We start from the raw sequence: 72,089 nt of genomic DNA, 5'->3' as shown, positions 1-72,089 counted from the left end.
CTGTAACTAATACAAACAAACAAAAACCGGGAGTATAAGATGAGCATATGTAAACAAGCAAACAGAGGTAACAGAATCATTGACGGACAGTTGGGGAGTGCACACACAGACTCTTAAATACACTGAAACGGGGGTGTGGTCACAAACGAGATAACAGGATGACGAGGGGGAAATACAAATATGGGCATAGAAGGAACCAAAAGGACTAACCAAAAGGGGGAGAAACAAGGACTAAACCAAATGAACTAGAAACATGGGGGAAAAACACTTGGAAAACATGACAGAACAGGACAATACACAGACATGACTCTGACACACATGTGAAAAACATTGCTATTAATTTATAATTGATAAAATAGGTTAATTGACACAATATTTTTCTACCAATTATGTGATTTAGAACATATAAAAGCATTTGCAAATGTATACAACCCTTAGTCTATGGCAATGGCAGTGTTGGCCTTAGAGGACATTGTCAATGGCCGAATCCGAAGGGCAGGGCCGTGCACAGACCTTTTGAGGGGCATGTGCTGAAACTGAAAAAAAGGGCACCCCCGCCCCAACCCCTCCACCACCAAAAAAAATAACACACAATAATATTCTTACATTATATTTAATTAGTATTAATGACTTTTATACAGATAATATATACATATAGAGGGTATCTTATATATCTTATGCACATATATATATCTTATGTAAACTAATTAAAACAACACTGTGATCCACTGGGATGTCCCTCTCAATGGCTATATAGGCTATATAATATGATGAAATGTTAATAAATTACATCATGTAATTTACAAGCATCAGCAAATTCAGCAGATAGCCATAAAATCAAAATAGAAATTTCTTATAATATATTTTACCTAGCTGACAAGGATCACTCGGTTGCTTTGTGTCAAACTAAATCACATTATGTCAGCATCACACCGTGTGGTGATGCATTATATGAACCTTTATAGACATAGGCCTACTTTAAGACAATGTTGCACTTATTCAAACAACAATATATTTTACCATTACAAGACAAAGACGTTCATCTGCTTCCACTCTATGACTGACTGATGCGCTGAAACGTAAGTCGCCGCTGTTCTCCTCTTACCTGCATATTTACATCGGACCATTTCTTTTTTAATTCGTTCACAGTGCGAAGTTCAGACCCCACTGCGTTAACCGCGTCAGCTAAACTCTCCCTCTCTATTTTTTCAATTTTTTTTTTTTACAAACTTGCAAATAACAGTTTTTCTCCGGTCTACCTCCAATAGGAGCACCTTCAATTCACATTCTGTGAAGTTTCTCTTGCTTGCTTTTTCGTTTGGTTTTGCCAAAGTGGAGTCATTACCATATTTATACGGGGGAGGAGGCAGGTAGGGGTTTTGCGCTCGTGCATGTGCGCTCAATTTCACGTTAATTCGGATGTACAAAGAGATTATGCGTGGAATTCCGCGTACGCAGTGTTTCATACATCTGATTTTTTTACTGCGTACGCGCATTTACAGCTTTGTCCGTGCGCAATGTTTTAGGATTAATTCAACGCAAATCTTTGTACAAGAGGCCCCAGGAGAACTCAGAAAAACCAACGTAACGTTATCGACGGACATTGAAACTGTTGAAACAAACAACTTAAATAGGAGTGGCAGGGTGTAGCAAATTAACAAGACAGGTGAATCAAATCAAAGCTAATAGGGACAAACCAATAAACAGAATTACAGGGGGAGACAATGGGAAAAACCAACTTAAGTCCATGTGAGGGGGGAAAACACTAGGAAAACAGAACAAAACACAGACAAAAATCCTGACATTACCCCCCCTCCCCCAAAGGCGCGTCTCACGCCAAATAACATCCATAGGGGAGGGAGGGTGGGCACCCTGGAGACCGCTAGGTAGGGACACAGGATACAGGGGTGGTCTCCAGGGCGGATCAGCCGTGTAAACAGTCCAGGTGGCCATGGCCGTATAAACAGTCAAGGTGGCCACAGCCGTATAAACAGTCCAGGTGGCCATGGCCGTATAAACAGTCCAGGTGGCCATGGCCGGGTAAACAGTCCAGGTGGCCATGGCTGATCAGGGGAGTAGCCCCCCCCCCCCCACCCCCACCCCCACCCCCACCCCCACCCAGGAGAACACGGATGGGCGTGCTGAAGGCGACGCCGGCTCAGGAGGGCGCGCAGGAGAGAGCTCCGGCTCTGGAGGGCGCGCAGGAGAGAGCTCCGGCTCTGGAGGGCGCGCTGGAGGAGGCATCGGCTCTGGATGGCGCGCTGGAGGAGGTGTCGGCTCTGGAGGGCGCGCTGGAGGAGCGGGCTCTGGACGGCGCTCTTGAGGAGTGGGCTTGCAGAATCTGGCGTGGCAGCCATCTTGCTTGCAGAATCTGGCGTGGCGGCCATCTTGTGAACTGGTGTGGCGGCCATTTTGCAAGCTGACGCTGGCCTGGCGGCTGACGGGCTGGAGCGTGGAGAGGAAGCCGGCGGGCTTGAGCGCTGGGCGGTGGCCGGCAGACTAGAGCGCGGAGTGGCTGCCGGCTGAACTGGGCTGAGGAGGACGTGGGGAAGCCTGGAAGGCTTGGATGGATCGGGCTCATTGGAGAAGGAGGTGGAGGACACTGGCTTGTGGTGAGCTGGAGTGATAGCATGCTTTCGGTTGGGAGGAGGATAGGAATCCTCCACATCAACAAGGAACTTGGAATTGCTGAGACTAAGTACATGATTGATAAAATCCGCTAGGGGTTTGCGGCAATCATCATTGGTTATCAAACTAAATAGAGCAACATCTTTTAGTCTCAACCGAAAGCAAGCATTTAACATTGAATCACTCCAGCTTACCAGATGGGAAACACTCAGGAAATCCTCCACGAACTCCTCCAATGGCCGTTCTCCCTGCTGGAGGTCCCAGAGAAATTCCTCAGCCCAGTTCATCTTTGTCATGGTCCGTCGATCTGTCACGGTTTTGGCGGGTTGAGGAGTGGAGAAGAAGAAACCGGAGTAAATGGCATCAAAAAGTTTATTAAAGAAAAACACTGAAATTACAAACAAACAAAATCCAGGAGAACTCAGAAAAACCAACATAACGTTATCGACGGACATTGAAACTGGGGAAACAAACAACTTAAATAGGAGTGGCAGGGTGTAGCAAATTAACAAGACAGGTGAATCAAATCAAAGCTAATAGGGACAAACCAATAAACACAGAATACAGGGGGAGACAAAGGGAAAAACCAACTGAAGTCCATGTGAGGGGGGAAAACACTAGGAAAACAGAACAAAACACGGACATAAATCCTGACACTATACACTGCAATAATGCTTTTCTTATTTAGATGTTTGTCTTGTTTCCAGCCAAAATATCTACAAATTCTTAAATCAAGAAGGATGTTCTAGACAAGTAAAAATTATTGTCTTGTTTTCAACAAGAAACAAATCAAAATTAAGGGCGTTTTTGTTTGACACAAGCAAAATAATCTGCCAATGGGGTAAGAAAAATAATCTAGCTGTCTGTTTGAAGTAAGATTTACTTAATTTTGACTTGTCTTCTTGATTTAAGAATTTTTAGATATTTTGGTTGGAAACAAGACAAAAAATCTAAGAACGAAAAGCATTTTTTGCAGTGTAGCACTCTCTATTTTAATTGTAAAAAAGACTTCAAGACTTTCACTCTATTCGTTTTCTAACTGCTTGTTTTCTTAAAAAAAAAAAAAAAAAAAACTAACACTACCTCTATTCTTTTTGTATTATATCGATTTTCTTTTTATTTACTATATAATTAACAAAAAGTAAAAAAAAAGGCTTTAACACTAGCTTGCTCTATAATTTTTGTATTCTATCTGTTTTTTTTATCTATTTATTATATAATTACAGAAAAAACAAAAACAAAAATAAAACCTTGCTACGTGTACTGACTTGTCATAGCACTTGCATATCTTTGCTCTTTTGTTGGTTTTGATCGCTTCCATTATTCTTATTTGTAAGTCGCTTTGGATAAAAGTCTGCTAAATGACTAAAATGTAAAATGGAATAAGGACCTAGAGAGATGAAGGATAAATTCAGGTTTATTAAGTGAGAAAAGAAAGGAAAGTTTACATTGTAATCCCAGGCAAAAAAAAAAAAAAAAACAGCTTCACTCCAGGGGAAACAGTGAGTACCTCTGCTGGGAGGAATAAGCCTGATTAGACTCAGAAACTAAGTAGTGGTCAGTAAGGCGATGGGTGCCCAAGGAGGACTGTGTCCAGAGAGGGATAGAGGAGAAGATGAAGGAGCAGAAGGATGATGATAGAGAATTTGACAGGAAACAAAGCCATATGGTAAGACAAATAAACTTACACCAGACAGAAGAGGGCATACTTCCCATGAATAGAAACGTTTTTCTGCAGAAAAGTATATTTTATTTAGTTTTAATTTTGTGTTCTTATTAAATCAGAAAAGTAGAAAGTGGCCTTATTTGTTTTTACAGTGTGGATCATGTTGGAGAAGTCAGGATTACAGCAGGACTATGCAAGTGTAAGTCTGCACACGCACACCTTTTGTCGTTGTTGTTCAATTGTGTTCTAATTCTCCCCTCTGTTTCTTTATTTGTGTTCAGATGCCTGTGATCTCACACTGGATCCAGACACAGTAAACACTAATCTCTGTCTGTCTGAGAAGAACAGAAAGGTGACACGTTTGCAGGAGCAGCAGTCACATCCTGATCATTTAGAGAGATTTGATTTCTTTCCTCAGGTCATGTGTAGAGAAAGTCTGTTGGGACTCTGCGACTGGGAAGTTGAATGGAGTGGTTGGAGAGGGGCTGTTATATCAGTGGCACATAAAGAAATGAGCTGAAAAGGAAGCAGTGACAATTGTAGATTTGGGTTTAATAAAAAGTCCTGGAGCCTTGATTGCTCTGAGGACATTTTCACTGTCTGGCACAGTAAAAAAAGCACTGAAATACCTGTCCCATACTTCTCCAAGAGAGAAGGAGTGTATCTGGACTTGCAGGATGGGACTCTGTCCTTCTACAGCATTTCTGACACACATACTGTCACACACTTGCACACATTTCACACCACATTCACTGAACCCCTCTGTGTCACGTCCACACACACAAGGAGAGGGTAAGTATATTTCGTGATATTTATTAACAGACGTGCACACTTCAAACAGGTGAAAACAGGTGAGTATTGACTTCGGTATACGAGTCTTCAAATACAGTCCGACAGGTAAATACCAGTTCATTGACAATCGTCAGCAAGAGCAAAAGTCACTTCCCTTAAAGAGGATAATTTGTGTTCACAGGTTCAAACACATGCGGTCCGTAAGGAGCACAGGAGAATCGACAGGAGGAGGAGAAGATCCACGGAGAGGTGTCCATGTAACTTTGATTCCAGCCGGTGAGTGAATGGCAGAGGTAAGTATTTAAAGGGAGTGGTGATTGCTGGTGCAGGTGACGGTGATTAGAACTCTGGTGATGGTTCACGGGCGTGGTGCAGTGGGGATTGGCTGATTGATGATGGATCGCGGTGATTGGGACTGAGGGAACGTGCTGAGGGTGTGACACTCTGTGCTGGATTTAGGGTTTTTTATTGACTCTTCAGTGTCTTTGTGTCAGCTGTGTCAGTAGCCCCTAAATACTGTTTAACAACCATTTTCATCAGTTATTTTACAGACAGGATTAGCAATGTTTTTATTATTATTACTTCATCAATGACCGAAAATGAGAATCATGACGACAATAAAATAATTTTAATTTATTTTTTTAAAGGGAATTAGAAAGGATATGATGTTTCATAAAATCTAGTAAATAATGTTAATTTGATCTGAAGCTGAACAATTAGTAAACACCAGACATTAACTCTAATGTTTTTTTTTTTTTTTTTTTGGACAGGATAAGCAATATCAATTGTAGGCTATACCACACTGCTGACCTAACACATAATATATTTCTGTAAATAATTATGCAGTAAAAAATTACTTATGATCTGGGATTATTATTATTAAACTACCATTTGTCATCTTGCTTGGTGGACAGTATAAATGTTCAGAAATATTTAACATTTTTAAGTCCATTCATTATTACCTGCCATCCAATAATCACAGTAAGTTTTATGCTTTGCTACTTTTTTAATCAGAAATAATGTATCAGTATAAATTCTATCAGTTTTATCACTAAATACAAACTAAATATGTGGTTTTGATGTTCTTTAATGTGGTGTTCCTTGTTGAACCGATCATCCCTTCTTCTTTGCTAATAAAAATGAATGAACATCAGAAAAGTGTTGAAAGAAACAACTTACTGAAATGTATGATGTCTCATGTAATCAATCAGCCACAGAAAGACATTAAGAAATTGCATGAACAGTCACATTTACCTCAGGAAAGACATTCATTGTACATAAAGAATAGTCAGCTAGAAAAAAATAACTATATAGAAAAGTATTGTATTACATCCATTTTATTTTACTTAACATGCCATCTTCATTTTTTATTTCTGTCTGAAGAAATCTGTCATGAGAATATGCAGGGAGACTTCAGATATAAAACACAAAAACTTGTTAGGAAATGTTTACTCAGTGTAGTTCGATATTATTAGTAGTTGTAGCCATTGAAGCAGATGTATTGCCGTTGATGCGTATTGTCTATGCTGGACGCAGTTGTGCCTGGTTGTAGTTTTAGTAGGTGCAACAGGTGTACATTTTTGTCATAACACTGGACGTTGCAAAGCCCAGCGTAGGGGTTACACCCAACTTTTTTACGTCTGTGTTATTATTACCTCTTTATCACCTTTTCAAACATGGTTTTACAAATATTTTTGTCACTAATAAAATAATTGTTTGCAGGAATTTCACCTTACATCTTAATCTGATTTTGGATTATTGGATTTCCTTTTTTGTCATTGCTGTTTAATATAGTTCAATGTAAAATTGTTTGTTACTGATACTCAATAAAACTAACTTTTAAACAAAGATAAACAAAGTGCAGCTGCTCATTTGTACCAAGATAAATACATATTTAGAAATACACCTAAAGGTGTTGAGCAATTGAATCAATGATCAGTACTAACGGTTAAATATATACAAATGACATAAATGTTGAAAAAAAAAACAATGGGTAACTATGAATGAATGAATCACTTCAAGTGATTAGATAATGATGACAAATAACAATTTAAAAAACATGACTATACGTTCACAAATAATTATTAAGTAATATGCTAACGATTTACAAATCTGTTGTAAGTTATCTTAAAAAATAGCACATCATGACATAATCAAACAGATCCTTAGTAAGTGGTTAATAAGTTACTTGTTCACATATTATTTATCACTTATAAATAATTGAAATGTCAATCCTTGAAATGTTTATCTTCCACTGAAGATTACATCATGAATAAATCATTTGCAACACTTTCTGCATCCCCTAATCTAAAGGGTAAACTATTCATCAGTTGTAAATGTTTTACTCATCATTAGTAGATCTTTCCCCCCAGTGTGTATACCCACACAACCGGTAACCGGCAGGTTTGTAAAGTAGTTTACATTTAAGATTAAGGAATGCAGAAAGTGTTGTAAATGCCTTGTATACACCAGATCATTTGTAACATGAAAGAAAGATCTACAAATAATGTGTAACACATTTACAAATGATGAATAGTTTACACTTTAGATTAGGGAATGCAGAAAGATTTATAAATGATTTATTTATGCATTTACACATCAGGTTTTGAATACTTTGTAGTGTGTACTGCAATGTAAGGGCTGACTGGTGAGGGTAAAAATGTCTTCTCTGGCAAACATGAGCTGCGTCCCAAACGACGCACTATACACTCTGCACTTATTCACTATGTATTTATTTACTATGCTTTCAACCATGTAGTGTATGAATTATATTATATGAATTATATTAATGTAGTGTATAGGTTATTAAGCGTGCATTGATGAGAGAAAGGGTTTACACATTTATCAGTTTGACAGCAAATAATTTATCATTATTTAAAAAAGAAAATAGTTTTAGAATAATTGCATTTTTTTGTGCTTTTTAACAGACCAGCTTACAACTTTAATGAAACTAAAAATTATTATAAATAAATGATATACTGATCATTTACTAATGGTTTGATCATCATTTGTTTATTATTAACAAATGTTTATTGAGATAATAGTACAATGTTAACACTTCAATGATTTCAGGATCTGTTTGATTATTTCATGATATGCTATTTTTTAAGATAATTTACAACAAAGCCGGTCTGCTTCCGGCTTTGCTACTGTTCGGACGCTTTTGCTTACTGCTCTACGCTTTGCTACCTGTTTATGAACTTTTCTCATATTTTTCTAAGATTTTAACTTCAGCATATCAGCACAGTGCTCTGACAACACATTTTTGATACAAACATTATGAAAAAGGAGACTTTTTGCCTCCCAGTGCCAGCAGCTTACATTCCGGAGATGGGAAAACACAGCTGCCTACTTTCAACAGACAAGAAAGAAAAATGCCTCTTCTGGAATCTACTTGCTGCACAAACTGCCACAGACTTCTACAAAGGATCGTGGTTTTAGAAACAAAGTTACTTGCTGGACTTCCAAAACAGGCGGAACACACAGAAGATCATCATCACGGACCCCCTCAGCATACAGCCGGTGAGTCCTGTGAATCTAGTCAATATCGACAGTTTATAAGTGTAGAGGAACAAGCCAAAACTGATCGACACACAAATCGATGGCACAAACAGGGAGCGAGACCCAAAGGCACTCGAAACATTAGACTGTCAAGAGTATCTCGTATTGCTGCGATATCATCCTCTACTCCAGATACAGCTATGACAAGGCTTGTAAAAACTGGTGTTTTACCACCCCCTATACTGCTTGAAAACAGATTTAAAGCATTAATGAATGTGGGTGAGGAATCCCCAAATCTGACTGAACATGGATCGTATCAGCCTGCCGCTAACATCGCTACAAACAGGCGTGCAAGTTCGAGCAGACAGCGGCACTCAGCTCAGAGCGCAGCCGAGCCCAGGACTCTGATAGTGGGTGACTCCATTATCAGAAATATAAGTAGCAGAACTACAACTACATGCTGCTTTCCTCAAGCAACCGTCTCTGATGTGAACAAGGAACTTCGGAACATTCTAATGAAACACAAGACTGCAAATCGAATCATCATCCATGTGGGAAAGAACGATATTCGGAAAGAGCAGTCAGAACTCCTAAAGAAGGATTTTGGTGAACTCATTGAAACACTTCGAAGACTTGAAGTTCAGTCGTTCATCAGTGGACCACTCCCAGCAAGGGGAACTAACATGTTTTCACGGTTGCTTGGACTGAATACCTGGCTACAAAGAACCAGCAGTCTAAAAGGAGTCAACTTCATTGACAACTTCAACCTTTTCTGGGGCCATAGACAACTGTTCAAACTGGACGGCCTCCACCCAAACATACTTGGTGCGAGAGTGCTAAAGGACAACATCTATTTTTCACTCCGGCATCCATCAGTGGAATGTGCCAGTCTACCCAACATGAATGGCACACACACACTTGGACAATGTATGCGTGACGACAGGACATCTTATCAGCTTCAGAGTCATCATATGGTCAACACAACCCACAAGGACACTGACAACGCCACACAGCCACAACAAGCACTGCTTATGGACACTTTCCTGGCTGAGTCCTGCCCACAGAGCTCATCACAGACAGACTGTGACGTACTGCAACAGCTCCAAGACTCAGCACCGAAGGAAGACTTTCTGGTAAACAGCCAGGGAAGCCAGGACAACAACATTTTTCAGCCACTGGAAACACCAGAGCCAGAGCTCCATTCACCAGACACATTATCCCTCTCTCCAGCATCTCCACTTCTAAGCTTCTCACAGAAAATGGAGGAACTGGTATATGCTGGAACCAGACTCTCCCTCTCTTTTGCTGCAAGCCCCCAGTTATCAACTAAAAAACGGCGGGCACCACAACCACCAAAACCTGTGGGTCCTGCTCACCCTCCTCCTCCTCCTGTAAGAGCTCTCCGGCCGCAGCCACAACGTCAGGGCCCAAACCCTCCTCGGTCTGCTGTGAGTGAACCAAAAACAACTGATAACAGCTCTCAGTGATATGTGTCGGGTCCCCGCTATGATAACAGCAACACTCAGCAATGTTTACAGAACAAGCGGGAACCCAGTGTGCCTGTAGTTTTCCCTATTTCTGTTTTAATATGTTATAGAAAGTCTAAGGCCATCCACAGCCATACGGTTGACCCATCTAATCTGAGGCCTATTCTGCATCAAACTAAGATTGCTCTAGAGACAAATAGTAATGCCATCAAGCTTGCATTTTTAAACATTCGCTCACTAAAAAATAAATCACTTCTGATCAATGATTTTATAACCACAAACAACCTGGATTTTATGTTTCTAAATGAAACATGGCTAGAAGACAGCTGCAGTGCAACAGTCCTCAATGAAGCAGCCCCTCCTAACTTTACTTTCATGAGTGTCTGCAGAGCTGTCAGAAGACGTGGTGGTGTAGCATCTCTTTTTAAAGATGTCTATCAATGCAAGCAAGTGTCATTTGGTCAGTACATGTCTTTTGAATATCTAGGGATTGGGCTGAAAGGTGCTCCACGCATTCTATTTATCATTATTTACAGGCCCCCAAAATACTGTCCAGTCTTTGTTGATGAGTTCACAGAACTGCTATCAATGATTTGTTCAGAGTTTGACTGTTTTGCTATTGCAGGGGATTTTAATGTTCACATAGAAAATGCAGAAATCAAAACCACAAAAGAAATTATAACGGTTTTGAACACTTTTGACCTGATTCAGCATGTGCATGGGCCTACACACAATCGTGGACACACTCTTGATTTACTCATCAGTAAGGGTCTAAACATTTCATCCACTGTTATCAAGGATGTAGCACTATCTGATCACTTCTGTGTTTTCTTTGATATATTGATCTCTGCTCCTAATGAATCTAGATCTGTCACTGTCAGAAAGAGATGCATTAACGATAACACTAGTGTGCTATTTATGAAGGCTATATCTTCAATGCCAAGCATTTCTGCAGACTCTGTTGATCTTCTCCTGGAGTCCTTTGACTCAAAAGTTGAGAATGTCATTGATGACATCGCACCTGTAAAAATCAGAATTTCTGGCGAACAGAAATCGCCGTGGAGAAAATCAACAGCAGTACAGAGTATGAAAAGACAATGCAGAAAAGCTGAGCAGATGTGGCGGAAGACGAAACTCGAAATTCACTATAGCATCTATATAGACAGCCTTCATGCTTTCAATGCTGAACTAGGTAAAGCTAGACAAACGTTCTTCTCAAACCTTATAAACAGGAACTTAAACAACACTCACACTCTTTTTGCTACCGTTGAGAGACTAACAAACCCCCCTAGTCAGATCCCTAGTGAACTGCTCTCCGACAGCAAGTGCGATGAGTTTGCTTCCTTCTTTTCTGAGAAGATCAATAATATCAGAAAGACAATTAGCACACCCTCAAGTTATGCAGAGGTCAGACAGATTCGACCGCAATTTCAAAAATAAGTCATTATGTCTACTTTTGAAGCAATCGATAGCAAAATTTTGAAAGAAACAGTACAGCACCTCAAATCGTCAACCTGCCACCTTGACACACTTCCCACATCTTTTTTCAAAAGTGTGCTTAACTGTTTAGAAGCAGATCTCTTAGAAGTGGTGAACACCTCACTTCTTTCTGGGACTTTTCCAAACTCCCTGAAAACTGCAGCTGTTAAGCCCCTTCTGAAAAAGAAAAATCTTGATAACACCATATTGAGCAACTATAGACCAATATCAAATCTTCCTTTCATAGGCAAGATTATTGAAAAGGTTGTTTTCAATCAGCTGAATCACTACATAAACTCAAATGGATACCTGGACCATTTCCAATCTGGTTTCAGACCACATCATAGCACAGAGACAGCGCTCATAAAGATAATAAATGATATTCGCCTAAATTCAGACTCTGGCAAAGTATCAGTGCTGGTATTACTAGATCTCAGTGCTGCATTTGACACTGTCGATCATAACATTCTTTTAGATAGACTGGAAAACTGGGCTTTCTGGGATAGTTCTCAAATGGTTCAGGTCATACTTAGAAGGGAGAGGCTATTACGTAAGTATAGGAGAGCATGAGTCTAAGTGGACGTCCATGACATGCGGAGTCCCACAAGGCTCAATTCTAGCCCTGCTGCTGTTCAGCCTGTATATGCTCAATTCTAGCCCTGCTGCTGTTCAGCCTGTATATGCTCCCACTAAGTCAAATAATGAGATAGAACCAAATTGCATATCACAGCTATGCAGATGATACCCAGATTTACCTAGCCTTATCGCCAAATGACTACAGCCCCATTGACTCCCTCTGCCAATGCATTGATGAAATTAACAGTTGGATGTGCCAAAACTTTTTACAGTTAAACAAGGAGAAAACAGAAGTCATTGCATTTGGAAACAAAAGATGAAGTTCATAAGGTAAATGCGTACATTGATGCTAGGGGTCAAAAACCAAAAAATCAAGTCAAGAATCTTTGTGTGATTCTGGACTCAGACCTCAGTTTCAGTAGCCATGTCAAAGCAGTAACTAAATCAGCATACTATCATCTCAAAAACATTGCAAGAATTAGATGTTTTGTTTCCCATCAAGACTTGGAGAAACTTGTTCATGCCTTTATCACCAGCAGGGTGGACTATTGTAATGGTCTCCTCACGGCCTTCCCAAGAAGACCATTAGACAGCTGCAGCTCATAGAGAACGCTGCTGCCAGGATTCTGACTAGAACCAAAAAATCAGAGCATATTACATAGGGGTGGGCATAGATTAATTTTTTAAATCTAGATTAATCTAGATTAAATCTTGGAATTAATCTAGATTAATCTAGATTAAAATGGCTAATTTGAATTCTGCTGAAGGCATTCAGAATATGTGTGCTACCCAAATAATGACTAAAAGTAAGTCTTCGAGAACGGGCCAGGTGGCGCATTAGATCAGGCGCTCATCTCCTGTTTCCAAAATGCATCACAAACTGCTTGACAATTTCATTTACAACATAATTACCTATACAAACTTGTGTAACCAAGTACTTCTGCGCAAAAGGCTGCACGACGTGCGCCTTGCCATTAAATACACAGAAGTGCACGGGCATGGATTTCTGCATGCATAGTCTTCCATTAAACTGCGTTGCTTTTAGAAGCGTCAACTCACTTGTTGCATATAGTTTAATGTCTTTATTTCGGGATTATCAAAGTAAATTATAACTCAAACTTGAGATTTTACTGGGGCACAGCAGATTTTCACTGGGGCACGTGCCCCAGTAAAAATGGTCTAGCAACGCACCTGCCCTGAAGCGGCTTCATAGCTGCATCCATGTTTGCACGTCTCATTTGATGTGGTAATTTCACAGAAGTTGAAGACTCGTTCTCGCCCCCTACAGTGCAATTCGACTAGGTATACGTCATCCGCGCTAAAACATCAAGGTGAAAGTCATCATATCTTGCGTAGTTTAGACCCAGCTCCCAACCCAACTTTGAGAATAGATTAACGGCGATATTTTTTTTATCGCCCGATAAGAGTCTCACGTTAACGCAGCACGTTAACGCCGATAACGGCCCACCACTAATATTACACCAGTCCTCAGGTCCTTACACTGGCTTCCAGTTATGTTTAGGATAGATTTTAAAGTACTTTTACTTGTTTATAAAGCACTCAATGGCCTAGGACCTACATACATTGCAGATATGCTCACTGAATATAAACCTAACAGACAACTCAGATCACTAGGATCGAGTCAGTTAGTAATATCAAGGGTTCACACAAAACAAGGGGAATCCGCTTTTAGCTATTATGCCGCCCGCAGTTGGAATCAGCTTCCAGAAGAGATCAGATGTGCTAATACATTAGCCACATTTAAATGCAGACTCAAAACTCATCTGTTCAGTTGTGCATTTATTGAATGAGCACTGTGCTACTGTTACGGATTGGTCAGGTTCTGCACCCACAATCACGCCCAGATCACAGTCACCTGAGTTCTGATCATCACGCACCTGCACTCAATCAACCACGCACCACAAAAGCACTCCACACACAGCCATCAGTGTCCGGGCTCGTTTGCATGAAGCGGACTCATTGAGCTTCACTCTTGTGTTCTCAATTCTCTACCAAACTTACCTTGATCCTTACCTTCTGATACTTACCTGTCTTCTCGTCTGTTCCAGTCAAAGTCAAGTCTCTGTCTCCAGCCAGCGGTGTGTCAGCCATAAGTCTGTCGACCGAACTCCAACGGTGTGTGTGTGTGTGAGTGTGTCAGTCTTCACCGGTCCTCCTTCGTTCCTGGAAAGGGAAAGTATTCATCAGAACCCACGCCATCAGCATCTCAAGAATTACACTTTGGACTGTTATACTTACCCGGTTCTTCACGCTATCACCTTCAACTTGCTCTGCTGTCAATAAACCTGTTAACACTTTCACTTACCTGTCTCGTTGGTCTGCTTCCGTAACAGTTAGCCCGGACCAAGACAGCGAACAGCATGAGCAATCCGGATCCATTTCAAGAGCTGGTGGACTCACTGCGAAAGGTATTGTTGGCTAGTCATGCCACCATCCCAGCTTCTGTTCGTCCCACAGCACCACCGGCACCCAGCACTTCTTCGGTCCCCGTCAATTCCAGTCCCATGGCCCGACCAGCGCCCTACCCTGGCGGGGCGGAGGAGTGCAGCGGATTTCTGTTACAATGCTCACTGATATTCACAATGCAACCTGCTCTCTATCCCACAGATTCGTCAAAAATTGCCTTCATCACGTCTCTGCTTACCGGACCAGCTCTCAAATGGGCTGATACTTTATATCAGCAGGCCGGGCCGGCAACTCAAACGCTCCAGACCTTCGTCGCTCATTTTAAAGAGGTTTTCGGACGCTCTGACGCAGAAGTATCCGCAGGAGAACAACTGTATCACCTAAAACAGGGAAGTATGACGACTCAAGACTATTCCCTACATTTTCGCACTTTGGCCGCTGCCAGCGGATGGAATGAGCGATCGTTACTGACCACATACCGGCTCGGTCTGGAACCCAATCTCCGGATGCAGTTAGCTGCCTTGGATGACTCAATGGGATTGGAGAAATTCATTCAGCAGTCACTTCGTTGTTCTGATCATCTGAAATCCTACCAAGAACAGTCCGCCACCACTGCACTCCTCCGACCCATGTCAACCGCCAGCCCTCTAGAACCAGAACCGATGATCCTCGAGTCAGGAAAGATCTCTGCAGCTGAGCGACAGAGAAGGCTGACCCGGGGTCTTTGCATGTACTGTGGGGCTGCGGGGCACGTCCGTCTCAACTGTCCTCTACGTCCAGTACGATCCTTGGTGAGTGTAATACGTTCTGATTTGGACAACATGCACCCACTGACTACCAATGTTCAGTTAACCATCCACGCCTTTTGTGTTACAGTCGCAGCCCTCATCGACTCCGGGTCAGCGGGAAACTTCATCTCGGACACCCTCTGTCGCCAGCTCCAGCTACACACCAAAGCCTCAGCCACCATCTACCAGATTCAACCCATAACCAACAGGATCAACTCACGGACTCGAATTCACCGAAAATGTGAACCCATCATCCTTCAGATTGGAGTTCTACACCGTGAGGAGATTCAGTCTCTGGTTCTGGAGGGAGCCACAATGGACATCATCTTGGGGCGCCCGTGGCTGGTAAAACATGATCCCATCCTCTCTTGGGGCACAGGAGAAGTGACTAAGTGGGGAAAGGGATGTACCGACCACTGCTTTCCAGATCTTCCACGTCCCAACCCTAAACGGTTACCTATCAACGTCACCTCAGTCGAAAGTCCTGTCGAGAAACAGTCAGTCAAGATTCCCGCAGTCTACTCGTCATTCCAGGACGTCTTTTGCCCCAAGAGAGCTTCCCAGCTACCGCCACATCGGCCATGGGACTGCGCCATTGACCTTGTTCCGGATGCTCCAATGCCCAGAGGTAAGATCTACCCATTGTCGCTTCCGGAGACCAAGGCAATGGAGGAGTACATACAGGAGGCTCTCGATCAGGGTTACATCCGGCCATCAACATCACCCGCGGCATCCAGCTTCTTCTTCGTCGCAAAGAAGGATGGAGGGCTGCGGCCATGCATCGATTACCGTATACTCAACCAAGGTACCGTCAAATTCCGTTATCCCCTTCCTCTCGTCCCTGCGGCCCTCGAGCAACTACGCACTGCTAAGGTGTTTACGAAGTTGGACCTCCGCAGCGCGTACAACCTCGTGAGAATACGTGAGGGGGACGAATGGAAGACGGCCTTTGTGACCCCTACTGGCCACTACGAGTACTTGGTCATGCCTTATGGATTGGTCAACGCCCCCTCCGTATTTCAGAACTTCATCCACGAGGTACTCCGGGAGTTCCTTCACCACTTCGTCATCGTCTACATAGACGATATTTTGATCTACTCCCGGAGTGATGGCGAACATCGCCTCCACGTTGCGGAGGTCCTTCAATGGCTACGGGAACACCACCTGTACCTCAAGGCGGAAAAGTGTTCATTTCATCTGTCAGCAGTACACTTCCTTGGATACATCATAGACCAGGAGGGGGTCCGTATGGACGAGAGGAAGGTGGCTGCAGTTGTGTCCTGGCCAGAACCCACCACCATCAAAGAGCTCCAACGATTCCTAGGTTTCGCCAATTTCTACCGCCGTTTCATACAAAACTACAGCCTCATCACTGCTCCACTTACCAGTCTGCTCAAGGGAAAACCACGAACCCTGCTCTGGACCCCTGACTCGGCCGCAGCCTTCCAGAACCTCAAAGACGCATTTACTCAGGCACCTCTTCTGACCCATCCCGACCCTGATCTCCCCTTCGTGGTGGAGGTGGACGCCTCTACTACCGGAGTGGGAGGAATCCTATCTCAACGCCATGGTACTCCTCCATTGCTTCATCCCTGTGCCTACTACTCCCGGAAGCTCAGCCCAGCGGAGAGGAACTATGATATCGGCAACCGCGAGCTCCTTGCCATCAAACTCGCTCTGGAGGAGTGGCGACATTGGTTGGAGGGTGCCAACCACACGTTCCAGGTGATCACAGATCACAAAAATCTGCAGTACCTTCGAGATGCCAAAAGACTCTGTCCCCGTCAGGCAAGATGGTCCCTGTTCTTTTCTCGGTTTGATTTTACTATAACCTACCGGCCAGGATCCAAGAACACCCGAGCAGACGCTCTGTCCCGAATCCATGATTCCCACGACTTAACTGACGCACCTACGGCCATAATCCCTGAAAACATCATCGTTCAACCCATTGAATGGACTAACCCTCCAGCTGTCGCCACTCCGGAACCCAGATCTCCGCCGGGCTGTCCACCAGGTCGCCAATTCATCCCAAGGACCCAACGGGTAGATCTGATCCACTCCACACATACCTCTTTGGGCACTGGACATCCCAGAAGACATCGTGTCGGATCGCGGACCGCAGTTTATCTCACGGGTGTGGAAGTCATTTCTAAAACTCCTAGGTGTGACCGTCAGCCTCTCCTCTGGATACCACCCTGAGAGCAACGGGCAGACGGAGAGGAAGATCCAGGAGGTGGGGCGGTTCCTCCGGACATTCTGTCATGGTCACCAGAACTCCTGGAACCAGTTCCTGGGTTGGGCTGAATATGCCCAAAATTCACTGCGGCAACCAACCACAGGACTCACGCCATTCCAGTGTGTGCTCGGCTTCCAACCACCTCTCTTCCCCTGGAATGGCGAACCATCACAGGTGCCCGCAGTGGATTACTGGTTCCGGGAGAGTGAGAGAGTCTGGGACGAGGCTCACCATCATCTACAAAGGGCAGTGCGCAGAACCAAAACCACCGCTGACCAAAAGAGAATTCCGGGTCCCACATGTGCTCCTGGGCAGAAAGTCTGGCTCTCCACAAGAGACATCCGTCTGCGCCTGCCCTCGAAGAAATTGAGTCCCAGGTTTGTTGGCCCCTTCACCATCATGGAACAGGTCAACCCTGTCACCTACAGGCTTCAGTTACCACCACAATACCGTATCCACCCCACATTTCACGTATCTTTACTCAAACCCTTTCACCCACCTGTGATTCCCTCCACAGAACCTGGCCAAGAAGAGGAACCCCCTCCCCCCTTGGTCCTGGAAGAGGGATCCATCTACTCGGTCCGAGAAATCCTTCTGTCCCGACGTCGTGGTGGTAATTTGGAGTATCTTGTCGACTGGGAAGGCTATGGACCAGAGGAGAGGTCGTGGGTACCCAGAGTCGACATTCTAGATCCAGCCCTCATGGAGGAATTCCACCGTAACCATCCGGAATGTCCAGCCCCTCGAGGACGAGGTAGACCACCACGACGTCCGAGGCCTCGGCCCTCAGGAGCGGGCCCTGGGGAGGGGGGTAATGTTACGGATTGGTCAGGTTCTGCACCCACAATCACGCCCAGATCACAGTCACCTGAGTTCTGATCATCACGCACCTGCACTCAATCAACCACGCACCACAAAAGCACTCCACACACAGCCATCAGTGTCCGGGCTCGTTTGCACGAAGCGGACTCATTGAGCTTCACTCTTGTGTTCTCAATTCTCTACCAAACTTACCTTGATCCTTACCTTCTGATACTTACCTGTCTTCTCGTCTGTTCCAGTCAAAGTCAAGTCTCTGTCTCCAGCCAGCGGTGTGTCAGCCATAAGTCTGTCGACCGAACTCCAACGGTGTGTGTGTGAGTGTGTCAGTCTTCACCGGTCCTCCTTCGTTCCTGGAAAGGGAAAGTATTCATCAGAACCCACGCCATCAGCATCTCAAGAATTACACTTTGGACTGTTATACTTACCCGGTTCTTCACGCTATCACCTTCAACTTGCTCTGCTGTCAATAAACCTGTTAACACTTTCACTTACCTGTCTCGTTGGTCTGCTTCCGTAACAGCTACGTCCGAACAGATTGCATTATTTTATGTATAATCATTTTACTGTATTAATTAATTTTAAATAATTTTTTAAATCATATTAAATGTTCTTAAATTTTGTTTTTATTTTTGTGATTATTATAAATTTGTATGATTTTTATGCTATTATGATTTTAATTCCTTTTATGTACAGCACTTTGAATTACCATTGTGTATGAAATGTGCTATATAAATAAACTTGCCTTGCCTTGCCTTAAATCATTAGCATAATACGTACAATAAAATTAACATATCACTTATTAATCATTTATAAACACAGTCATGTTTTGTAAAAGATTAGTTCATCACTAACTAATTACTTGTAAATGAACTTATAATTGACTTCTAAATGAATTAACAAAACATAAACAAATTGTTAGCATATCACTTATTAATCTTATCAAAGCTGTCTTATCACTTATTGTAAATGTTTTGTAAATGATTATTTCATCATTAACTAATTACTTATAAATGACTTACAACTAGACGTTATTATAAATTATAAAGTTACCCAGTTTGATTAAAAATAGTTGAACTCTGTGGTCACTATAGTAAAATAATGATCAGTGACAGGCACCCTGTTGTAATCTTTTTATTCTGACAGTGTATTTGTATTAAGAACAATTACAGAACAGAACATGATCCGTTTAAACCAGGGGTGTCAAACTCAGTTCCTGGGGGGCCGCAGCCCTCCAGAGTTGAGCATATATGTTTACCTTGTGGGGGTGTGGCGAAGTGCACGTTTGTTTAGGACTGAGATGCAAATTGTGGAGATCATGTGGGACATATAGGGGTAAAAAAAAAAAAAAAAAAAAAAAAAAAAAAAATCACATAGCACCTTTAAAAATGCAGATGAGAGCATTCTGGGAACCAAGATACCAATTAACATTAATATATTGTGTCATGTTTATATTTAAATAGCTTATCTTGAACTTCAACTTATCTTGTACCTTGACTTTAGTAAAGAAAGCACCGTGTGAGTGCCACAAGAAGCAGAAGGTATCTGTCTTGACTTCTCCCTTTTCAGCTCCTCCCCTGACTCAACCAACAAGTCTGGCTGATCGGTAAGGCGGGCCGAAACCAAAGTTGAATGCACCATGTGGGTAGGTTTAATTTATTTATTTTTTTGATACAAATGTTGATGATAAAACACTGCTGAGGAAAGATAAAAGCTGATCATATCATACCTCACGGTAAGTTCACATTAGATGCTGTTAACAGATTACAAACTAGCTGTAATTGATTTAAACTCAATCGTATTTTGGCAAAAACTATAGACCTTAAGACATTTTATACAATGAAAATCTGATAATCTGCTAAATTTTCATAGGTGAACAGAACTAAGATACAGGTGTTAAACTTGAATGTTTATATCTTAACATACATGTTATTTACATTGTGTGACAATTAAGATTCAATTTGATTTGTCATTTCTATGTAAGACTGCATTGAAAAAGTTTACTCATCAATATTATTGAAATATTTAGATTATGTTTATTTATTTATATTGATTTAGAAGACACTATTTTGTTTTTGACCTAATATTTATTGATTTTACATGTAATATTTGTACTCTACTTGGTTCAGTCCCCATTTTTAAAAAAGCTAATTGTAAGTGTAATATTTCCTTATTCTAGCTTGTACTATTCTGAACAATGTCTGAAAACTGTATTACATGGCACTTCTCATGCTAATTTGCCTTTTATGATGATTCACTTGTTGTATTCCTCCTTTTTTAAGTTTTTAAAATATAAATGTATTTCATAATTCTAGATTTCCTAATTCTAAAAGTCAATTAGTTTAGCTGGTCTTTGTACCGTATTCCTTACTGTCTGCTGTCTTATACCAAGTTTTGTTTATTCCTGACCTTTCTCTTAATATCACAGAGAATATTAAGTGTATGAGTCTAACATAATTCATATGTAAAAAGAAAAACGAATTATTTTTCATTATTTTCTCACACTCTTGTTGGTACAAATATGTTTGTAGTTAATTTTTTGTATCTCTCGCTCTTTCTCTCTCTCTCTCTCTCCACACACACACACACACACACACACACACACACACACACACACACACACACACACACACACATGTTGGGTTTACATGTTTTATGGGGACATTCCATAGGCGTAATGGTTTTCATACTGTACAAACTGTATTTTCTATCACCCTACACCTACAATACACCTAAACCTAGCCCTCACAGGAGATTGTGCATACTTTTACTTCCTCCAAAAACCTCATCGTGCATGATTTATAAGCCTGTTTCCTCATGGGGACCTAAGAAATGTCCCCACAAGGTCAAAATCTACTGGTATTACTATCCTTGTGGGGACATTTGGTCCCCACAACGTGATGAATACCAGGTACACACACACACACACACACACACACACACACACACACACACACACACACACACACACACACACACACACACACACACACACACACACACACACACACACACACACACACACACACACACTTCTTGTTACTAAAACAATTCTTGTTTTCCCCCCTCTCTTTTCCTTAAATGATACCAGAAGAAAGATAAGTACTGCAGCATGTTTTGGTTATATTTAGTTGTAGCACTATGCCATAAAAATAGTCATACACACTCAAATGTTTTCAGTTTTTATAAATACAACTATTAATGTGTCACTTTCAGTCCAGAAATCTATTTCTAAAATGAGTCTTGATGTGTCTATGAAGAGTGACAACTCAATGTATCAAGGCCCTAACATCAATAATGAAGCAGTGATCTCTGACACCAGGTGAGATGTTGTCAGTACTGTAAACAACAAACTGAATTACAGTAATATAGCATATTGTCTTCTTCAGCATAAAGTCCCTGAATAACCTTATCTAATGATATCACCAGAATGAGACAGACAGCAGCATCTCCAGTATCCAGCTGTGTATCTTTGAAGACTAACAGCTCTATTTGTCTGCCTCCTCATCTCTGTGATGGAACAGTGATTTCTAACACCAGGTATGATGTTGTTAGTATCTGAAACTTTACTGAATTATTTTTATTATTATTTAACTGAATAATTTTCTGTAGCATACAGTCCCTGAATCACCTTTGCTAATTATATCATCAGAGTGAGACAGACAACAGCATCTCCAGTATCGAGCTGTGTGTCTATGAAGAGTAATGAATCTGTTGTTCAGCCTCCTGATCTCAGTAATGGAACAGTGACCTCTGACCCTGTGTGAGTATAAACATGCAGTAAAATATGATAAAATGTTATGGATTTATGGTTTATGTTTAAAAGATTTGTGTTTAAAGTTTTACAGTTTTGTGTTTTACATGGCATTTAGTGTTCACATCCTCAATCATTGCATCACAGGTGTTGAATTTTGTTAAAAAAAATAGATTAGCCCAATTAGATTTATTGTTAAAGGGGTGCTATTATGCTTTTTCACTTTTTGAACTTTAGCCAGTGTGTGGTGTGTACATTTGGGCATAAAAAACATCTACAAAGTTACAAATCTCAAAGTCCACTCCAAAGGGAGATATTTAGTTTTTAAAAAGTCCCTTTTCAAGAACTACAACGAACGGCTCATTTGGACTACAGCGTTTGTTTTCCGCATGCAATGATGTCACAACACGGTATCCCGCCTACAGAAATTCAATTCGTTAGCGGGTTAGGGATTCGCCTAACTTTAGCATGTATTATGGACAGCCACTTCTGGGATGCTTCAGTGAGCCGCAGGTCGTCTCAGCTTTAACTAGAGTCTGCGAACTGCTCTGGAATCTACGGTGCCCGCCAGGGGACACCTTCGGTTCACTTATGTTTGTCGTGGCCACGACATAATATCACGTTCCCACGAGTTAATATGACGTTCCCACGAATTAATATCTCGTGGCCACAACATAATATCATGTTCCCACGAGTTTATATGTCGTGGCCACGACAAACATAAGTGAACCGAAGGTGTCCCCTGGCGGGCACCGTAGGAATCCATGCTGGAGCAACGCCATTGACGTGCAGTTTAGAAGTTTCAAACACACGCAGAGTCGCAGCTGATGTAAACACAAACATTGACTAGTGATTATCCATGTGTGCGCTGAAGCTGCGCTGTAGACGTGCAGTGTATGGTAAGACATTTATTCATCATACAGCGTAGATAGCTTCACTAGCCTTATGGTTTCGGGCATGTAAATAATAAATACATTAGCACAATAACGATAATATCATGTATCGGCGATCTCACAGGCTGACGATAGGACCAACAATACTGTAGCGTTTTATTAACTCACCTTTCATGCATCCTAGGTGTATATGACTTCCTTCTTTCAGACGAATGCAATCAGAGTTACATTAAAAATAATCCTAGCTCTCCCAAGCTTTAGAACTGAACGGTATAGACGAGTGTTTATATCCATCAGTCCAAAACAAGTCGATCCATAATAAAAAAAGTGCCTCACATGGCTCCGGGGCAGTCGGTAAAAGCCTCCTTTAACGATCCGATGTGTTTTTGTAAGAAAAATACCCATATTTAAAATGTAAGAATCACTTTGATCTAGTTTTCTGCTTTGGGAAGGGGAGCAGCAGGGCGGAATGTGGTCTACGCTGTTTGCCAATCACAACACATTTGGTTTTTCAGAAGGTGGAACCCGGAACTAATCGAGCCGTTTGTGCTAGCCTGGGGAGAAAGCTATTGTAATAATGTAAATTATGTGAAAAATAATGCGTTTTTCGAAACCACCAAGCATGACAGTGTCACAAGGACGGACTGAGACGTGCGGATCCATTTGCAGAATTTTATTCAGGCAAACAAACACAAAGGGGCAGGCAGAAATCGTAGTCAAAAAACATGCAGAAAGGTCGGGGCTGGCAGCGAGAATCAAACACGGGAGGGAGTCCAGGAATCACACACACGGGAAAACACACACGGGAAGAAACGCTCGGAATTACGACCATGAGGAACGATAAGACTTCGCAAGGAAGCTGTGTGTGTGAGTGGCATATAAGCTGTCCGTGTGATGAGCTGCAGGTGTGTGTGTGTGTGTGTGTGTGTGTGTGTGTGTGAATGAGCTGCAGGTGTGAGCAGTGATCAGTGCAGTGAGAACAGGGAGCAGGTGAATGCAGTGATTAGTGCAGTGGCTTGTGGGGAATGAAGTCCATGATGTGTAGTGCAAGAGTTAATGACAGGACGACTCAATTGGTGACAGACAGTATGTTCAAGTACACCCCACAAACAAAATAAAGACTTTGTAAAAGAGCATAATAGGACCCCTTTAAAATTTCTGTTACAAGTTGTTACATCAAACATAGGACATGCGCCTAAAAGTGACATATTGTCCTTCATTCAATTTGATGTGAGAATTTCATTCAGCAAGGAAGAAAAAAGAATAAAGTAGAAAAGTAGACAGCAAGGCACTAAGACAGATAGGTGTGCATATAGTGAAATCCTCAATTTATGAACATGTAAAATGATCAATGACCATATACAAATAAATGTTAACTCATAATGTATTAATTTGGGCTAATATTATTGCACAAATGCTGCAGATTACAAACTATTAATTGTTTTCAAATGTCAGAAATCAAATATTTTGTACTTGGAACCAATTTACTTGACATAAAGCAAACTGTGGGGGTTTCCCCATCTTTTGTAACACTTATTTCATAATTTTTGAAAAGGCTGTTAAAAACCCAGCAGCAAAACCAAATTAGAAGTACTGAATCTTTTATTCTCATATTTACCCCAAACGCTTTTGCTGCTTTTATCTGGGATAAAGGTGCTTTTCTGAAAATACATAGTATATCTATGATTATTAGGTGGGGATGTGGAAGTGTAAACTTATTCGTCTCCAAATTTAAATTTTGCCCCATTTATTGTACAGTATTAATAATAATAAAAAATGCAGATATATGCAAATAATGAAATATTTCCAATATCTTAATTTTAAGTGAGCAATGACTGCTTTCATGCTTACATGTGTCAGGGATTTGGGAGGAGGACCCAAACGCAGAATAAAATGACAAGTTTTGACAAAACAGACTGATACATAAAACATAAATCTCTGGGAATTAATGAAAAAACGGGATGCTTCTCTGAAAAAGTTTTTAAAATCAAAATTAAATACTGATCATCTCATTTCTAAAAGTTTAAGAAATAAAGTCACACAACAACTTAGAAAGGCTAGGGCAAATTTCTTCCTCAATGTTATTAATGAAGCAAAAGGAAACTCTAAAAAGTTATGGAAGAGCATTGACAAATTACTTGGAAGGGAAAAATCAGCAAATAAACATTTAAAACTCATGGTGGATGGTTGTATCCAGGATGATGATCAGATTATTGCGGAATGTTTTAATGATTATTTTATAAATTCGGTACGAGAAATGAGTTTAAGTTCACCAAAAATTCAACTCACTCAAGCAACAGAAAAATCAACACAGAAAAAGTTGAAAATGTAATTTCACTTTTATCTAATAGTAAAGCTAAAGATATATATGGTTGTGATACAGCTTTTCTCAAACAACACAAGACATCTATTATGATACCTCTAGTGATGATTATAAACAAGTCTTTTAACGAAAATATTTTTCCCAGTGTATTTAAGCCTGCCATTGTCACCCCTGTTCATAAATCTGGGGATACTCAAGTGGTCTCTAATTATCGACCCATCAGTATTCTCCCAGCTGCATCAAAGGTAATCGAAAAGGTTGTGGCAGAACAACTTATAGCACATCTAGACTCTAAGTCCTTTTTCCATCCTATGCAATTTGGTTTCAGAAAAAAACATTCCACTGAAACTGCATGTTGCTACTTCCTTGAGGAGATTAAAACTAGCTTAGATCAAGGAGGAGTGGTGGGAGCAGTTTTCTTAGATTTACGCAAAGCCTTTGATACAGTTAACCATGAGGTACTGATACATAAATTGGCCAAATACGACATTTCCACAAATGTCCAAAATTGGATAAAATCATACTTGACAAATCGAAAACAATGTGTGCAAATAAATGGCACATTGTCTACGTCTCTTGTCTCTACTATGGGAGTACCACAGGGGTCAATTCTAGGGCCACTTTTGTTTTGCTTATATATTAATGACCTGCCTTCGGTCTGCAAGGGCATAAATATTGTTATGTATGCTGATGACACAGTATTATATACCCATGGGAGAGATGCAACAGACGTAGCTAAAAAATTATCAAGTGTCATGAGCAAGGTTAGTGACTGGTTACATGACTCATGTCTCACATTAAATGTTGAAAAAACTGTAAATATGTTTTTTACAAACCGGTTTATACTTAAAACTTATCCAGAAATTTTAGTAAACGGCCAACTTATAAAACATGTAGATAAATTTAAATATTTGGGGGTAACTCTAGATTCCACACTTAGTTTTAAAGGTCATGTTAAGAAATTGTGTAACAAATTGAAATTTAATTTAGTAAATTTTAGATATATAAGAAACTCTCTCACCACTGGAGCATCCAGTACTTATTTAAATGCAATGATCATCCCCCACTTTTTGTACTGCATTACATCCTGGTCTCAGGCATGTAAAACAGTCATACAACCTTTAGAATCTTTGTATAAAAACTGCCTCAAGATCCATGATAAAAAAACACGATATTATCATCACTGTCAAATACTCATCAAATATGATATACTTAGTTTTGATAATTTAATAAAGCACTCAAATGTGTCTTTACTACATAAAATCATATATAGTGCTACTGCTCCCCCTCTGAAAAAGTTTGTGACACTCAAGTGTCACAAGGGGGGAGTGTAGCTTCCCACAACGTAAAACTCAAGTTGGGAGTTCATCCTTCTCATGTGTAGCCATGAGGCAGTGGAATACCCTTCCCACGGAACATATCTTGTGCACAGATTCTCACACTTTCTCATGCCTGACAAAGAGTTGGTTGCTAAGTAAGCAAGTTTGCACACATCTTTGAGATAGTATATCTGTCTGTGTGTGTGTGTGTGTGTGTGTGTGGGGGGGGGGGGGGGGGGCCAAGACATATTTTCTTGTTTAACAAGTTTAATGTTTATTTGTGCATTGTCCCTGTTTCAAATAAATAATTTCCATTCCATCCATTTCCACATGAGGGTAGTGAGGTGCAGAAGTAAAACAACATTAGGGAAACATTAAACGAAGAGACAGCTAGGGAGACCACTGGAACAGCCTCAGACATCCACTGGCAGAGTACTATAGCAGCATAGGGACAGGCAAGGCCAGGCAGGTGGAGAGAACAGAGAAAAGCTCTTTAGAGCTGAGCTCAGATATTTGTGGACCCGCTCTGACGTAGTCCAGATTGCAGGCAAGGGAGCCAGTGGGCGGGAACAGGGCAGGAACAGTAACACAACAAGACAAGACAGAACAGAGCTCCACAGGAACAAAAATGACTGCAATAAATAAAATAAATAAATAAATACATAAAAAATAGGAAGGAAATGGTTACCAAATTAACCACATAAAATGCTTAATAATAATAATAATAATAATCAGTGGTGTCAAAAGTATTCACATTCATTACTCAAGTAGAAGTATAGATACTAAGATTTAAAAAGACTTTTGTAGAAGTTGAAGTATCAACTCAAGCTTTTTACTCAAGTAAAAGTATAAAAGTACTGGTTTCAAAACTACTTAAAGTAAAAAAGTAAAAGTAATGCAAGGAAAAAGATGCCATTGAGGACAAAAGCTTAGGCCGCGCCACAGTGGCCTATTGTGCACTACCCCACCTCCCCAAACAAACATTTCTAAAGGCCATAGTGACTATGTTATATTAAAATGTTAATAATGTTAATGTTAACGCATCTTATTACAATGCAAATACATTAAAGAACCATAAATGTGTACTACTGAGCATTAACGTGTTTCACGAAGCAGGAGATATGATGACTAGTCGCTGCCTATAAGTATTGTGTTATCACAACATTGTCAATCGCGTTGTCAATCGCAAACGCTAATTTATTCAAGTGTCTTTCTACCAAACTACCTACTGTAGCTTCATTTGCAGAGGATGAAGAGAAAGCACCAGTTTGATAATTAAGCAAGTAGTGGAGAAATAATAACTTGTAAGAAATAATCTTTTTTGAGTAACGACCCGAACACTGGCTGTATCCTTGCTGGACTGGGGTTAAAATTTGGCCATGGACAAATCCAGCCCATCCAGCCCACAAGTTCCCCCGTGACTTTTGTTGGATTATAGGGCCTTTAAGTAAATAAATGAATGAATAAAACAGGACAGAATCAAATAATGATAGATAGCCTACTGAATTCAAATGCAACAAATTAATAATGCATTTGTGTCACATAGAAATGCATGCAGTAAAGCATTGATTTTGAGCTAGAATGCGGGACATTTATAGCTAATAAATTCTGTAAAAATTACTTACTTTTGTAGAACACAAAAGATATCTTGTAGAATGTAACCAAACATATTTTACCCTTGATTTCTACTCTATAGACACTATTTTTGAATTTCTCAAAGTATCTTCCTTCATGTTCCACAGAAGAAAGAAGTTCATACAGGATTGAAATTACATGATGTTGAGTAAATAATGACAATTTTTATTTTTGGGTGAACTGTCCCTTTAAGAACTTTAATATGTGTCGTAAACACCTCATTTGTATATAAGGCACTGATATTTATCTTTAGTCAGGCTCTTACTGAATTAACATTTTACTCCAATTAAAATGAATTACAACTTAACATTTAAAAAGAAAGAAATTATTGCTTAGAATTCAGATATTAACTGACTAGTATTAGTAAGATGTCGTCACAAGAAAACATTACAAAGGTTATGTTTTTTAAATAATTCATAATAATAAACTATGAAATTTTTAATTAAAAAAATGACAGTAATTATGTATTGGCGTTTATCACTTTACCTTATCATGCAGCTGTTTTCAGCAGCCCAGCAGATCCTACAGAACCTTTTATGTTCTCATATCACACAACTGCCTAACACGATTCTGTGTTAAATCTGAATGCGTCAAGCAACTATAGCGCTGTTTATCACTTTGCATCGCGGTGGAAGCGCAGCGTACGTTCATCAGCGCTGTGCGGGTGACTGATCCCGCCGATTCACACATTTGGGCTATTTGCAGTTTCGAATGTCATTTAAAACAGCGCCTAATATGGGGGATGTCTGCCTCGCTTTGGCGATCGGCCCACTACTCCACCGGCCCACCGGGAATGTCCCGGTTCTCCCCGATGGCCAGTACATACCTCCCTGCTGGAGTGTGACGTGATTTGTGTCACGTGCAGGTGTGATGGATCGTGTACAAACCAATAGGGTGTCGGAATGGTACATGTGTATACTTCTCATCCAACCACTACCAAATTCACTCTGTGTGGATGGCGCGATTTATCTGGACATTTTTTTTTTCAAACGATGACATGAATGAAAACAAGCCGAAAAGAAATAGGAGTAACGAGTCTATTTTTAAAATGTAAGGAGTAGAAAGTACAGATAATTGCGTGAAAATGTAAGGAGTAGAAGTAAAAAGTCGTCTGAAAAATAATTACTCCAGTAAAGTATAGATACCCAAAATTTCTACTTAAGTAAGGTAACGAAGTATTTGTACTTCGTTACTTGACACCTCTGATAATAATAATAATACAAACAAATGCAAACAGAAAACAAAACTACAAGGTCTAGAGTCTAACTAAAATACAAAGGAAAAAAAAAAAAATCTCAAAAGAACAAGGAGCAAGACAAAACATAGAATACATAGGACTAGACAGGGACTGGACAAGACTAGGGCACAAGACCAACCAGACAAGATGGAAGAATATACTCAGCCTCAGCCACACCCACAGAGCCAGAAATAGTGAGGGTGAGAATGACAACGAACCGGCAAAAACAAGATGACAAGAGGAACTATAAATAGGGAAGAAAGCACACGAGGAACAGGTGAAAATGATTAGACTCAATGAGGGCTAACAGGAGGGCGTGGTAAAAAGGAAACAAGGAGAAGGGGCGGAAGCACATGACTGACAAAAACAATAACAAAGCCATGTGCTAACACATAAGACAAGCATAGACAAAAAACAAAGACAAAACAAACAGGGTGGCAAGGCAGGACCCTGAAAACATGATGCTTGGAAGGTTCATCAGACCAGAAATGCAAAATCTAAGTGGGTTTTCATTATCGCTGTAACTTGAAAGGTTTTTTGTGATACAATATAATATCGCTTCTCAAACCCAGTGATACAATATTTGCTGATACCTTAAAAAAGCCTATGATACTTTTAGGATATGATTTGATTTAGGAGTATATTGATCACTATATCGATAGAATGTACCTATTTTCGACAACCACCTACATTTTTATTAACTTATTACATTTGAACCTTTTCACATCTTGACCCTAATTGGGATATTCACAACAAAAAATACACACATTGGATCGATACATTGTATCATTAGACATTTAATCGATGCATCAATCCATATCAATGGATCGTTACACCCCTAGTTCTCATGTGTCTTTACTGAGTAAAGGATTGAGTGGCCACACTGCCATAAAACCTTGATTGGTGAAGTGTTGCAGTGACATTTGTTTTTCTGTAAATTTCACACACCTCCATATATGATCATGGAGCCCAATTAGAGTGACCATCAGCTTCTTGGTCAGCACTAACCAAGGCCCTTCTGCATTGATTGCTAAGTTTGGCCAGGAGCCAAACTCTAGGAAGAGTCCTTGTTGTTTCAAATCCATTAAGGATAATGGAGTCTACATGTTTCCGTGAAACTTCAATGCAACAGATTTTTATCTGAATTCTTCCCCAGATCTGTTTCCTGACACAATCTGGTTATCAGGTTATCATCGTTCTAATCACTGCTTGTAACCTCAGCTAACGGAGCATTTCTCACTTGTAATTTGTAAGCAGGGATAGCAATACTTTTTACCCAGGGTTATAAAACCCTGCCCTGGACATCACACACTGTATAAACAGTCTTTTTAGCATTTGAGGGGAAAAATGTCTTGGAAAACATGTGACTTGAAGTCAAGAAGGGACCATTTTGTTCTTACCTTCATAGTCTGAAACATGCATTATGAAGAACTTGATTTGACAGCCGGCAATATATAATATGTGGATGCGCAAATCTAGAGGCAGTATGTAAACAGGTTGTGTGCTGAGTTAATCAAATCAGTGACACTGACACCACAAGTATGCAAATAAGGACTTTAAACAAATCAAAGAGTAGTAACATCTACAAGTAATATAAATGCTCCTGATGTAACTTTCAAATGTCCCTGAAAATGGGTATGAATACGGCAATGTAATCATTTCAGTTTTTTATTTTCAATGAATTTGTCACAAACCTGTTATTATGGTATATGGGGTGTAGGTTGTTGTGAAAAAAGCACTTAAACATAAGGCAGAAACATAAACGCAACATGAAAAAAAATGAAGTGGTATGAATACTTTCACAAGACACTGTATATTTTTGTGTATAGTTTTCTGTACTTTCACAAAGATTTTTTTCTGGTTGTTGTTATGATTATCTTGTTGCTGTCTCTCCAGTGATGAACACAATGATCTGGTGAAATCTGTGAATCATCTGACCTGCGCTTCTTTAGTGGAGAATGACATCAGACACCAGATAATCAAAGACACTCACAAAACATGCATGAAGAATAAGTATAAGAGCTTATTTGAAGGAATCAAATTACAAAAGTATCAAACCTTGCTGAATAGGATCTACACACAGCTCTACATCATAGAAGGAGAGAGTGAAGGAGTGAATGAAGAACATGAAGTTGTACAAATGGAAAAAACACAGAGATCACAACACTCACAAGACACTCCAATCTACTGCAATGACATCTTTAAACCCTTACCTGAATCAAGATGTGCGAAGAAAGACCAAATCAAGACTGTTCTTACTAAAGGCATTGCTGGAATTGGAAAAACAGTCTCTGTCCAGAAGTTCATTCTGGATTGGGCAGAGGGAAAAGCCAATCAGGATGTAGATTTCATGTTTGTGCTTCCATTTCGAGAGCTAAACTTGATTAAAGATCAACAGTACACTCTTCACAGACTTCTGCTGGACTTTCATCCTGAACTACAAGATCTGGACTCTGAGATCTATGAAGATTGTAAAGTTGTCTTCATCTTTGATGGTCTGGACGAAAGCAGAATTACCCTGATGTTTTCATACAGACAGAAAGTTTCTGATGTTACTGAGATTTCATCAGTGGGTGTGTTGATAACAAACCTAATCAAAGGAGATCTTCTTCCTTTCTCTCACATCTGGATCACCTCCAGACCAGCAGCAGCCAAACAAATCCCTTCCAAATACATCAAACGTCAGACAGAAATTCAGGGATTCAATGAGTCTCAGAAGGAAGAATATTTCAAGAAAAGAATCAGTGATGAGAATCAAGCTAGCAGAATGATTTCACATATTAAAAGAGCAAGAAGCCTCCACATCATGTGCCACATACCACTCTTCTGTTGGATCTCATCCACTGTGCTTCAAAATATTCTGAAACACAATGACAGTTCAGAAGTCCCTAAAACTCTCACCGAAATGTACATACATTTTTTGCTCATTCAAATTAATACAAGGAATCAGAAGTATGAAAACAATCCAGAGAAGCTCCTTAAGTCAAACAGAGAAATGATTGTGAAGCTTGCTGAACTGGCTTTCAAACAGCTGATGAAGGGAAATGTGATGTTCTATGAGGAGGACCTGAGAGAGAGTGGTATAGACATCACTGAGGCCTCAGTGTATTCTGGGATTTGTACTGAGATCTTTAAGGAGGAATCTGTGATTCATCAGAGGAAAGTCTATAGCTTCATACATCTGAGCTTTCAGGAGTTTCTTGCTGCTTACTTTGTGTTTTATTCATATATCACTAAAAACATGCAAACATTGAACACTTTTGAATGGTTTAGGTTTAGGAAGATCTCACTTTCTGAGCTACTATTATCAGCAGTTGAACAAACTCTGTTGAGTAAAGATGGACACCTGGATCTATTTCTGCGGTTCCTGCTGGGTGTCTCACTGGAGTCTAATCAGAGACTCCTACAGGTTCTTCTGACACACACAGAATACAGCTCAGAGAGCGTCAGAAACACCACTCAATACATTAAAAACATAATCAGAGCTAATGATGATTTATCAGCTGACAGATCCATCAATCTGCTGCTCTGTCTGCTGGAAGTGAATGATCTGACTCTTTACCATGAAATTCAGGACTTTGTGAAATCAGACAAACACTCAAAGTATAAACTCTCTGCTGCTCACTGCTCAGCAATAGCTTACATGCTTCAGATGTCAGAGGAGGTGCTGGAGGAGCTTGACCTCAAGAAATACAACACAACAGATGAGGGTAGAGGAAGACTGATACCAGCTTTGAACAACTGCAAAAAAGCTATGTGAGTGTTAATTTATCTCATAATGCCCATGTTTCTAGTCTAATCTAAACCACAACAAAACATTCATAACCTGCCTCCATTAACCCCACTCTTTTGCCTCTAAAGCTAGACTTCACTACCTCTGCTTTTTAAAGAAAACCTTTAAGAATGTATTAGAGCTAAACTCTTCAAGACAATGACTTTGCCCTGGTCCTGACCTCTATGGTGCATAGGAGGTTGTAAACCATATTTAACAGAAGAGTAGGAGTCTAATCACAATAACCTATTTGTTGTAGATAAAAAAGCAAAAAAGAGAGTAGTAGTAGACTTCCGGTTTAGCGTCTGCCATGTGAAGTCGCAAGGTCGGGAGCTCTGCAAACGAATTGCCATATTTACTTTCTACATAAGTTACAACGCATTTTAACTTACTCGTCACAGCTGTTTAACTGTTCTGAAGGATATTTTCAAACTTTGCGCCTCTTTGCGAGCCCTAACGGATCTGCGGAGTTAGCCAAAAATGAAACTACCGTAACTGATGGCGCTACAATAATGGCAGCTATTAAATCCTTGGAAGCTGGAATTCACAAAAAGTTTGACGTGCATGCAGCCGAGTTCCGAAAAGAAATATCATCCCTACGAGAAGAAGTGCACAATTCGCTAGCGGTGGTAACTTCTGAAGTGAAAGCACACGAGGAGAGACTAATTAGCCTGGAAAATGCGACGTCAGAGTGGACTACTAGTCTACAAGTACTCGAACCGACTGTGGGCTCCTTAAGGAACGAGATTACGGCTCTTCAGGCTAAATGCACAGATCTAGAGTGTCGCTCTCGCAGAAGCAATTTGCCCCCCCCCCCCCCCCCCCCCGAGATCGCAAAAAAGAGAGCAGTGTATTACGACGTGAAACGAGTGTTGAGGTCCAGATCAGATGTGAAATACGGGCTGAGAGGTCTAACCGGCTTTCGAATTACACATGACGGCATTGAGCACAAATTCGATACACCAGCTGAGGCGATGGACTATGTAAAACGGCATATAACATCCCCTTAAGAAAAACTGGACAAAAGCTGTCTGGTTGAGGTAACAAAGTTCAGCTGATTTAAATAGCTGTTTGACTTCCAAACATCTATAACTGAAGAAAAAGACTGTGTTGTTCTTACTAACTTATTCGTTACAAGCCTGTTATAGAAGTCCTTATATAGGCTACTACATGCTTTGTCAAGTTAAGTTAAAGTAAATTAATCTTCTCGCTGTGGTGCAGTAGTAATAATGAATTAGTTGAAAGTAATGTAACGTTAGAGTTTAAAACTCCGTTTTGCTTTCCCCTCCTTTATTTTTATTTATTATTATTTTAAAAAATGTTATAACAATGTTTACAATTTCAGTTTCAATTTTTTGGTTGTAACGTTATTTAGTTGTTTGCAGAGTCACGTTCGAGTTTAGATTAAAAGTGACTCGCACGTATTGTTGGGTGTTAACCCAGGGAGGCGTACACTCCGTAAAGGGTAGTGTTAGCTTGGTTCATCGGTGGAGAGTGGGTAAGGGAAGTAAGGGTGGGCAAGGAGGGAAGGTTTGGGATTTAGCTTCAAAGCTGAGTTCAATTCTAAGTTCAGTCGTTTTTCATGGTGTTAATTTTAGGCTGTCTTTTACACATGGATGCATTGATGTGTACTTTATGCTTCCGTTTGGGCTTTTTTTTAGTTTTTTATGTATTTTGTTTGTTTGTTTTATTTTTTTTTAATTCTTTCCTTAAGTATTATGTCTCTTTCAGTTTACACTCTCATATGGCAAATACATTGAGATACATTAGCTGGAACTGTAAGGCTGTCAATAATCCTGTTAAACGTAACCGAGTCTTAAACCATCTGAAGAACTTAAAGGCCGAATTTGTTTTTTTTGCAAGAAACGCATCTTCGTTCTGTTGATCACTTTAGATTAAAAAGGGATTGGGTAGGACAGGTTTTCCATTCAATATTTCACTCTAAATATAGAGGCTGTGCTATTTTAGTGCATAAAACTGTCCCATTTGTAGCCTCTGATACTATTGTAGATCATAAAGGAAGATACATTATTGTATCAGGAACACTTTTCTTGACCCCTTTGACTCTTGCAAATGTTTATGCTCCGAATTATGATGATCGTACTTTTATTTCTTCTTTTCTATCTTGTATCCCTAACATACATACACACCCACTTATTTTGGCTGGGGATTTTAATTGCGTCATGTCTCCTGTTCTTGATAGATCTTCCAAAAAGATCATAGCTTTATCAAAATGTGCCTCAGTTATCCACACATTTATGCAAAAGTACGGTATATGTGATGCATTCCGGCACTTGCATCCCTCCGAAAGGAAGTACTCATTCTTTTCTCATGTTCACCAGACGTATTCCCGCATTGATTATTTCTTCTTGGACCATACATTTCTTCCATACTTACAGGATTGCTCTTACCAAAGCATTGTAATTTCTGATTATGCACCAATTATATTAGAACTTCAAATTCCACATTAGCCACCTAAATGCTCTCAGTGGCGTCTTAATCCAGGTCTATTATCTGACAAGGATTTTATTGAATTTATCTCTTCCAGTGTATCAAATTTCATAGAAGTCAATACTACTGTTACAAACGTGACGACTGAGAGTGGGGATCCAAACGCAAGGCTTTATTATGAAGATCGTAGACAGACAGACAGGGTCGAAATCACCAGCAAACATCAACAGCGAAGACAATCCAAGAGCGTGATCCGACACAACAGGCGTGGGTCAAATCCAGGTGGGCAGTCCAAAGGAAACAATGAAAATGAAAACAAGAAACTGGGAAACTAAGGCTAAGACTGAGAAAACAAAAACAGAACTATGGCTAGGGGAAAACAACAAGGGAAGACCTGGGAGCAAGGAAAACGCTTGGTAGAGTTCGCAACAGCAAATCAATACTTCGCAGTGTGTAAGTGTGTTGGGCTGGCTTTTATGGCAGATAGACAGGAAGCTACCATAGAGGCAGCAGAGGGAGCAGCAACAGTCAGTGGGGGTAAGGGCTCCCTCTGCTGGCCTGGCGTAACATAGGCGTGGCTGGCACCGTTGAGATTGGACTTGACCAGGCTGGAGCAGCTGTGACTGGATATGGCCTGGCTGGAGCGGCTGTGACTGGACATGGCTTGACTGGACTTGATTCAGGATGTGAAGTGGTGTTTTGATACGACTCTGAAGGAACAGCTGCTGTGACGTAACTTGACCTTGCAGGAACAGCAGCTGTGACGTGACTGGACTTGGCAGAGACAGCAGCCATGATGTAACTTGCTTTTACAGGAACAGCAGACATAACTTGAACAGACTGTGGCTGGACTGATGCGATGCTAACGAGCGTTGGCTTGGCAGACGTGACGCTAGCAGTCGCTGGCTTAGTAGACATGGCGTTAGCAGATGCTGGCTTGGTTGACGTGGCGTTAGCAGGTGCTGGCTTGGCTGACGTGGCGTTAGCAGATGCTGGCTTGGTTGACGTGGCGTTAGCAGGTGCTGGCTTGGCTGACGTGGCGTTAGCAGGTGCTGGCTTGGTTGACGTGGCGTTAGCAGGTGCTGGCTTGGCTGACGTGGCGTTAGCAGGTGCTGGCTTGGCTGACGTAACTTTAACAATCACAGGCTTGGCTGTTTGTGCTGACCGCAGTGGTGGGTCCTCCAAGCTTGATATTAGCCTCTGATAGGCCATGGAAGGGTTAGGGTCTGATGCAGTAGCCACCATGTTGACGACAGACTCAGGTATGGTGGCCATCTTGCGTGCAGGCTCAGATGTGGCGGCCATTTTGTGTGCAAGCTTGGGCGTGGCGGCCATCTTGGGTGCAGGCTCGGACGTGGCGGCCATCTTAGCAGCAGGCTCTGGCATGGCGACCATCTTTGCAGCAGGCTCTGGCGTGGTGGCCATCTTTGCAGCAGGCTCTGGCGTGGTGGCCATCTTTGCAGCAGGCTCTGGCGTGGCGGCCATCTTTGCAGCAGGCTCTGGCGTGGCGGCCATCTTTGCAGCAGGCTCTGGCGTGGTGGCCATCTTTGCAGCAGGCTCTGGCGTGGCGGCCATCTTGCAAGAGGACTTGGGCGTGGCAGCCATCTTGGGCAGTGGTTGTGGAGAGACAGCCATCTTGTGAGGAGACTTGGGCGTGGCGGTAGCCATCTTGAGTGCAGACTCTGGAGTGGCGGCAGCCATCTTGTGAGCAGGCTCAGGAAGAGCGGCCATCTTGCGAACAGGATCTGGAAGGGCGGCCATTTTGGGTGCAGACTCAGGAAAGGCGGCCATCTTATGAACGGGCTCAGGAGGGACAGCCATCTGGTGGACAGGCTTGGGGATGGCGGCCATCTTGTGAACGGGCCTTGGGGGGGCAGCCATCTTGCGAGAGAACTTGGGCGTGGTAGTCCTCTTGTGAGCTGGGTCCAATAGGGCGGCCATCTTGAATGCAGACTCAGGAAGAATAGTCATCCTGTGAGCAGGTTCTGGAAAGGCAGCCATCTTGTGAACAGGCTCAGGAAAGGCAGCCATCTCATGAACAGGCTTTGAAATGGCGGCCATCTTGTGAACGGGCTTTGGGCTAGCAGACATCTTGTGCTGTGGCTCTAGGCTGGCATACATCTTGTGCTGAGGCTCTGAGCTAGCAGACATCTTGTGCTGAGGCCCTTCTAGTACTCCCATAGTGTACGGAGATCCACAGTGCAACAACACAAAGTCAATAAACTGTGTGAGGCTCCAACTAGGGTCCTCATCGGGTAAATTGTCTCTGATATCTGTGTCCAACCCACTCCAGAAACATTCCTTGATTATGGTTTCATTGCAAGGTGCCAGGTAACAATAAGCCATGAACTCCCTCACATAATGCTCGATGGGACTGCCATTTTGAAAGATGGAGCAAAGTAGACTTACGGGGTTGGACAAACTTCCTGCTGAATCCATTCTTGGTGGGGTGTACTGCTGGTGGGTAAAGCCGCTGGATCCGGGATGTGGCGAAGTATTCTGTTACAAACGGGACGACTGAGAGTGGGGATCCAAACGCAAGGCTTTATTATGAAGATCGTAGACAGACAGACAGGGTCGAAATCACCAGCAAACATCAACAGCGAAGACAATCCAAGAGCGTAATCCGACACAACAGGCGTGGGTCAAATCCAGGTGGGCAGTCCAAAGGAAACAATGAAAATGAAAACAAGAAACTGGGAAACTAAGGCTAAGACTGAGAAAACAAAAACAGAACTATGGCTAGGGGAAAACAACAAGGGAAGACCTGGGAGCAAGGAAAACGCTTGGTAGAGTTCACAACAGCAAATCAATACTTCGCAGTGTGTAAGTGTGTTGGGCTGGCTTTTATGGCAGATAGACAGGAAGCTACCATAGAGGCAGCAGAGGGAGCAGCAACAGTCAGTGGGGGTAAGGGCTCCCTCTGCTAGCCTGGCGTAACAACTACCCCAGGCATGTCATACTCTACTATTTGGGAATGCCTGAAATGTTATTTACGTGGTCTAATAATTTCTTATTCATCCCATAAAAATCAAGAGAAGAAAAGACGATTTAAAGAAATATCTAACTCCATAGCGCTTATTGATAGCCAGTATGCTTCTAACCCCTCCCCTGAACTTTTTGAAGAATGCCAGCTCTTACAGGCAGAATATGACATAATATCAACCGATGGAGCTGAAAAATTGTTTCTGCGTGCTCAGCATAGGGTTTATGAATACAGTGATAGGACAGGGAAATTGCTTGACCGGCAGATTCGGGAGGCTGAAGCATCACGAATGATTCCCAAGCTAAGATCACAATCAGGAGCCATCACTGTAAACTATAAAGAAATAAATTCAGAATTTAAGCAATTTTATGTTAATTTATATTCCTCGGAATCTCCGCCAGATGCTTTTGCAATGAACTCTTTTCTTAATGGGATTGAATTTTCTACTATTAATAAGTTGTCTCGTGACTCATTAGAAGAAAACATTCAAATTGAAGAAATTAAGGAATCTATAGCGTCTTTGAAATCTGGTAAGGCCCCAGGGCCTGACGGATTTCCGTCTGAATTTTATAAAGTCTTTTCTAATTTGCTAAGCCCAATTCTGCATTTAGTTTTCAAAGAAAGTCTTCAGAATGGTGGTTTGCCTGCGAGTTTCTATCAAGCAACAATTTCGCTGCTCCTAAAGAAAGACACGAACCCATTAGAATGTGGTTCATATCATCCTATCTCCTTGTTAAATTGTGACTATAAAATCTTAGCCAAACTTCTATCTATCCGTTTAGAAAATTTTATGGGTCAAATAATTTCACCTGATCAAACTGGCTTTATTTGGGACAGATATTCTTTTTCTAACATTAGACGCCTTTTTAATATAGTATATTCTTCCCATTCAGATGATCCAGAGGTGATACTGTCACTTGACGCGGGAAAAGGCGTTTGATCGCGTCGAATGGAACTATCTCTTAAAAGTCTTAGGAAAATTTGGATTTGGCCCCGTATTTATTTCTTGGATTAAAATTTTATATGCAGCTCCCAAAGCTTCTGTACGCACTAATAATGTCTTTTCAGAGTATTTCAAACTACATCGGGACACAAGACAGGGTTGTCCCCTTTCCCCATTGTTATCTGCCGTAGCTATTGAGCCCCTTGCAATTGCCCTACGTTCCAATGCACAGGTTTGTGGTATCACCTGTGCAGGTATAGTGCATAAGGTCTCTTTATATGCGGATGACCTTCTTCTTTTCTTATCTAATCCTCTTTCTTCAATTCCTCAAGTTCTTTCTATTTTAGATACCTTTAGCAGTTTCTCAGGATACAAACTAAATTTCTGTAAAAGTGAACTGTTCCCATTGAACTCATCTTCCCTTCAAATTTCATATTCAGATTTTCAGTTCAAGATGGTAAGAAATCATTTTAAATATTTGGGGATTCAGGTGACCCGTAAATACTCTGACCTTTTTAGTGCCAACGTTAGTCCTCTGTATAATCATGTTAAGTCTCTCTTTGTGTCCTGGAAATGTCTCCCTCTATCTTTGATAGGGAGGGTGAATGTTATCAAAATGAATGTACTTCCTAAATTTTTATATTTTTTCCAGTGCCTTCCTATTTTTATTCCAAAATCTTTTTTCACAAATTTGCAACGAACTATTTCTTCTTTCATATGGAGTAAGTCCAAACAATTTAATCAAAGTCATCTTATGAAACCAAAGTGTTTGGGTGGCCTGGCTCTGCCAAATTTTCAAACCTATTATTGGGCAGCAAACATTAGGAATCTGTTATATTGGGTGCAGCAGTATTTACAATTAAAGAAGTCTGAGTGGGTACTGATGGAAGCTGCCTCCTGTTCTCCAGCAACTTTAACATCCTCACTAAGTGTACCAGTTCCCTTTAAGTATACTACTTTAATAAAAAAAAAAACCCAGTTGTTAAACATTCATTAAGGATTTGGCCTCAATTCCGTTTTGCGTTAGACCTTAAAGACTCTTGTACTATGGCACCAGTTTTTTGCAATATTTCATTTCCACCCTCACTGATGGATAGGGCCTTTAATATATGGAGGGAACATGGTTTAGCTACAGTTAATCAGCTATACATTGACAATAATTTTGCATCCTTTACTCAACTTCGAGAAAAGTTTGATTTACCCAGCTCACATTTATTTAGATACTTCCAGATTCGGAACTTTATTAGTAAGCAGTTTTCTAATTTTCCATTTCTACCATCTAAAAGTATACTTGATGATATCCTAGGCCTACATACATCTTTGAAAGGGGTCATTTCTAAAATATATTCTATAATCAACACAAAACAGTCCCCCTCAATGCGTCCATTGAAGGCACTTTGGGAGGAGGAATTGAATTTGACGTTTGAGGAGAATATCTGGGATCTAATTCTTACTCGTATACACTCATCATCTATAAATGCTAGACACATTCTTATACAGTTCAAGGTTGGTCTAGAACAAAATTAAACAAAATATTCCCAGATTTTGACCCAACCTGCCTTCGATGCTCAATTGAACCAGCTACGTTACTGCATTCTTTCTGGTCTTGCCCGAAACTGTCTGACTTTTGGAGGAAAGTTTTTAGGTGTTTTTCTGTTATTTTTTCTATACCAATAGACCCCAACCCCTTAACAGCACTGTTTGGCATTTTGCCAGAATCTGTTAAATTAAATACATTACAGGCTGATAGTGTAGCCTTCGCAACTCTACTGGCTAGGCGACTTATTCTTATGAATTGGAAGTCAGCAGCTACACCTCCTTACCGTCAGTGGGTTTTTGACTTTTTACATGCTCTCAAGATGGAAAAAATTTGGTTCGCAACAAAGCAAAAGCCTAAACTTTTTTTGAGAGTCTGGAGCCCTTTTCTGAAATATTTTAAAAATATTTTAAAAAACTGTTTCAGTGCAGAAATTCATTCTGGATTGGGTAGAGGGAAATATATATAGATTTCATGTTTGTGCTTCCATTTCAAGAGCTGAACTTGAATAAGGATCAACAGTAGAGTCTTCACAGACTTCTGATGAACTTTTATCCTAAACTTCAAGATCAGGGCCTGTATTTACAAAACATTTTATCTTACCACTAAGAGTTGTCCTAAATAGCAGTAAAAGTTTTTTTTAACTAAGTTTTCTTTTAAAACCTGTTCACAAAGCTGCTGAGACAAACAAATAGAGAGAAGTCTTAAAGGAACACTCCACTTTTTTTGGAAATAGGCTCATTCTCCAACTCCCCCTGATGTAATAAGTTGAGTTTTACTGTTTTGAAATCCATTCAGCCGCTCTCCTGTTCTGGCGATATCACTTTTAGCATAGCTTAGCATAGATCATTGAATCCTATTAGACCATTAGCATCGCGTTCAAAAATGACCAACGAGTTTCCATATTTGTTGTATTTAAAATTTGACACTTCAGTAGTTATATCGTGTACTAAGACCGGTGCAAATGCAAAGCTTTTTTCTAGGCTGATAAGATTAGGAACTACACTCCCATTCCGGCGTAATAGTCAAGGAAGTTTGCTGCCGTAATAAGGCTGAAGCAGGAGCAGTAATACCACGCAGCACATGTGCAAATGCTAAACTAGCTGGGAACTAATTTCTGATAATACTCCGCCTGCTTCGGCCATATTACGGCAGCAAACTTCCTTGACTATTACGCCGGAATGGAAGTGTAGTTCCTAATCTTATCAGCCTAGAAACTCGCAGCTTTGCATTTCCACCGGTCTTAGTGCACGATATAACTACAGAAGAGTCAAATTTTAAATACAACAAATATGGAAACTCGTTGGTCATTTTTGAACGCGATGCTAATGGTCTAATAGGATTCAATGATCTATGCTAAGCTATGCTAAAAGTGATATCGCCAGAACAGGAGAACGACTGAATGGATTTCAAAACGGTAAAAATCAGCTTATTAACTCGGGGGGAGTTGGAGAATGAGCCTATTTCCAAAAAAAGTGGAGTGTTCCTTTAAGCTAAGAGTAAGGAGTCCTCTTCACTACCATGTTGAAAAAAAACAAAACAGCATATGCTGGTTAAGTAGGTTTTGATGCTGGTTTTAGCTGGTTTATGCTGCTCTTTATCTGGTCATGTTGCTGATGAAAGACCAGCATAAACCAACAAAGGACCAGCATAAACCAGCTAAGCACCAGCATGAACCAGCAAAGGACCAGCTTAAACCAGCATATGCTGTTTTTTTCAACAGGGTTTTACATCTAGAGCAGCTCCAGACCAGCTGCAGCCAAACAGATTCCCTCCAAATACATCGACCGCCAGACAGAAATTCAGGGATTCAACGAGTCTCAGAAGGGAAGAATATTTCAAGAAAAGAATCAGTGATAAACATCAAACCAGCACAATTATTTCACATATTAAAAGAGCAAGAAGCCTCCACACCATGTGCCACATACCACTCTTCTGCTGAATCTCATCCACTGTGCTTCAAAGAGAACACACAGAGAACAGCCCAGAGAGCATTAGGAACATTACTCAATACATTATCTGACCCTTTTGCCTGTAAAGATAAACATCACCACCTCTTCATTTTTTTTAAAGAAAACATTTAGGTAAGTATTAGAGCTAAACTCTGCAGGAAAGTGACCATCTAAGGCCCCGTTTACACGAAGGGAAAATGCAGATATTTCCCTGCGGTTTAGCCTGTCATTTACACGAAAACCCCGTTTTTATCACAAAAAACGATTATTTCTAAAAACTCCGGCCAAAGTGGATAAATTTGAAAATGCCGTTTTCACGTTGTAGTGTGGACTGTGAAAACGGAGGCTTTTGGAAACGATGGCGCATATTTAGTCATGTGACGCATATTGTACCAATAGATATCTATGTTTACACCAGTAATTGTGCCTGTGCTATTCACTGTCACACTGCTGCTAAAGAGATTTACCTTTTACACTCTTCAAATTGCAGTCCTAAAATGATGACAGAAAATTTACTTTTGCTGTCCTGAAAAAAACATGACGACAACTGCTTTTCAGATACAATATGAATGAGCGCGATCAGTACCGCCGCTCCCTATACGCAGAGTACGCAGTCTGCGTAGGGCACCAACTCCCGGGGGGCACCATCCCAGCTGCTCAAAAAAAACGTTTTTATATATTATAATAATAAATTAATATTAATAATATACATACACAAATAAACAAAAATATAAAAATATAAATGTATATATTGCATTTTACGGTGAACGCAGACTAGGCTAGTAAGCACACGTGGTGACGCGCAGCATCTGCGCCGCGACGCGCCCTCACCTCTGTTTACGGCTGCCTATTTGGCCAAAAATGATGATAATAATTGATGAACAATATGCCTGGTCCTGGAAAGAGACATCAACAGTCCGGCGCCGAGAAACGAAAAAAAAAAAGCCCAAGATGAAGCCCGTGCATCACTTTCAGGTATACTTTCATAATCCTGTGAAACTTTATATTATTCTGTCGACGTTAATAATGTGTTTTAATGTCGGTAATAATTTCACGACTAACGCATCTTTCTTAATATGAATACAGGCATATCTAAGTAAACAAATGACTTAAAATGCATTATATTAAAACAATTATGGTAATTATGATTATTGATTAATAATGACCATATAGTGTAATTAAATAACAGTGTTAAAATACATAATCTAATACAAAATTAACAGTTTATATTACAATTTTAATAGAAATGCCTGAAAAGGTCACCAAAGGCCTGGTAAATGCAGTTGTTACACTTACATGATGATCGAATTCCTTGTTTAATATTTTAGTTTGTATTTTTTGCTGTAGAGCTGCAATTGTAATTTATAAATTATACAATTTATTTATGTATTTACTATTTACTTTTATTTGAATAAAGTTCTATTTTGGCCCCTATAGTAGGTGTTTTTTTTTATTAGCCTATTTTATTTTTACTTCTGTAATATTTGGGGGAGGGGGCACAAAAGTAAATTTCTGCTTAGGGCACCCATTTGGCCAGCAGCGGCCCTGAGCGCGATATAGACGCGTCAGTGGAGGATGAGATATTTCCATAAATTATCCCGCCAGAAGAATTGCGTGAAAACTTATTACGTCTGTATAATTTTGGAGGCTTTACGCATGCGTAGTAAGGCGAATTTGATGTTTTCCTACGTTTCAGTGTGGATGAGAAACTTTTGGAAAACGCTTGGAAACGCTAGTGTGGACGGAGAGCGTTTCAAAATGAAAACTCCGTTTTCAAATGTATCCGGATTAATGTAAACGTAGCCTAGGAGCAGGATTGGACACATCTGATCATGTGCCCGTTTCCCTGGTCCTGACCTCTATGGTGACTAGGATGTTGTAAGACCCGTCGGCCATGTGGTTCTGTGATAACCCCTCGGTTATCTCTCTCTCTGTGAACTCCAAGGAGGTTGTTAAAAAATTGGATGCAGGGGAGGTTCGAAGAATTAAGAGAAAGAAAAAACAAAGAAAAAAAGGAAAAAAAGGAAGGAAGGAAGAAAAAAGGTGGGGGGTTTGGAGATAAAATAAAATAAAATAAAATTTCTAAATAATAAGGCTTATAGTAAATAAAAGTAATAATCGTAATATAAGTCATAGGCATATTTACTTGAGTTTGCATACATGCTTTACACTGGCATAATTTATGGACTACCGAGATTAGATAACGAAAAGAAAAAGAAAAAAGAAGCAATACCACATAATCTATAGTCTTTTTGTCTTATATGTTTCCTTATATTCTATATACTTTATATAATATAATAATATTGGTTGTAAGCATATTTAGATGATTTATTTTTCCTTTTCCCTCCCTTCTCTTCCTAGTTAACTATTATTACTCAGAACTTAAATATATATTGTAGCGGTCTGACTGGTTTGGGGTGCCAACTTATAAATTACTTATAAGTAAAAAGAAAAAAAAACTATTAAGTCAGTTCTACATAGGATTCACCTGGATTAAAATAAACCTTTGGAACCCTTTTGAGCTTTAGACACAGTAAATAGACAATAATAAACCAGCTGTGTTACGGTATTATTTCATTTTTGCCCTCCTTTCTTAATATATACAAAAAAAAAAATACATTCAAAATTATTTAACAAAAAACCAAAACAAGATTGTCAATGCAACAAAATAAACCCTTTACATAACTAACCTAGAGGTACCTCTTTTTTTAGTAAAGACAGAACTCATCTTCCATTTCCTTTTCACAACCCATCAATACTTCAAATTTAAACAGAGCTCAATTTCTACATCAACCAGTTTGAACACAAGGAATCAGTTTAAACAGTTCATTTCACCAGCTCAAGCAATCGTTATCTCAGTGCTAGTAGTTCAGAGATTCTATGATTCAATTCAAACAGTTCAGTGATTTCTTTCACCAGTTCAAACGATCATTATCTCAGTGCTAGATTCGATGATTCAATTCAAACAGTTCAAACAGTTCAGTGACTTCTTTCACCAGTTCAAACGATCGTTATCTCAGTGCTAGTAGTTCAGAGATTCGATGATTCAATTCAAACAGTTCAAACAGTTCAGTGACTTCTTTCACCAGTTCAAACGATTGTTATCTCAGTGCTAGTAGTTCAGAGATTCGATGATTCAATTCAAACAGTTCAAACAGTTCAGTGACTTCTTTCACCAGTTCAAACGATCGTTATCTCAGTGCTAGTAGTTCAGAGATTCGATGATTCAATTCAAACAGTTCAAACAGCTCAGTGATTTCTTTCACCAGTTCAAACAAAAAAAAGAAGAGCAACAAGTAGTAACGTTATTATAATCTGGCCAGCATCATAGTTCGGATAAAATCAAGATTCGGCTGCTTCATGTGTTTTCGGCGACATCCACACCGTCATGAAAGTGTTTATAAATATCCAAAGCTTATCTTCCCACACAGAAAAAATAAATACAGCGAAATACTTGAACATCCCGTAGTGTCAATCGTGATGATTCAGCCGCTGTTTGTAGGTTGGTAAATCCAAAACTGTTCTGTAGGCATGGTCACTGTAGACATGATCGGCTCTCCCAATAAGAAGACTCCATGTAGTTTATCCAAACTACATCATTCTCAACCAGACTACATCAGTTTAGGGGAGCAAATCTGTGGATGCCGCTCACCACGCTCTACACTCAGGTATATCAACACTTCCTTTTTTATTCTTCGCTTCACAAATCAGCGACGTTCTGAAACACATCGCCCTCGTGTGGACAATTAGGGGTGACAACTTCTAGATCGTTACACTCCCTTCCCCCTCTAATAAGCCGAATCTGTTTTTTTCTTATCATTTTTCAGATCATTAAGATCTGAAAATCCAAGGAATTCTCCCTCATCATCCTCTTCCTTGAATATTTCCACCAGCTGACGATGCTGTATCTCATCTAATTGTTGAGCAGTAGGATAACAAGCTTTGAGTTGAGTGATGTGTGTAACTCGTAAATCCTCTCCTGTTTTTTCCTGTACCACTTGGTAAGTTAAAGGACCCATTCGACGAACAATTCGATAGGGGCCCTGCCACTTGGGGGCAAGTTTGGCAGAAAATTTTTTCTCCGCTTTTGAGAGAGGATGCGAACGCAACCAAACTCTGTCATTTACTTTGAATGAAAGTTCCCTTCTTTTGCGGTCATAATTCCTCTTTTGACGAAGACGTGCTCTGTAAAGATTCTTTGCAACAAGATCCTTCAAATCTTGAAGTTGAGCAATATTACTATACATTGAATTATCCGGAGCAACATCCTGAGGCTGTAACACCATGTCTAACGGACCTCTGAGTAGCCTATTGAGATTTAACTCAGCAGGTGTAACACCTGTAGATTCTTGTACAGATGAATTGAGAGCGAAACGAAATTCATGAAGGTGCTGATCCCAATGGTGGTGATGTGAGCCAACATAAGAGGCTACCATGGTCTTCAGAGTGCGATTTACTCGTTCTGTGAAATTCGTTTGAGGATGGTAAGCCGTGGTGAATTTCTGTGTTAAATTCCATCCTTTACAGGTCTCAGAGAATATTTCGGACACAAACTGAGGTCCTTGATCTGAAAGCACAAAATCGGGTACTCCCCAGCGAGTAAAAATTTCCTTAACCATCAACTTGGACACTATTCCAGCGGTTGCTTTTCGCAAGGGAAAAATCTCTACCCATTTGGAATAGTAGTCAACAAAAACTAGCAGATATGAATTCAGCTGAGAGCTTTTGGGAAAGGGACCCATAAGATCCACACCCAACATTTCCCAAGACCTTGTTGTTTGGGTTTGCTGCAATTTACCTGCTGGCTTCTTAGATTCAGGTTTGTAACACTGACAGGTTTGACAATTGGTCACATACATCTTCACATCCAGACTCATTTTTGGCCAATATACCAAAGCTTGTAATCTCCTATATGTCTTATATCTACCCAGGTGTCCTGAAAGAGGATCGCCATGAAAGAAACTCATTAGTCTTGATCTCAAGGGTACAGGTATCCATACTTGATACAAAGACCGATGGGGTAGTTGTACTACACGGTAAACCTTGTCCTCAATAATTGTCAGTCTTGTCGAAGAGTTGATGACTTTCTCCCCATCTTCCAGAATACTTTGATATATTTCCTGCACTTCTTTGTCATCTTGTTGAGCCCTCCATACCTCCTCATCTGTGAGGGGAAAGACTGCTGCAGGAGCTTCCTCCTTGGTGGTTTTCAACGCTACAGCACAAGTTGACAAATTTGACTGATCAGACGGAATTCGGGACAAGGCATCAGGAACAGTATTATATTTTCCCCTCCGATATTCAACTGCAAAGGTGAACTCTTGTAGACGTAATGCCCACCTCATCAGTCTGGTACTGGGTTTATTGGTCTTAAACACCCATTTCAAAGAAGAATGGTCTGTTACCACAGTGAAGTAGCATCCTTCTAAATAGTATCGCCACTTTTCAAGTGCCCAGACTACGGCAAGACACTCTTGTTCAGTAGTAGAATAATTCCGTTCAGCTCGGTTCAAGGTACGGCTCGCATAAGCAAGAACTTCTTCAGTTCCTGGTCGTCTTTGCTGACAAAGAACTGCTCCTAGGCCAACGTCACTGGAGTCTGTATAGATTACCAAAGGTAAACTAAAGTCTGGATGCCCCAAAATAGGAGGTTCCATCAGACGTTGTTTAAGATTGTCGAAAGCATTCTGACATGCTGCAGTCCATTTGAATCGTACTCCTTTTCGTTTCAGTGCTGTTAAAGGTTCAGCAATTTGGGAAAAGTTTGGCACAAATCTATGGTACCAACCTGCCATGCCAAGAAAACGTTGAAGACTTTTTAAGTTGGTAGGCATTGGAAAGTCACGGATGGCTTGAGTCTTCTCAGAGTCAACCTGGATACCGTCTTCAGACACAACATGTCCGAGGAACTTTAATGTGCGCTGGAAAAACCTACTCTTCTTCATATTTACAGTGAGTCCTGCTTCTCTCAATTTATTCAACACCAACTGCAGGTCTTGGAAATGTTGGTCTTTGTTAGGTGAGAAAATAATTATGTCATCCAAATAGACCAAACAAACCTTTCCTCTAAGGTCTCCCAAAACTCTCTCCATTAAACGTTGAAACGTAGAAGGCGCATTTTTGAGACCAAAGGGCATAGTCTTAAAATGGAATAGCCCAAAGGAACACACAAAGGCAGTTTTATCTTGACAATCAGGGGCCATGTGCACCTGCCAGTAACCACTGTTCAAGTCAAGTGAAGAGAATATGGAAGCACCAACTAAAGATTCCAGAATTTCTTGAATATTGGGCAATGGATAGGCATCGCTATGTGTAATAGCATTAAGTTTTCTATAATCTACACAGAAGCGTAATCCCCCGGTTTTCTTTGGGATAAGGACCACTGGGGAAGCCCAAGCAGAGGAAGAAGGTTCAATTACTTCTGCAGCTAACATTTCATCAATGAGTTCTTTCATAGCTTTCAATTTGGTTGGGGAAACTCGATAAGGTTTCTGTTTCACAGGCACTTCCTGAGTAAGAAAAATCTGGTGACTTAATAACTTAGTGTGTCCGAGTTGATTGCTACAAACATCAACATTTTTCTGCAGCTGTTCTAACAACATCAGTTTTCCTGTCTCTTCCAAATGTGCATGCTGGACTGCCTTTTCTACCAGGTCTGCTAATTCAACTTCGTGACTGGAAACCGTTGGAATTGGGGGAATGGTCGTGTATAAAGCAACAGGTCGTTCCAGTCCCCAGTCATTCAACTTCTGAGAGCCACTATCAAAATAAAACCTTTGTTTTTCATTAGGTTTAAACCAATAGGTATTAGTTGTAACGTCAATCTGTAACCCGCTATAGAACATGAAGTCAAGCCCCAATATTACGGGAAAAACAAGCATCTCTTCGGACATAACCACAACAGGCACTAACCAATTGCGATTATTTAGTTGAACTTCTATCTCAGTCCAGCCTAGAGGTTGTTTGGCTTCACCATTAGCCAAATACAATGGTCCTTCCACCCACTCTTGCAGTTCTTCTCCAGGCAACTTTACACTATTCCAGAGTTTTTTTTGCAAGGAGCATGAAAGATGATCCGGTATCTACAATGGCATCTCCTTTCCACTGACGAATCATTAGAGAAACTCTCAACTGAGGAGGGCTAATCTCACCTGTAGCCAGTAAAGGAACTCTGTCTCTTTTATTTTTACCAACATGCTGATCTTTGTTTTTAGACGTACTCTGCTGGATTACAGTAGTTACTGTATGCTGTGACTGATGACCAGAAGGGGGTGCATTACCATTTCTTGAAACATCTTTATTCTTAGAGGAAGGGTAGTAACGACAAGAGGCAGGTGAATGTGACCCTTTGCATTTCCAACAAAACACTGATGAGACCTTCTCTTGTTCCTTTCTAACTACAATCTGTTGATTCTGACATTCTGACTTAACAGTCATTTTATTAGAGAAACATTTACGCTGCTCATATTGTTGTTGATTTTGTTTGTCTTTCTCCAGTTGTTGTCCTAAACGAACTAATTCATCAACTGTGGTCACCCTCCGACGTAACTCACTGGCAATGCTAGGATTTATATTTTTCAAGATGAGTTTGATGACCTCCTCTTCCGTAATTTCAGGTTTCCAACGTCTACAAAGGGAATAATACATATACGCAAAATCCCTTATACTCTCATTTTCTCCTTGTACTCTATTACGGATTCTCTCTGCCAATTCGTCAACATAGTCTTCTGACAAAAAAGCTGATAAGAAACTAGTCTGGAATTCAACCCATGTAGAAATAGAAAATCTAGCAACATCCCACCAGTCACGGGCAGTACCGTGCAGAACACTTCGAAGGGTGGCGGTAAGCTCCTCATTAGAAAGCGGATTCAAAGCTAAATAATCCTGACATTTCTCAATATATGTCAACGGATCTGGATCATCTTCTTTTTTACCAAATGTAGGAAACTCCAATTTAACGGGAATCCTTCCGCTAACACGTCGACTGATATCCCCACCAGTGGTAAACAAATCAGTTGGTCCAAATGAACCTTGATCTGGAAGACCCTGCTGCATGGTGGATTGCAACACATAAGGGGCATTGACAGCATCATTAACTACAACGGAAGCGGATACCGCATTAGTAGTTGCTACAGGATGGGTCGAAGAGAGATCTCTAGCTGGTGAAGGAAGAGGAGGAGTAGTAGTAGGAGGAGGTTGAGGAATAGGAATCACTGATGCATGTGTGATACTATCTTGTTTAATTGATGTCACTTCTTGAGAAACTAATTTAAGCTGTTGGGTTTGATCAAGAAAGTCTGATTGCAGTTTCTCAATAGCAATTTGAAGAGGTTTTACAATGGTTTCCATATCCTGTTTAACTTGCTTTTCCAAACGTTCCAACCGCCAGCTTACATTTGATGAACTCTGAGTTCGATGATACTCAAGCTGTTGGTTTACAGTTTGAAGGAAATTTTTCTGTCCTTCCTGGTTTAATAATTTTAGATCTTGATGCAAAGTTGTTATAGTATGTATAAGCTCAGTTTTCAATTTCTGTTGATCATTTTTAATAACTACGATTTCTTGAGCCATTCTATGCTGAGTGGGAACTAGCTGGTCTACAACAGAACTTTGTAAAAAAGCAGTTTCATGTGCGGGCAGATCAACAAAACTAGGTATCAGGGTAGGTGAAAATACAGAATCAGGACATAAATCCATATCTATCAAAGAGTGTGTTGTTGCATCTGGCAAAAAAGGAGGTTCAGAAGAAAGACTACTTCTCTGTAGTGAATCCATAACTTCTGAAGTGACAATATAGAAATAGAAATAGCCAGGTAGTGGTTTCTTAAATAATACCACATGCAAACTGGAATTCAAAAAACTTAAGAATACAATATTCTTAGTCTGTCTACTCAATTGTCAAAGCTCAGTCTCAAAGTCCCATCTGGGGTGCCATTTTTTATGTAGCGGTCTGACTGGTTTGGGGTGCCAACTTATAAATTACTTATAAGTAAAAAGAAAAAAAAACTATTAAGTCAGTTCTACATAGGATTCACCTGGATTAAAATAAACCTTTGGAACCCTTTTGAGCTTTAGACACAGTAAATAGACAATAATAAACCAGCTGTGTTACGGTATTATTTCATTTTTGCCCTCCTTTCTTAATATATACAAAAAAAAAATACATTCAAAATTATTTAACAAAAAACCAAAACAAGATTGTCAATGCAACAAAATAAACCCTTTACATAACTAACCTAGAGGTACCTCTTTTTTTAGTAAAGACAGAACTCATCTTCCATTTCCTTTTCACAACCCATCAATACTTCAAATTTAAACAGAGCTCAATTTCTACATCAACCAGTTTGAACACAAGGAATCAGTTTAAACAGTTCATTTCACCAGCTCAAGCAATCGTTATCTCAGTGCTAGTAGTTCAGAGATTCTATGATTCAATTCAAACAGTTCAGTGATTTCTTTCACCAGTTCAAACGATCATTATCTCAGTGCTAGATTCGATGATTCAATTCAAACAGTTCAAACAGTTCAGTGACTTCTTTCACCAGTTCAAACGATCGTTATCTCAGTGCTAGTAGTTCAGAGATTCGATGATTCAATTCAAACAGTTCAAACAGTTCAGTGACTTCTTTCACCAGTTCAAACGATTGTTATCTCAGTGCTAGTAGTTCAGAGATTCGATGATTCAATTCAAACAGTTCAAACAGTTCAGTGACTTCTTTCACCAGTTCAAACGATCGTTATCTCAGTGCTAGTAGTTCAGAGATTCGATGATTCAATTCAAACAGTTCAAACAGCTCAGTGATTTCTTTCACCAGTTCAAACAAAAAAAAGAAGAGCAACAAGTAGTAACGTTATTATAATCTGGCCAGCATCATAGTTCGGATTAAATCAAGATTCGGCTGCTTCATGTGTTTTCGGCGACATCCACACCGTCATGAAAGTGTTTATAAATATCCAAAGCTTATCTTCCCACACAGAAAAAATAAATACAGCGAAATACTTGAACATCCCGTAGTGTCAATCGTGATGATTCAGCCGCTGTTTGTAGGTTGGTAAATCCAAAACTGTTCTGTAGGCATGGTCACTGTAGACATGATCGGCTCTCCCAATAAGAAGACTCCATGTAGTTTATCCAAACTACATCATTCTCAACCAGACTACATCAGTTTAGGGGAGCAAATCTGTGGATGCCGCTCACCACGCTCTACACTCAGGTATATCAACACTTCCTTTTTTATTCTTCGCTTCACAAATCAGCGACGTTCTGAAACACATCGCCCTCGTGTGGACAATTAGGGGTGACAACTTCTAGATCGTTACAATATATATATATATATATATATATTTGCATTGTAACAAGGGCACCTTAAAATAAAGTGTAACCAAATTTCATTTTTATTGTGGCAATTCTTCCTATAAGAGATAGCAGTAGTTCATCCAATGCTTTAGGTCCTAGATAAATGATATTGCCTCTTATATTTCAAATGGGATGTTCAAATGTTCTATACACTTTATTGATTTATTTATTGGTGAAATTGTATACTTGGGCCAATTTATTGTATAATCTGATATTTGAGAATACTCATTAATGAGGTTAATTACTTCTATGATTTTTTTTTTCAGTTTTTTTGTAAGAACAGTAAAATATTGTCTGCATATAGTGAAATTTTATGAATACTCTATTGAGAAGCCAGTGATATTATTATTTTGTCTTATTGCAGCTGCTAATGGTTCCTATAAATAGTGCAAATAGGAGTAGAGAGAGTGGACATCCTTGCCTAGTCCCTCATAGCAACTGAAATGATAACTGATGCCCTCTGTGTATTATAAAGTTTTAATCCAGTTGATGAATGATTCTCCAAAACCAACTTTTTTTTTCTTTTTATGTTGATATGTGGAGTATGATATAATCTTCCCCCTTAGTACTAATTTAGCTATTTCCCATATTGTTGTTGCAGATATGTCAGGGGTGTTTTTATCATCAACGAAGGAAGCCCACACTCTTTTAAAATAACCATTATTGTGAGAACTCTATTAATATTGAGAAGAAAGTGTGAAAGAAATGTTCATCATCCATGTTTGGACCATATATATTGGCAATAGTGAAATCTTTATTGTTAATGGCAGAATTGATTATAGTATATCTGCCTTCCTTATCAGTTATTGTTTTATTAATAGAAAATGTTAGATTATTTTGTATGAACATAGCTACTCATCTTTTCTTTAAGCTATAAGATGAAAAGATAATATGTGAGAATTGGCACATTTTAAGTTTCCTGTTATTTCCGTTCAGATTATAACAGATGATTTTCATGTAGCAGACTTACCTGGTCATTGACTTTAGACTAGGTTTCAGTTAGTCAATGGTGCAGTTTATTTCAGTTGAATTAAAATAGCAATGCACCAACAATGCGCCTGAACACACCTCATTTTGAGAAAACAGGCCTTATGAGTCTAATCACAATGACCTATTTGTTGTAGGTGAGAAAGCGAAATAGAGAGTAGTTACAGAAGTACAATGCTTTATTTTGGGGAATTAAAACCTAGCGCACTGCTTATTTAAGTTGAGTGATAATTTTGAGGTTTTTTTTTTTGTGTGTGTGTAGATTGGACAACTGTAATCTTACTGATCAGTCCTGCAAAGGCTTGGCATCCATTCTACAATCATCAAACTTACTTAGAGAGCTGGATCTGAGTAACAATGATCTGCAGGATTCAGGAGTGAAAATGCTCTGTGTTGGGCTGAAGAATCCAAACTGCACACTGGAGATATTAAGGTAATTAAGAACATTACTTTTTTACATTAACATTTTAAGAAAGTTTCAAGTTATTAAAGGATAAAAGGTATGAAAGAATTACATTTGTGTTCTCTCTCTGTGTTAAATATAAAACATGTATAAACTATGTATTACAGCAAGTGTCACTTTAGATAAATGTGTAGTTAACTGTGGATCAAAATATATCTGCTAAATAAATAATTGGCCAGGTGTTTTACTGAAGGCTGAAAGGTAAATTATTCACTAAGCCAGGGGTTCTCAGCTCTGACCCTCGAGGTCCACTTTCCTGCAAAGTTTATAAAGAAGCTAATAAAGAGGTTGTTTGAGGTGAGCAAAATCTGTGCAGATCACCGGTGATCACCGCAAGATGCAGATGACAGTTAGAAATGTGTCAGATGACAATATACCTTGCTCTGATGTCACACTGACATATGCCAAAAATCTTTTGAGACAGTGAGTCGGCCCTGTAGTTGAGCGCCATTGCTCTCCCTCAGCTGCTTTAACCAAAAGCACAATGGGAAACGACATGCTGACACCACAGCTTAATGCTCATTGTTTTAAACAGTCATAATGTTGCATTGTCTTCTAATTTTCTTTAAATCTAATATCATCTAATATCATTTTTTTTATCTAATATCATGTTATTATGTGTTTCAATTATGCATGAATATTCACAAACACAATGAAAGTGCAATCTCTATGTGAGATATGTAATTGTTGCCATATTTCTAAAATATTTAAAAAATACATGTTAGTATAAGGTAAAAATTGTTGGTTAATAGGTCTTTCGAATGAAATTAAATAGTAAGAACTTTGAGTGTCTTGCTCATCATATTTATTTTTATATAAAAGCAACAGAACTGAAATTATATCATGTTTATCAGCAAAACAGTGCATTAGTGTGAATAATGCAACATTCACCTTTGATCTTGTAGCTATCTGTTCTATTTTGAGAGGTCAGAACTGTCTGCCTTGACTGCACTTATTTCACTACTCTTCTCACTGTAGCTGTCTACTCTCACCTAAATTTCAGGCAAGGCTAGGCACATCTCAAACAAACCTAAGGTCTTCAGGATTACTAGAAAGTTACTGGCAGGTGTTTGATCAAGGTTGGGGTGCAGGAAAGTGGACCTCAAAGGCCAGAGTTGAGAACCCTCTAAGCCAGGGGTGTCCTAACCTGTTCCTGTGGTGCCACTATCCTGAAGAGTTTAGCTGTTTCCCCAATTAAACACACCTAAACCAGCTAATCAAGATTTTCAGACTCACTAGAAACTTCTAGGCAAGCATGTTGGAGCTGGTTGATGCTAAACTTTGCAGGATGTTGCCCCCCCCCCCCCAGGTGCAAGATTATACACCTCTGGCCTAAGCAATCAAGGTGACTTGTAAGAACATTGTGAGATTGTGAGAACAATGCAAATTACATTACATTACCTGAAATATTGGTGAAATTCACAAGTCTGACTGAGACAAAATACTGAAATAAGTGTTTTTTTTTTGTGTGTCTAAGATTATCTGGCTGTATGGTGACCAAGGAAGGCTGTTATTATCTGACTTTAGCTATAAGGTCACACTCCTCACACCTGAGAGAACTGGATCTGAGCTACAATCACCCCGGGGACTCAGGAATAAATGTGCTCTATAATCTACTGGAGGATCAACACCTGGAGAAACTCAAGTATGTTGGACATTGACATAAATGATTTTCTGGGCTTGTGTAAAGCAATATTTAATGCAGCTTTACTTATGTTTGCTTTGATATTGTGTTTGTCAGTGAGTGTATCAAGGGCGGTCAAAAGAGTCCTTTTTTCAAGTGGAATGTCGGGCATTCTCTGAAACTAAAGCTACGACCTATGCTGTTTCAGTTGTTTGGATTTATTGATGATTTGGTATTGATGGTTGATGGTATCAGATCAATAAGAATGTGATTTTTTTTCAGTGTGGATCATGCTGGGGAGGTCATGATTACAGCAGGACTACACAAGTGTAAGTTAGGGGTGGGCACTCTTCCCAAAATATAATATCATATAATCTTATCATACAAATTCACAACCTATGATCTGAATTACGATCTTCCCAATTTTGAGATATACTATCGGGAATATCCAGACTGGAACAAGCCTGGGACTTGAACAATGTATTTGGACAATTTAAAACAACGTATTGCATTAAACAACCAAAATGGTCACTAAAGCTTGAGTTAAACTTTAACAGCACATCACTGTATGAATCAAATATAAACGTGTGTAAACTCTTAAATGTGTGTAAACAGTCCAATAGAGAAGCGAGACGTTACAGGCAGGTGACGTAGAGACCAGGAAGCTTTAAAAGAATCAGAATCAGAAAGAGCTTTATTGCCAAGTATGCTTGCGCATACGAGGAATTTGTTTCAGTGTTATTAGCTTCAAGTACACAGAGACAACAACGCACAGACAATAAAAATAAGAGAATAAGAAAAATACACATATGTAAGCATAAATAGACAAAAAGCTATAGATGATAGGATGGAATGCAGGGATGTGTTAGGGAGGAGGTGGTAGCAATAGATCAGGTTATTCCACACATTTTATTGCACAATGGGAGGAACATTTCAACTGTTCATAAGATGGATTGCCTGGGGGAAAAAACTGCTCATTCGTCTGGTAGTCCTGATATTTGGGGCTCTGTAGTGCCGGCCGGATGGGAAGAGTTCAAAGAGGGGATGGCTTGGATGTAAGGGGTCCAGAGTGATTTTCTGAGCTCTTTTCCTCACTCTGGATGTATACAGTTCTTGAAGGGTGGGCAGGGGAGCACCAATAATCCTCTCGGCAGTCCGAACTGTTCTCTGCAATCTTCTGATTTTGTAGCTGAGCCAAACCAGACAGTTATTGATGTGCACAGAACAGAGTCGATGACGGCTGAGTAGAACTGTCTCAGCAACTCCTGTGGTAGGTTGAACTTCCTCAGCTGGTGAAGGAAGTACAACCTTTGTTGGGCCTTTTTTTTTACAATGGAGTCGATGTGAGTGTCCCACTTCAGGTCCTGGGAAATGAAGGTCACGATAACCATGGTGTCATCTGCAAACTTCAGGAGCTTGACAGAGGGATCTTTAGAGGTGCAATTGTTGGTGTAGAGCAGGGGTTCCCAACCTTTTTTACTTCGGGGCCCCCCTCCTTCTCTGGTCAATTTTGCAAGGCCCCCTATGCCTGAAATGTCCTCTTATACTGTACTTCTGCAGTAAAGAGGCAAGTATTTATTTTTAAACCTTTTTTATTAACCAAAACATTTGTTTTGCCGTATTATTCTTCTACTGCATGTTATAAAAAAACTCAAAATTCACTTTAAATTATAACTTAAAATATACATTATAATCTTTAAAGAAACCCTCTGCTCAATTCTAACTTTTTAAAATTATATATATATATAATATATATATATATACATACAGATTTACAGCTCCTGAGTTCTTTACTTAAGACATTCTTTACAACTTCAGAGCAGGCTACTTTTTCTTAAATAAGTGAACCTGCCGTACAACAGGGAGATACCAAAAGACCACTAAACCTATCCCTTTGAACTTGACTGACTGAATAGCTACTGTTTGTATCCATTAAAAAATCAATACATGAATTAAAAATACAGCAAATACATTCTAAATCTGTTGAAACACATCGATGTAAAGGTTCGACGAAGACGGGATCAGTGAACTCTGTCAGTGCGCGCCTGATGCCCATAAACACCGAGCCTCACTCCTCTTATGGGTGAGCATCCATTATAAAACACTCACAATAATTTGGACAACTAGGCAAATGTTTTGAAATCTCATGCAAAAATACGATAGTGATCAGAGCCCAGAGAGTGCTCATAGTTTGTGAATCAATAGCAGAATTAACCCTCTAAGCCAGGGATGTCCTAACCTGTTCCTGTGGTGCCACTATCCTGAAGAGTTTAGCTGTTTCCCCAATTGAACACACCTAAACCAGCTAATCAAGATTTTCAGACTCACTAGAAACTTCTAGGCAAGCATGTTGGAGCTGGTTGATGCTAAACTTTGCAGGATGTTGCTCCCCCAGGTGCAAGATTATACACCTCTGGCCTAAGCAATCAAGGTGACTTGTAAGAACATTGTGAGATTGTGAGAAGTCAGAAACATTAGTTTGCATACAGCGTTTGGAAGTTTTGAGCCGCCATTCAGTCTGTATTTAACAGTGCAAAGAGGCTTGCTGCGCCTAGTCTGAAGCAATCAATCACAGAACATGAGAGAGAGGTTGTGCTTTTATTATTTTCATTTAGCATATTAATAATGATAATTTTTAAATTAATTTTAAGATATCTCGCGGCTCCCCTGGAGAATCACTGAGGCCCCCTAGTGGGTCGCGAACTGAAGTCCACAAACAGGATCCTCACATAAGTCCCTGGTCTGTCCAGATGCTGCAGGATGAAGTGCAAGCATGTGGGCGCATGCAACCAGCAGCTTCTGTCTTTCATCAAGCGCTCTATGTGTGTGTGTGTTTTTGTGCCAGTTTGCACAGTTCTTTATTTGAGAGTGTCACTATGTCCTACAAGCATTCTTACAAATATAAGCAGCAGCATTTTAGACGGTGTGTCCCTCTCTGCCCTTGCTATTTAGGGTGGGGATACACACAGTATATTTGTTGTCTGTTTGACAGCTGCTGCTTTTGCTGAGGCAGAGCAGATGCTGCGGTTGTGTGATCGCAGCATGGATCTAGCGAATGGGTTAGAGATGGGTTTGCCTTTTCTCTGCCGTTCTCCCTAGATCTAGCGCTCTCTCTCGCAGCTCAGAAGCCCACGCTGCGGTTCTTCCCCCTTTGAGTGAGAGCTTGTGCAGCTATCTTTTTCCGAGGAGATCGATGCTGTTCAATATGAGCAGACTGCATATTGGATCGCTCCTGTCTCCCTGCCCTCACTACTCAGGGGTGGGAATTCACACAATTTATGTGTGTTTTTTTCAGGAGCTGAGCATGCACAATCCGCTCTTGAGGGGGCAGGCTGTGTCACATCATTACAGGCTGCTGGGCAGGAGCAGCCCCTGCTAAGTCAGCCATTTACTGCACTCTCACCCCGCACCTTTCATCAAGTGGGTGGATGCTGCTCTGGTTCTGCTGTGATGCCTCCCTCATCGGTTAAGGAGTGGTCATGAGTGGCCACTCAGCTCAGTGTCTGGAGTGGCCACCATCTCATGTGGCACATCTACTGCCTAGAGATCAGTGTTAATTTTGACAGGAAATTTTGATTTAGTTTTAATCATAGTCTTCTGACTAAAATGCCATTTAGTTTTAGTCATATTTTAGTCATCTGAATGTGTTTTAGTTTTAGTCGACTAAATATCATTTATTAAGCATTTCTCCAAAATGACCAAACTTATTGTATAAGTTTGATATTAAGGTTTTATCATGATAGACTTCACTGCTGTGACATGCAACATGCCTTTATATTAAAATTAAATGAAACCACTTCTTATAAAGAAACAAGTACATGGTCTTCTTTTCAATGAAATACCAATGGTTATATAGTCTAATTATGCATTCTTTATAACAACTTGTTTACAACATTCTTCATTCTTTCAAGCAGACATATTTATATAAATACATTAGATTAATCATTATTAGGGCTAATAAAGTCACTTAGTCAAAAGCTTTGAGTAATATTCTCTCTTTTGTTGTTTGATTAACATCAATGGCACAGAAAACAACAACTAAATCAGGCTTCTGTCCCTTTAAAACTGAACGTATGGATGCAATGTACTAACACATCTGATATTCTCCCAATTGTATACGCTCACCTACGTTGTAACCGAGTGTATTAACGTGAATACACATCAAAACTCAAAGTTGACAATTCAACATTATTTTGTGTGTATTTCTCTGTCCATGAGACACGAGAGAGTAGGCTACTCGACTTGTGCGCTGTGTGAGAAGTGCTGCTTTGGTGTCTGCACTTATAAACCAGAACCAATTGAGTTCTCTTTTGCGTTGTAAAATTTATCCTTATGTCTGCTCTTCTCTTACTCCAAGATATTGACATTTCTGGCCTTTTATGATATGTACAGCAAATGTATGCTAGCTTATGTCTGTGCCTGTGGTCCAGGACTTTTGAGGGCAGGTCCCTCTGGGGAAGAGTGGTGTACACCTCATCATACGGTGCCCGTCTTTTCTCAGTGCCCTCAGGAGATTGGTCTGTCAACCCTGCCACCCCCACTGCTTCAGGGCACGGCCGTCTCCAGCAAGCACAGCTCTCACTGTCCACCCAGAAATGTAGTGGCTCTAAGAGGCTTGCATCCTCCCAGGAGGATACCAGCCAGCGTGGTTATTTCCGCCGGTCCTCCGCTCCAGGGCACCAGAGGTCAGTCTCGAGAGACTGATCCCCTTAAGTAGACCATCTGGCAGCGTATAGACTTCTGCCAAACATGTCTCAATGTGTCCTGCACACTGTAGAGGAGACTATAGAATCCAGTTGGGTTCTCCAGTTGTCACCACCTCACGTGGCACATCAGTTTTTGGCTAGAGATGCTGGCCATGTTTCAGGCTCTGAAGCCCTTTCTGTTGGTACGCACCGTCAACTCTTAACTCCTCTTGCTGAGAGCAGTTCACATCCCTGGGCATCCCAATGTGGCAGCAGACGTCCTGTCGAGACAGGGACTTAGGCCCTAGGAATGGAGACTCCACCCTGAAGTGGTAGAGCGCATTTGGACCCAATTTGGTCAAGCTCAAGTGGATCATCTTGTGATTTAGGAGAATTTAGGAGAGTCTGCTTTGGTTTTCGTTGAGTTATCTAGCTCCACTGGGACTGAATGCTATGGTAGAGACATGGCTAATCGCTCTGCTCCCGGGAGTTCGATCAGACACTTAAGACTTCGCCTCGTCCCTCCATCCCTCTGGCTCCGTTGGACTCCACCTTAGTCCTCTGGCTCCACTGCGGGCTCCCGGATCCCCACCTGTGTCTCGGTCCCCAGAGCCATTGGCTCCACCATGGCCCTCCATTCCCTCAGTGTCACCAAGCCTCTTTGGCTCTCCGTCTCTGCCTTGGGCACCCCTTTCCCTGGCTCCGTCTCCATCAGTAGGACCCTTGGCACCTCCAGTTCCACCCTCATCATGGTTCCTCCCTCCGTCAGCTCCACCTTGGTCTGCCATTATATTTGCGGAGTGTCTGGAAGCCCTGTCTCTGTTCACTGGACTACAAATTCCATAATCCACCCCATGGGACTCATTACACCTACAGTCGTGGCCAAAAGTTTTGTGAATGACACAAATATTAGTTTTCTCAAAGTTTGCTGCTAAACTGCTTTTAGATCTTTGTTTCAGTTGTTTCTGTGATACTGAAATACTGATACTTAAATATAATTACAAGCACTCCATACATTTCAAAGGCTTTTTTCTTCAATTCGACTGGGCATGCTCTCAATCAACTTCTGGGCCAAATCCTGACTGATAGCAACCCATTCTTTCATAATCATTTCTTAGAGTTTGTCAGAATTAGTGGGTTTTTGTTTGTCCACCTGCCTCTTGAGGATTGACCACAAGTTCTCAATGGGAATAAGATCTGGGGAGTTTCCAGGCTATGGACCCAAAATTTAAACGTTTTGGTCCCCGAGCCACTTAGTTATCACTTTTGCCTTATGGCACGGTGCTCCATCATGCTGGAAAATGCATTGTTCTTCACCAAACTGTTGTTGGATTGTTGGAAGAAGTTGCTGTTGGAGGGTGTTTTGGTACCATTCTTTATTCATGGCTGTGTTTTTGGGCAAAATTGTGAGTGAGCCCACTCTTTTGGATGAGAAGCAACCCCACACATGAATGGTCTCAGGATGCTTTACTGTTGGCATGACACAGGACTGATGGTAGCGCTCACCTTTTCTTCTCTGGACAAGCCTTTTTTCAGATGCCCCAAACAATCGGAAAGAGGCTTCATCGGAGAATATGACTTTGCCCCAGTCCTCAACAGTCTGGTGGCACTCCGATGCCGCAGCTGAATCCTCTTTAGGAGACGATCCTGGCGCTTGCTGGACTTTCTTGGACGCCCTGAAGCCTTCTTAACAAGAATTGAACCTCTTTCCTTGAAGTTCTTGATGATCCTATAAATTGTTGATTCAGGTGCAATCTTAGTAGCCACAATATTCTTGCCTGTGAAGCCATTTTTATGCAACGCAATAATGGCTGCATGCGTTTCTTTGCAGGTCACCATGGTTAACAATGGAAGAACAATGATTTCAAGCATCACCCTCCTTTTAACATGTCAAGTCTGCCATTCTAACCCAATCAGCCTGACATAATGATCTCCATAATGCTCGTTAACATTCTCACCTGAGTTAACAAGACGATTACTGAAATGATCTCAGCAGGTCATTTAATGTCATGGTTCCCAACCGGGGGGTCGCGACCCACTAGGGGGCCTCAGTGATCCTCCAGGGGAGCCATAAGATATCTTAAAATTAATTTAAACATTATCCTATGATTATTTTATTTCCTTAATGTGCTGAATGAAAATGATCAAAGCACGGCCTCTCTCATGTTCTGTGATTGATTGCTTCGGACTCTGCGCAGCAAGCCTCAAGCACTGTTAAATACAGACTGAATGTCGGCTCAAAACTTCCAACCACTGCACACAAACTACATCTCTCGGCTGCAGAGAGATGCAGACCGTCTCGCTAATGTTAAGGTAAAGACGATCAGTGTAATGATAACGAACTTGCGTGTGCCTTATGTTTAAAACTCGTGTGTATCAGATTCATACATTAGGCACGCATAAGTAGATAAATTGATTTACAAACTATGCGCACTCGGGGCTCTGATCCCTATCGTATTTTTCGTAAAATTTTGAAACATTTGCCTAGTCGTCCAAATTATGTGTGTTTTTATAATGGATGCTCACCGATAGAGGAGGATGTATGTTTGTAATGTTTGTATGTAATTTGTATGTTTATTTTTTAATGGATACAAACAGTAGATAGTCAAGTTCAAAGGGACAGGTTTAGTAAGTGGTCTTTTGGCATCTCCCTGTTGTCCTGTTTGGTATTGCAGGTTCACTTATTTAAGAAATAGTACTTTGAAGTTGTAAAGAATGTCTGAAGTGAAAAATTTAGGAGCTTTAAATCTGAAAATGTATATATATATTATTTTAAAAGTTAGAATTGAGTAGATGATTTCTTTTATGGTTATAGAGTAGCCTATAGCTTTCAATTAAAGTTTGTTTGAAATTAGATTTATTTTATAACATGCAGAAGAAGAAGAAGGGGGGGGGGGGGTTGGGGGGGTTGGGTTCAAAACTGCCCGCAGAGGGAGGGGGACCCGGAACAAAAAAGGTTGGGAACCCCTGCTTTTTTCGGGATTAAGTTAATTTTCATGGCAAAGAAGGACTATGCAATTCATCTGATCACTCTTTATAACATTCTGGAGCATATGCAAATTGCTATTATAAAAACTTAAGCAGCAACTTTTCCAATTTCCAATATTTATGTAAACGACTGTACACCTGTTCCCTATTTGGCCATCTATAAAGTTTGCATTCACCCATAGTTAGTTGAGAAGTACTGTTAGCTCTGCTTCACACCAAACTTCCTGGTTTCCGTGCCTAGTCTTGTTCCTTGTTTTGCCATTGTCTATTCTCAGTTTGATGATCTCTTGCTGCCTGCCCTGACCATTTACCTTTTGTTATGGATTAGTCTACAGTCTCACTCTATTTGACTTTCTTTGCTAGTGATGTGACCCCCGCTTGTCAAGTCAAGTCAACTTTATTTATATAGCACTTTTAACAATACAGATTGTATCAAAGCAGCTTTACAGTATTAAGTAGGAAAATAGTGTGTCAATAATGCAAAAGGACAACAGTAAACACTCAACTTTCAGTTAAAGGCAGTTTATCATTGTCATCATCCAGCTTAGTTCAGTTCAAATAGTATACGATATCAGTGGAACTAGTTTGTTTGACTACAATTCTAAATAAAAGCTGCATATGGATTTTCAACTCCTGTGTCGAATTCCTACATTACAGGAACAGTCTCTTTTGCAGGCAATGCACTTTTAATAACTCTTTTTTTTAAATAAAGCATGTCCCTGAAACTAAAACAAAAATTGTATTAATCACACTACTACTCTTAGCTCATGTTTTTTACATACACCTTTTTTTCGAGACACCCCTCGCTGCAGACTGTAGCGCGGTGACGTCAGGTACCTACGTCACGTATGTGTTTACCGCGCATGCGCAAAGTGACGTATGGTATGTATATAACACGCATGCGCGCTATTCTTACTGGCGTTACTGCGCAATGTGCGCATGTGCATGTTCATTAACTTTTTTTAAACTATTTTTGTTGTTGTTTTCTCTTGTCCTCATGTGTCATGTTTATAGTTTTAATTATTATATATAAAAATATATATGTATTGTGGCGGGAGGAGCAAACGACAGACACAGTGGGTGTGGCGTCAGGCCTCGGAGAGGCTTTTATTAAACAGAAAGTAAAAGAAAACAAGTTTCCAAGGGGGTAAATGTGTCCAAATAAACGGGGAATCTGGTGTCCTCGTCGTGAAGGCGCCTGCTCAGGTCCGGGGCGCGAGGGGCGGCGGCTTCTTCAGCGGCATCTTCCTCCTCCGCCTACGCGGCACTTCTAGGGGATGAAACGGCCCGGCATCCTGGCCCGTCAGCCGTCACGGGTGCGGTCCTCATCTGGACCCGCAGCGGCGTTGATGAGGCTTCATTCAGTTCACGTGCTCTCATCACACACCGCCAGCCCGGGATGTTTTCGCGACTCTCCTCTCCCATACACACCCACTCCCGTTGGGAGCCTGGAGAAGGGCGGCGAATAAGGGACGGGGTGATGATGATAATTAGGGGGGAGGCAGCCGACTCGTCACAGTATATACAATTATATTTTGTTTTGTTGTTTGCAATAAAAGATCACTGTTATCAGTTTGGTTTTTTGGAGGCACCATGCATAAAATGGGATGTAGACACTGAAAATATACTGTATGTAGTCTATTTAACTTAATACTACTTTATTGGCTTAAATATTCCACAGGCAGAATTGCCAAAGCAACAGAAAAATGTCCATAATTATACTAAATAAACAAGAATCATGACAGAGGAAAGGTTAAAATAAGAAACATATAAGGTGCAGAGTAATGTTACAATATACACAGTGAAATAAAGTGCAACAATGTTAATACCTTGTATATAATACTACACAAATATTACAGAATAAACTCTGTAATTCCATATAATTTTACCTCAGACATGGTTAAAATCATGGATTTGTGCTGTACTACATATTACTGTTTTTTCCCCTTCTTTTTTTTCACCTTATTATGTTAAGTATGCGCATGCGTTTTAATGACGCGTTACGTCACAAACGACGCGAAAACGCCTAACGTCACCACGCAATGCAAATTACACAGGCATACCATACGTCACTTTGCGCATGCGCGGTAAACACATACCTGACGTAGGTACCTGACGTCACCGCGCTACAGTCTGCAGCGAGGAGTACTTGTTTTTTTCAGGAAATTGCTTACATTGCTTTCACCTCACTTGCAATTGTTAGATTTTTAACAGTGTGCAGATTTCTTTCAAGTATTTTACATACATCACCATGCATGAAAGACACATGATAAAGATGTTTGATATGATTTCACCAGCCACAGTCATCTAATAGGCAGTCACTGCAGTAGTTTAACATTATTATAGGGTCATAAAAAGTTACAATTGCTTTGATTTGCTTAAAAAGTATATCAAAGTCTTCAAGATCGATCACAGTATACAGTACATTTGTCAAAACAAATAGGCACACCTTTTGTTGTTCTGTTTTGTTCTAATTCTCTCCTCTAATGTTTCTCTTGTGTACAGATGCATGTGATCTCACACTGGATCCAAGCACAGTAAACTTTTATCTCTGTCTGTCTGAGGAGAACAGAAAGGTGACACGTTTGGAGGACCATCAGTCATATCTTGATTATCCAGAGAGATTTGATTTCTTTCCTCAGGTTATGTGTAGAGAGAGTCTGTCAGGACGCTGCTACTGGGAGGTTGAATGGAGCGGGTGGAGGGGGGCTGTTATATCAGTGGCACATAAAGAAATGAGAAGGAAAGGAGAAAGTGACGACTGCAGATTTGGGTTCAATGAAAGGTCCTGGAGTCTTGATTGTTCTGATGAGAGATTTACTTTCTGGCACAATAAACATAGCACTGACATACCTGCCCTATACTCCTCTAAAAGAGTAGGAGTGTATCTGGACTGGCAGGGCAGCACTCTGTCCTTCTACAGCATCTCTGACACACATACTCTCACACACTTATACACATTTCATTCTACATTCACTGTACCCCTCTGTGCTGGATTTAGGGTTTTTATTGACTCTTCAGTGTCTCTTCTTCAGGTTAAAAAAAATTCAACACGATGGAATGTGACCCCGTCTGTTAAAACCAGGCTAAAGTCACATAATCTAATTATGAGATAAATAGCATCAACGTAGTAATAGCCATAAAAATGATGAAAACAGGTCATGTGTGTATGTAAATTGTAAATCAAGGTATTTGAGATACATTACTCAAAACTTAATTCAGAACATTATGGCCTGGTTTCACAGACAGTGCTTAGACTCAGGATTAGGAAACAGTCAGGATTAGGCCATAGTTCAATTAGAACATTTAAGTATTTTTTTTATAAGTGTGCTTAGAAAAAAAAAAAAACATTACTGGTGTGCATCAAAACAAAGGCACTGATATATTTTAAGATCAGCCAGTGCAAGTTTCTTCCAGCTGAAACAGCTCAGACTTACATTTTAGTCTAGGACTAGACTTAAGCCATGTCTGTGAAACCGGGAGTATAAATACTGAAGTTAATGATTTTACTGACAACCAGCTCTTACTGATAAACAACTTATTTTAGGGAAATTTTATGCCTGCTATGTGTTGAAATGAAATGGTCTTTGGATGCTGATCATGATGCTGATGCTTTGTGTTTATGAATTCTCATTGACTTATTAACTTGATCTTGTGGTTGACCCTATTGATCTTGTGGTTGCCCATACAGAAATGTAATATATGACATATATGTCCCTATATCAGAAGTGCTACTCTCATATTTGTGAAATATAGGGCAATATATTATTATCACATATATACATCTTCTGGATATATGTAGATATATGTTTATACCATTTATGAATTTCCCCTAGTACAATTTGTATATGAACATATATTGAAAGTATATATATGGTCAACTTTTATATGGTATTGCATGTTATGACCATATATGTTTACAATATATATTAAAATTGTATATTGTATTATATGATATGACCATATATGTTAACAATATATATCAAAATTATATATGGTGCTCTGTGTTTTGACCATTTGTTACCAATGTATATATTGAATTTAAGCAAGTGTATTAACCATTTATGCCTAAAAGATTCTGCTTATTGTAAATCACATAACAAAATATTTTTTGCTTAACTGTTTCAATTCAGTTTTCTGGGGGAAAAATAGAAATGAATATATAACCTGTTCAAAAAATGCCAATGTACTAGTTACTTGTAAGAGGAATGTATTATAGAGTTATTGAGCTGGGAAAACACTTGTAACTGTTTGTCCATATGTGATCTCATCATCAATGAACTAAAACGCATTTCATTAAAATACATGAGCGATTGTGTGCGAATGTCACAATACCGCTTCTGCGCATGCGCCAAAATTCAAACCCACCCGCGCTAACGGCAGAGTCTGAGCAATGGCTGGGGCTAAACAAGTCATCTGCGGTAAGATGTTTTTCTTAGCAAGTGGAAGGATAACAAATGTGCCAATAGACCTTTTTCACAGGGTATGCAGACTTCCTGTGTAATGTCAACACAGCAGAAAGCCGGGTAATTTAAAATTAAAATGGAGAGAGTCTACACAACTTCCCTCACTTGGTTTGCCAAAGATAACTTTTGCCGACCTGATAAGAGTCGTGGAGGAAAACTCCATCACAAAGAGGAACAAATTGGATAAAGGATATACATTTTTCCACTAAGAGTTTATCCGGGACGTTCTACAACGCTTAACGTGGCTTAACGTACGTAAAAAACGACCAGGAAACCCCAAATTTCTGTCATACCTTACTTGGAACAAACACTAACTACTATCAAAAGAACGAGCCCTTATTCCACAGATAAAGTGAATAATATCACGTTAAGCGTTTTCTCCCCCATAGAAGCCCATTGTAAGGAAACTGCTTAACGTGGTTTAACTTACCTTAACAGCGACCAGGGAAGACCAAACTTCTGTTAAATTTCACTTATAATAAACACTTTCTGCTCTCAAAAGAACGAGCTCTCATTTAGCATATAAAGTGAATAATATCACGCTTTTCTCCCTATAGAACTCCATTAAGGAAAAAGATTAACATGGTTTGTTATAATGGACTTCTATGGGGGGCGATCACTTTATATGCTGAATAAGAGCTCGTTCTTTTGACAGCAGCAAGTATTTATTATAAGTAAAATTTAACAGAAGTTTGGTTTTCTCTGGTCGCTGTTGAGGTACGTAAACCACGTTAAGCTGTTTCCTTATAATGGGCTTATTTGGGGGAGAAAACGCTTAACGTGATATTCACTTTATCTGTGGAATAAGGGCTTGTTCTTTTGATAGTAGTTAGTGTTGGTTCCAAGTAAGGTTTGACAGAAACTTTAAGCGTTTTAGAACGTCCCGTTTATCCATAACTTTCAAGGTAAGTAACGTAGCTAACGTTAGAGAGCAATCAGGCTAACAAATTACTAGTGTGTCCACTTAGACCGAGGACTAGGGTTATAAGGTTATGTATGGATAGTATTGAGGACATGTACAACTTTATTAAAGCAATATAACAGTCGTGGTCTTGATGTTACAAACAATCTTGCTCGATGTTTTCGCCATCTTTGTTGTTTAACTGGTTACCGGCATACTGGGGCGGAAATAGGTTTACACAGCAATTGCGTATTTCCGGTGCAAAATACGGAAGTTGTGAGAAAGGTCTATACCTTCACATAATAAACGACAATGATTTTATAGACGGGCACGAAGACAGACCCACATCAACTGAGTGGAAAGGATGAAACGCCTTTGAATGTGGCAGCGGTGCAGGTAATGTATGCTAATTTACTCAACGCTTTATTCCTACGCTAATATTACATAGAAACTAAGTGTTAACTGTTATATGTAGGCCTGTCACGATAACAAATTTTGCTGGACGATAAATTGTCCAAGAAATTATTGCGATAAATGATAATATTGTCGATCTGAGACCATTTTCATCAAGAATAATGATAATGGCATAATAATGCACATACGCCTTTCAAAATTCAAAAACGTTTATTTTTAGACTATTTAACACTGAAAATGGAAAACATTTTAAATATCCACAATAACAATGAACAAAGCAACCAAAAACAATAAAAGCAATGGATTCTCAGTCTCTGTTAACAAAAAATGCACATGAATAAATACAAAAACAATAAATAAAATGGATGTAAACAAAATTGCACTTCAAAAAATATTAAACAATAGGCTCAACATGCATTCCATAACAGGCAAAACTGCCTGTTAGGACCTGTGTAAACAAACAAACAAAAAGCCTCAAGCCATATGCAAAAAACTTTTGAAAAATAATTTCTCCAGCAAAAAAAGTGAATTGCAGAGAAAAATTGGATGTCTTTGATCTCGTTTAGTATGTCATCTTTAATGCTGTTGTACAGTTGTGGAATTGCCGTTTGTGACACGTATGTTCTCCCAGGCAATTCATACTGGCTGTCAAATGTTTGCAGCATTCGTCGAAATGCCGGCTTTTCGACGATACTAAAGGGCAGCATCTCTTTAGCAATCAAGCGAACTACACTGTCGGTGAGTGCACACCATTTTGCACTGTCCTGTTTGTATTTTGTTTGTCGACTAAATGCCCCAGTTATGGTGCACTGTCGGGAAGACAAAGACGGCCCGTCTGTTGTAGCTTTTTTTTTTCCCATCTGGGAAAACTGCAACGGATGATTGTGTTTTAGGTGCATGTGCATGTTTGTTGTGTTACCGGTTTTAGTCGATACTGTTTTACAACAAATGCGACATACCGGCTCGCTCAGGTTAAGTGGTTCACCACGGTCATTCGGTTTGAATCCGAAGTGCTCCCACACGGCAGCTGTCGCGTTTGGCTTTGAAACCAATTCCATGTCACAACTTGCGTCTCGTCTTTTTGCTCTTCTCTGCAGTCGCCTCAAGCACTCCCACTTCTCACACAAAGTCCATGTGACTGACAAGCGCCGCCTCCCCACGCAAAAGACAATGCAACTGACAAGAGGGTTCGCTTCTCCTACGCTAAGGAAACGAGAGTTGTCATTCAGTCGCGGATAACAAACAAGTATGCAAATGAAATTATCGCGGCCGGAAAAATTATCGAGGTCATTTTTTTTTATTGTGCGATTAATCGATTTATCGACTATCGCGACAGGCCTAGTTATATGATTGTTTTGGTCTGCAAGAGCCTCTGTCTCTATATAGATCAGCGAATGTTTTAAATATTCCTTTGCATTATTTTATATATGATGTTATGATTACAGCTGCATTGATGTGTTTTGCAATTTGCTCGCGTTAAAGTTAATTTTAGCTATTGGGTAGGTTAATGATTAATCTGTATGGAGATACTGTGAGCTCATTGTTTTCACTGGATAAGCAATGCCACATCTGGAAATTATTTAAAGCTGTCTGACAAAAATAACGGATGAAAATTATAATGTTTATCTCTGAGATGTAGTCTAGACTAGAACTATAAAACTGCATGAAATTGAATTATTTAAATACAAGCACCTTGAATTCATATAGTAAATTACAGTACTTGGTTATATTGCACCAAGTGCATTGACATGTCAGTGACATACCTAGAGTGGGTGCATAAGCACATGCATGTGCATATTGCATAAAGGTACAGTTCACTAAAGGATGTGATTATGGGGTTTTAAAAATATGGTTAATCTATCATAGTAAATTTTGTTCATATCTTTGCTGATAATTGTGCTATTCTTGTTTGTGTCCCATGAATAGGTAATGAGTCCCGAAATTCTCAGAAAACAGAAATGGAGGCTGAACCTGCAGATGTGGATGGCAGTGATGTGAATGAT

General features: G+C 40.1%; 2 protein-coding genes across 2 annotated transcripts; both read left to right on the top strand.

Annotated features, from left to right (window-relative positions):
• The first annotated feature begins 21,594 nt into the window (after positions 1-21,594).
• Positions 21,595-68,528, top strand: LOC141291554 (neoverrucotoxin subunit beta-like). The gene is made up of 7 exons (XM_073823709.1): positions 21,595-21,721; positions 21,829-21,939; positions 22,052-22,162; positions 54,808-54,978; positions 56,486-56,653; positions 56,915-56,961; positions 66,811-68,528. The coding sequence occupies exons 1-7, from the start codon at positions 21,636-21,638 to the stop codon at positions 67,419-67,421; spliced, it is 1,305 nt and encodes a 434-aa protein (XP_073679810.1). The 5' UTR covers positions 21,595-21,635; the 3' UTR covers positions 67,422-68,528.
• On the top strand, positions 25,823-33,320 carry LOC141291402 (NLR family CARD domain-containing protein 3-like). The gene is made up of 2 exons (XM_073823573.1): positions 25,823-25,827; positions 31,457-33,320. The coding sequence occupies exons 1-2, from the start codon at positions 25,823-25,825 to the stop codon at positions 33,318-33,320; spliced, it is 1,869 nt and encodes a 622-aa protein (XP_073679674.1).
• Positions 68,529-72,089: the final 3,561 nt, after the last annotated feature.

This window comes from Garra rufa, chromosome 18, assembly GCF_049309525.1.
Source record: "Garra rufa chromosome 18, GarRuf1.0, whole genome shotgun sequence".
Lineage (NCBI taxonomy): Eukaryota > Metazoa > Chordata > Actinopteri > Cypriniformes > Cyprinidae > Garra > Garra rufa.
Note: the sequence above shows the minus strand (reverse complement) of the source record. Positions and strands in the feature narration are given on the sequence as shown.

Bases quoted from the DNA above. Each gene is read 5' to 3' on its own strand.
- LOC141291554 (XM_073823709.1), top strand. From the start codon at position 21,636: ATGAGTCTTGATGTGTCTATGAAGAGTGACAACTCAATGTATCAAGGC. The intron at 21,940-22,051 runs GTATGATGTTGT...TTATATCATCAG, and splicing joins ACAGTGATTTCTAACACCAG to AGTGAGACAGACAACAGCAT. The intron at 56,654-56,914 runs GTATGTTGGACA...ATTTTTTTTCAG, and splicing joins CAACACCTGGAGAAACTCAA to TGTGGATCATGCTGGGGAGG.